The 72,089-nt window shown below is 37.2% G+C and overlaps 1 protein-coding gene across 3 annotated transcripts; it reads right to left on the bottom strand.

The window, feature by feature from the left end:
- Positions 1 to 16,663: 16,663 nt before the first annotated feature.
- UFM1 (ubiquitin fold modifier 1) lies at positions 16,664 to 45,608 on the bottom strand. Of its 3 annotated transcripts, none has more exons than XR_005989407.1 (7): positions 45,494 to 45,608; positions 45,362 to 45,418; positions 40,428 to 40,485; positions 36,305 to 36,344; positions 35,040 to 35,072; positions 26,137 to 26,222; positions 16,664 to 17,037 (listed from the first exon to the last, which is right to left on the bottom strand). XR_005989407.1 is itself a non-coding variant. In XM_041766259.1 (7 exons), coding segments are annotated over exons 1-6 (225 nt in total). In that variant the 5' UTR covers positions 45,496 to 45,608; the 3' UTR covers positions 16,664 to 17,037; positions 26,168 to 26,187. The 3 variants fall into 3 exon arrangements, 2 of the variants coding, with proteins under 2 accessions (XP_041622193.1, XP_041622192.1); XM_041766259.1 differs by having other exon boundaries at positions 26,168 to 26,222; XM_041766258.1 differs by lacking the exons at positions 16,664 to 17,037; positions 26,137 to 26,222 and adding an exon at positions 28,287 to 33,761.
- Between the last annotated feature and the right edge of the window lie 26,481 nt (positions 45,609 to 72,089).

Raw genomic sequence — 72,089 nt, 5'->3', positions numbered from 1 at the left:
ATACACAACAAGGTAAAAAGTATTAGCAATAAATACTTTTTATTTATAGCTGGAAAGCTCTAGTAGTTGTGCTCTGCGTGATGGGGAAGCCAGTGAGAGGTGTCTTCATAGAAATGGGTTCTCTGATTTAAGTGAGGATGATTGGATCCCAGAATAGCAGAGGCTAGAGAGCAGGGATTAACCACCAAAGAAAAAAGAGACATGTTTATGTAAATGGGCAGCAGCTCTAGAATAGTATTAGAATTATATGACCCACAAAAAATTTGATGTTGGTATCATATAGGCTTCAAATAGAGAAGTAGCCTACTAAAGTCTTGTTTGATATGTATAAAACCAAACTCTCTATCATGTCAAGACATTTGTTTTGGAGCAATCTTAAAGCAATCTAGGTTTCCAAAACTGACTCAATTCACAGACAAGAACCCTGTGAATTAATGGGAGGACAGGATGAATGCTCTTGAGGAAGAACATTGGGATAATCCTGTAAGTGTGCAATTGAACCTTCTTCCTGCAGCCACCTACCAAGGTAGGAGACTGGGAAAAGAGAAATATACAAACTTGTGGGAATGACTAAACACTGGCTCTAAAATGACACTAATAACTTAGGATTCAAAATGTCACCAAATTGAATGTGCTTCTCTGACCCATTTACCAGTTATAAGGCAGCCACTTTTGAGCAGTTGCCAAAGCAAGAGAAACCTCTACCCCAAGTCCAGGATTCAATGCAAGCTGTTCTGCTACTTGAGCCTCATGACCTAGTAGATCCAAAAGTTCTTGAAATCTCTTTCCCTCACCAAAGGCTGAGTTTTGCTATTGCCAATGCTGAAAGCCTAGCCAAACATCACATGACACCACTACCTGTTCGTGGGGAGGGCCAGTGGCTAGCAAATTAGCTGCCATCAGTTTGAACGCAGTGAATTCCTACCATCTTAGAGTGGGACATAATTGATCCTCCCTATCTCCCTGTCTACTGTCTCCCTACAGTAGACATGCAGTTTCTATCCAAAATCATACTTCTGGCATTATTTATCCTAACTTGATGTCTTATTCACCTTATCTAACATCACATTGCTTTTGACCCAAGAACTCATTTTATAGCAAAAGAAGGAAATAGGCTTCATTCCCAAGGTATTGATTGGACTTTCTATATGTCCCATCAGCTAAAAATATCTATTCTGTTAGAATGGTGAAATGGCCAATTGCAAACTCTAGTTTGCTAGCTGACAACATGTTCCAGGGCTGAGATCATATCCTCAACAGTTGTCTATAGGCTCTAAACCAGCAACCAATATATGGTACTGTTTCTTCCATATCCAGAACATGTGAGCCCAGGAATCAAGGTATAGAAATTGATTCCTCTTATCATTAATTCTCAAGACTCAATTTTAATATAACATTTGATGTTTGTCCCCTCAACTTTAGGCTTGCCTTGTAAAGAGGTTTTAGTTCTCAAGGGTGGGATGTTTCCATCTGAGGACAAAATGATTTCAAAGAACTGGAAGTTGATACAGACATCTGGATATTTTGGGGTCCTCATGCCAGTGACCTCACAGACAAAAAAAGAAAAAGAAAAAAAAAGAGAACTACATCTCTATAGGATGCAGTGATTGATCTCAAATGTCAATAGGAAATGGGTTTGCTATTATAGGATGGAAGAAGTGAGGACTATGTTAGGAGTATCTTGTACAGATGGTCCCAGATTTATAATGGTTTGACTTAGGATTTTTTGACTATATGATGGTGTGAAAGCAATATGTGTTCAATAGAAACCACATTTTGAATATTGATCTTTTCCCCAGCTAGCAATAGGAGTACCATCCTCTCTTGTGAAGCTTGGCAGTACAGAAAGCTGCAGTTCCCAGTCAGCCAGATGACCATGAGGGTGAACAACCCTAACACTGGCAACCATTCTGTCTCATAAGACCATTCTGTTTTTCACTTTCAGTACGGTGTTCAATAAATAGCATGAGATATTCAACACTTTATTATAAAATAAGCTTTGTGTTTGATGAGTTTGCCCAATTGTATGCTGATGTCAGTGTTTTGGGCATATTTAAGGTAGGCCAGGCTAAGCTAAAAAGGAAGTATTAGATAAGGATATTGTGACTGGTAGGACTCTTGTCATCCCTTTTTGGGGGACAAATACTGTTTTCTCTAATCTTATCTTCAATCACCTTTGTTGCCAGCTCCCATAATTCATTTGTAAAATATCTGAAGTGAATTCTGTCTCCCTGAATGAATGCAGATTGATGCTTACCATTTCTTACTACAAGAGAGGATGGGAGGCCGATGGGGAGGGAGGGAGGAATTGCCAAAGGGAAAGAAATGTGTTAAAGAGCCCATAGCCGTATTCTTCAGAAGACCAAATTTTCTTTGTGCAGCAAAACATCTTGACAAATCATCTGACTATGGAATGATAGACTCAAGCACACAGCAAGGTCAGCTAAGAATGAGACCATTATGCTTAAATTCTTGAACATAGCAATAAATGAAGGTACTCTGCTATTTTGCCACACTATCCAGAGTTGGAGGTTGGGAAGAAGCCAAGACAAGAATCCAAAGAAGAGTTACTGGGACAAGAAAATTCTGGGGAAATGATGGAAATCCAGGAGCCATGAATGAAAAGCACTCAAGTGAGAAGTTCCTCATGATGAGAATGGCAGATGGACAAAAGTGAAACATAGTCAAAAGCCAGAATAGTTCTGTGTGCCAAATATTAAAAATACCTAATAGTCAATGTGAAATTCTTCTTGACTGTGCAGTGATATAACATTATTTCCCCAGATATAATACAGGATCCTTCCACCATTCCCACCATGCACATTTCAAACAAATCTATTACACATAACTACCCAGTTCTTTGGAGAAAGCAAGGTATCAATGCTATTTTCCACATTTGGATGGATAGTTGGAGAAAAAGGACTAGCCTCAAAGAGGCATAATGTGAAACAGATTATGCATTCCAGGAAAGCAGGAAATCAGATCAGGAAATAACAAGAAGAACCATAAGCACCACTAGAAAAATCCACAGACACTGAGAGAAATAATAAGTTTCCCACTGTGCTTGGGGAATGGAGATTGAAGCTAATTTGATTTGAATATTAGTTAATAAATATTAGGAGGTGCTGATCCTTATGTCACATTTTAAATAATTATTTGAAGACAGAGAAAATACAAATTCTACTTTTCTATTTCATAAGTGATGAAAATGGTAATTATTCCTACCAACATTTATGAGATGCCCTACTCCTTATTTGTGGGCTATATATAAGTGATTTCTTCCTAAAGAACATAGGAAAATAAAAGAGTGACTTTGTAATGGAAAAACTTGACAAACATTTCAGCCAGGTAATCAAAGTTAATGTTAACAGTGGTAAGTCATGCTGACACTCTGTACCCTGTAAATAATGTGATGAAAATGGTACATTACCATCTGGTCTCCCCCACAAAGCACATAACCCTAGTGCAAATATCATGAAAAAGTTAATTAAGAGATATTCTACAACACTCAATTAATACTCCTCAAAAGTGTCAAGGCCACCAAAAGCAAGAAAAGTCTGAGCAACTGTCATAGCCAACAGGAGTCTAAGGAGACATGGCAACTAAATGGAATGAGGGATTCTGGAACTGAAAAAGACCATTAGATAAAAACTAAAAAAATCTAAATAAACTATGTACTCTAGTTAATGGTAATGTGTTGATACTGGTTTATCAATTGTGGCATATGTACCATATTAATGTAAGATGTTAATAATAGGGAAAACTGGGTATGGGATATATGGCAGCTCTAAGAACTATCTTCTCGATTTTTCCATAAATATAAAGCAATTCTAAAAATGTAAGATACTTTTAAAAATGTATAGACTGCATTGATCCCCAGAGAAGTAGGGTGGGCACCCTAATACTCTGGCCTGTAGAGTTAGGGGTCTTTTAAGAGATTCTTGGTGGACCAGTTTCCTAATTATAATGGATCCCTTGTAGCCACTTCTAATTATCACAGAATGCTCAGAAAACCTTAAAACAAATATTGTGCCATAGTTTCTGATTTTTGTTGGACGTGGGGGCCTCATGAGGAAGAATATGAATTCTGTTGGAATGTAGAGTTCAGACAAATACTGACTATTCAAAAAATATTGAGATATCCAAACAATATGAGCTGTCCCCTATTCCCTCACTTCTTTTTCTCACCTGGGATGACCCTGTCACCCTGTCACCTGTTCTGTGTGAGACATACTGTCAAGCTGGGTTTTACTCAACCCTCCCCCACAAACCCAGTTTATAAGCCCTGGCTGAGTTTTGAACTAAGATTTGTACTCACTACATGTATTTCACATGCATTTAGTTTTCCTGGGCATTTCTGGAAAGGCTAGGGCTTCCTACTCATCATAGACGTGGGTTTTGTGCATTGAGATTTGGAAAGTTATTGTTAATAGTTAATGTAACCATGGCTATATTTATGTTTGGATGACTCCTTGGATATTTAACTCACATCTTTGCAGAGCACGGAATTCTTTAGCAGGATCCTCTCATCCTGCAGCTCATGTTGTCAATCACAGAGCCTCATCAATTAGGGTTATTTCACTGCATTGTTATTTATGGCTTGGTATCTGGCACAGGAAATCTTGCCTATTCTTTTCCTTATCTCTGATTGTTCTTTTACATGAACTAAATCAGATTTTAGGGTCAGTTCTTAACTCTATTGCCTTTGAAGTTTTTATGTTCAGAAGCATCATGCATAATACAGCACAGTGCTTTTATCTCAAAGATGCTTTTTTTTTTTTTTTTTTTTTTTTTTTTTTTTTATGATAGTCACACACACAGAGAGAGAGAGAGAGAGAGAGAGAGAGAGAGAGAGAGAGAGGCAGAGACACAGGCAGAGGGAGAAGCAGGCTCCATGCACTGGGAACCCGATGTGGGATTCGATCCCGGGTCTCCAGGATCGTGCCCTGGGCCAAAGGCAGGCGCCAAACCGCTGCGCCACCCAGGGATCCCCCTCAAAGATGCTTTTAAAGCCAATAGTTCCTACCCATTTGTGGCACTGCCTAAAAAACTATTTGTCATTGAAGCACCACAATATCAGACTCCGAAATGAGAAATAATTAGAGGCTTTAAAATGGCATTATTGGGATCCCTGGGTGGCGCAGCTGTTTGGCGCCTGCCTTTGGCCCAGGGCGCGATCCTGGAGACCCGGGATCGAATCCCACGTCGGGCTCCCGGTGCATGGAGCCTGCTTCTCCCTCTGCCTGTGTCTCTGCCTCTCTCTCTCTCTCTCTCTCTGTGTGACTATAATAAATAAATTTAAAAAATAAAATAAAATAAAATAAAATAAAATGGCATTATTTAATCCAAGATGTATAATGCAAAAAAAAAAAATGCTCTTGTATAACAATTTGAAAATAAATTAATGGAAATACTCTGTGTGTGTGTGTGGTGTGTGTGTGTGTGTGTGTGTGTGTTTCATTTGATTTTGACTGTAAGTAAGTTGCATTTCAAATCACAAACAAACCACAGTGGCCTGAATAAATCCATTTCTTGCACTTAAATTCTGTTGCTTCTAATACCACTTGAAAAATATGTATCATTCACCCAGACTAGAATTTTTGTATTTTCTCTCAGGTAAAAGATTAGACAGACACTAAATGGAAATATATATATATATATATATATATATATATATATATATCCAAATATGTGTTTTATATTAATCTGACTATATCTCTATGTAAAATTTAGATATATATGCATACATACTTATTTTTTAATTTAAATTCAATTAGCCAACATCTAGTAGTACATCATAGTTTCAGATGTAGTGTTCAATAATTTCAATAATTTATCAGTTGCGGATAACATCCAGTGCTTGTTCCATCACGTACATACACATATTTAAAACATTTCTTCTATCTTACTTTTATTACTTTTATTAAGCTTTTCTAACATTGCTTGAGTAGTGAGAATGCTGTCTCAAATGTGACTGTTCAGATAAATCATGGTAAAGTAGATCTACTGCATGTTCCATGGTTCTATCCAAATAGAGTGTGATCACCTAGTATTGTCCATACTCACAAAGTCCTCTCTTTCAAAGAATTGCAACCATGATGGAATCATTAGAGGTGTAACTTCTTAAGTCATTCTTTCTTGCTGTGAACTTTTAAGCACTGAAGAGTAGAGAGATGACAAATGAGATAATAGATGACCAACTTCAAAGACATAGAAGTACATCAGGGATCAAGGTAGCATAGCTTTTACTTGTTGGGCCAAAAGAGAAGTAGACAGACACATGGGGTGGGAGGTGACTCCTTAATCTGACAGTTGCATGAAAGGCAAGATTGAGTCTATAAGACCCTGAAATATTAGACTACATTAGAATGTAGAAACCAATTAAATATTCAGATGCTTGATTTACTTGAAATTTTGATTTATTTGAAATCTTTGGATGTTTGGCCTGATGTAGAGTTACAAGCTAAACATCTGGATGAATTGTGCAGTTTGTCTTTCCACACACACAATGTGGTGTCATGCCAGGGATGTAGGAGTGCCATAAGGATCTTTCTCCCAGATGGTGAACAGTCACAACACATCTTTCTCTCATTTCCCTTTCTGATGAGCTAGGATATGCACTGTCTGGTCACAGAGCTATCATGAAGCTTGCTTCAATGGTCATAGCTCAGAATATTGTGTTTATCAATAATGAAAATATCTACTAACTTTGCAAATAAAGCTCAGTTCATCTTCTGTAGAACTGAGAACATTACCTAGGATATAATTCTACCTATTCCCAAATGCAATTTCAGTTGCTTCCCTTGAGCAATTATTCTGTATTGTAGTGTCTTGAAGTTCAGTCCTCTGATTGGTAGCATTGATATCACCTGGGTCTTGTAAGAAATTAAAATTTCAAGCCGCACCCCAGATCGACTGAATCAGAAACTCTGGCGCTGGGGACCAGTCATCTGTGCTCTTACAAGCCTTGCAGGTGATTGTGACAGTCCCTAAAATATGATGATTATTGTAATAAAAGACTCTAAACCTCCAGATCTGCTTCTCATCTTCAGATTAACTGCACCTGTAACTCTTCAAGCCAAGAGAAATAACTTATTTCCTTATTTTCTCTTTTACATCTCCAGACATAGACTTTAAGGCTTTTGACTTCTTCAGGCTATTTGAAATCTCTATGTTCTGCCACCATTAATGTAATGAAGGATTCCCACCCACTTTCCATTCATTATGCATTTTAATATCTTTGAAATTTTTGTTTTGTTTTCTCACCTCTTCTCAACTTTTGAGGAATCTAGGCCTGAAAGCAGAATTCCAAACAAAGCCATTACTCTTTAAAAACAAAAAAAGGGGATCCCTGGGTGGCGCAGCGGTTTGGCGCCTGCCTTTGGCCCAGGGCGCGATCCTGGAGACCCGGGATCGAATCCCACGTCGGGCTCCCGGTGCATGGAGCCTGCTTCTCCCTCTGCCTGTGTCTCTGCCTCTCTCTCTCTCTGTGACTATCATAAATAAATAAATTAAAATTAAAAAAAATAAATAAAAATAAAAACAAAAAAAGATTTTATTCATTTATTTATTCGTGAGAGACACACACAGAGAGAGAGGCAGAGACATAGGTAGAGGGAGAAGCAGGCTCCATGCAGGGAGTCTGATGGGGGACTCGATCCCAGGACTCGAGGATCATGCCCTGAGCCAAAGGCAGATACTCAACCACTGAGACACCCAGGGGTCCCTACATAAGCCATTTCTATATGAAAGCACTGAAATTCTGTTAAGCACAGGTCCATTTTCAGCCAATCACTGAGGTGACTTTCACACCAGCCTTGACATCAATATTTTATCTATCTTAGTGCCAAAATGCTCAAGAAATTGTCTCTCCCTCAGAAGAAAACTGAGAGTTCCCAGGCTGAATTATATGCCCCAATCTTGGCTAAATTATTCCTAATTTCTAAGGTTGGTCCCAAAGGGGACAACCCAGTAAAATATGTAAATTCTTGTATTGCTCTGAAATTGGTAGACTATTTATCTTTGGTAGTGTCCCTAAATGATGTTTATTTACTCAATCATTGAAAAGAAATTAATCCTCAACTAAGGGACCGCCCCGGTGGCTCAGCGGTTTAGTGCATGCCTTCGGCTCAGGGCGTAATCCTGGAGATCCGGGATTGGGTCTCGCGTCCCATGTCAGGCTCCCTGCATGGAGCCTGCTTCTCCCTCTGCCTGTGTCTCTGCCTCTCTCTCTCTGTGTCTCTCATGAATAAATAAATAAATAACTTAAAAAAAATAATCCTCAACTAAAATCTTGGATGGGGTAGAGGATATATGCATTTCACAACCGATTACTGACATACTCTGTTTTTTCTTTACAAGAAAACAATTAAGAACACTGGAATTTTCAAGGCAATCAGGGAAATAATTTTGGATGTTAACTCCATAGACAGACTCTTTGTACAAACTAATCTTTCATAATGGTAGAACTGATACAAGTGTTTCTTCCAAGTTTATATCTAACCAATTGTAGGAAAATGATAGCAAGCAGGAATCATGATGGATACCATCACAGCTATAAATGGTGGAAAACAAGACTATGTGCCAATGTCTCTTCTCAGTATATGACAACATACTGCAGTTACACCATGAGATAAGAAGCAAGAAAGCCTGAGTTGTGGTCCCAATTTCATCACTTACTAGATATAAGATGCTAAATGTAACAGAGCCTAGAAGTTGATCCTCTATAGAGATCTCTTGTTTTCAAAGTAATGGAATCCCCTATTTTTAGCTAGGCACATGGAGCCCTGAACAAAACAATTTCCCAGGCCCTTTTTAGCCAGGTGGGTCGATGTGTGTTCTTGTGCCCAGAAGGAATGTTATTACTTCTAAAATGACTCTTCCTTTTCTTGTTTTTCCTTCTTTTTTTTTTTTATTTTTTATTTTTATTTTTTTTTGTTTTTCCTTCTGACTAGAATATAATCACAAATGCTGGAGCTTCAGCAGCCCTTTTGGACAATGAGGTCACATTGGGACCTAATGTCTTGCACTGTAAAGCAGTAAGATAAAAGGATCTTTGATCTCTGACAGAGAAACAATATAATAGCCCTGGACTTGAGAGGCAAATATAAACATAAAGGCTTAAGGAAAAAAAAATAAATTTAATGTTGTGTAAGCCAAAGTGTTTTTTGTTTCTTTTTCAGTCGATCCTAACTCAACTAATAAACTAGGCATAATATTTAATCATTTGAGACCTCAACAGTCTTACTTGCAAAATGTTAATAATCTTATTCACAGAGTGGTTATTAGAATTTATCCAGATAATACATGTAAAAGCATTTCTTTTTTTTTAATATATTTTTTATTGGAGTTCTATTTGCCAACATATAGCATAACACCCAGTGCTCATCCCGTCAAGTGCCCCCATCACCCAGTCACCCCAACCCCCCGCCACCTCTCCTTCCACTACTCCTTGTTCGTTTCTCAGAGTTAGGAGTCTCTCATGTTTTGTCACCCTCCCTGATATTTCCCACTCATTTTCTCTCCTTTCCCCTTTATTCCCTTTCACTTTCTTTTTATATTCCCCAAATGAATGAGATCCTTCTCCCATTGACTTACTTCACTCAGCATAATACCCTCCAATTCCATCCACCTTGAAGCAAATGGTGGGTATTTGTCATTTCTAATGGCTGAGTAACATCCCATTGTATACATAAACCACATCTTCTTTATCCATTCATCTTTCAATGGACACCGAGGCTCCTTCCACAGTTTGGCTATTGTGGACATTGCTGCTAGAAACATCGGGGTGCAGGTGTCCCAGCGTTTCATTGCATCTGTATCTTTGGGGTAAATCCACAGCAGTGAATTGCTGGGTCATAGGGCAGGTCTATTTTTAACTTTGAGGAACCTCCACACAGTTTTCCAGAGTGGCTGCCCCAGTTCACATTCCCACCAACAGTGCAAGAGGGTTCCCCTTTCTCCACATCCTCTCCAACATTTGTTGTTTCCTGTCTTGTTAATTTACACCATTCTCACGGGTGTGAGGTGGTATCTCATTGTGGTTTTGATTTGTATTTCCCTGATGGCAAGTGATGTGGAGCATTTTCTCATGTGCTTGTTGGCCATGTCTATGTCTTCCTCTGTGAAATGTCCGTTCATGTCTTTTGCCCATTTCATGATTGGATTGTTTGTTTCTTTGCTGTTGAGTTGAGTAAGTTCTTTATAGATCTTGGATACTAGCCCTTTATCTGATACGTCATTTGCAAATATCTTCTCCCATTCTGTAGGTTGTCTTTTAGTTTTGTTGACTGTTTCTTTTGCTCTGCAGAAGCTTTTTATCTTGGTTAAGTCCCGATAGTTCATTTTTGCTTTTGTTTCTCTTGCCTTCATAGATGTATCTTGCAAGAAGTTGCTGTGGCCAAGTTCAAAAAGGGTGTTGCCTGTGTTCTCCTCTAGGACTTTGATGGATTCTTGTCTCACATTTAGATCTTTCATCCATTTTGAGTTTATCTTTGTGTCTGGTGTAAGAGAATGAGAATGGCCTAGTTTCATTCTTCTGCACGTAGCTGTCCAATTTTCCCTGCACCATTTATTGAAGAGACTGTCCTTTTTCCAGTGGATAGTCTTTCTTGCTTTGTAAAATATTAGTTGCCCATAGAGTTGAGGGCCCATTTCTGGATTCTCTATTCTGTTCCATTGATCTATGTGTCTGTTTTTGTGCCAGTATCACACTGTCTTGATGATCACAGCTTTGTAGTACAACCTGAAGTCTGGCATTGTGATGCCCCTGCTCTGGTTTTCGTTTTCTTTCTTTTTTTTTTTCTTTTTAAAAATTTTTATTTATTTATGATAGTCACACAGAGAGAGAGAGAGAGAGAGAGGCAGAAACATAGGCAGAGGGAGAAGCAGGCTCCATGCACTGGGAGCCCAACATGGGATTCGATCCCGGGTCTCCAGGATCGCGCCCTGGGCCAAAGGCAGGCACCAAACCACTACGCCACCCAGGGATCCCTGGTTTTCGTTTTCAATATTCCCCTGGCTATTTGGGGTCTTTTCTGATTCCACACAAATCTTAAGATTATTTGTTCCAACTCTCTGAAGAAAGTCCATGGTATTTTTTTTTTTTTTTTTTTTTTTTTTTTTTAGTCCATGGTATTTTGATAAGGTTTCCATTAAATGTGTAAATTGCCATGGGTAACATTGACATTTTCACAATATTAATTCTTCCAATCCATGAGCATGGAATATTTTTCCATCTCTTTGTGTCTTCCTCAATTTCTTTCAGAAGTGTTAGTTTTTAGGGTATAGATCCTTTACCTCTTTGGTTAGGTTTATTCCTAGGTATCTTATGCTTTTGAGTGCAATTGTAAATGGGATTGACTCCTTAATTTCTCTTTCTTCAGTCTCTTTGTTAGTGTATAGAAATGCCATTGAGTTCTGGGCATTGATTTTGTATCCTGCCACATTGCTGAATTGCTGTATGAGTTCTAGCAATCTTGGTGTGGAGTCTTTTGGGTTTTCTATGTAGAGTATCACGTCATCTATGAAGAGGGAGAATTTGACTTCTTCTTTGCCAATTTGAATGCCTTTTATTTATTTTCGTTGCCTGATTGCTGCGGCTACGACTTCTAGTACTATGTTGAATAGCAGTGGTGAGAGTGGACATTCCTGTCATGTTCCTGATCATAGGGGAAAGACTCTCAGTGTTTCCCGATTGAGAATGATATTGGCTATGGGCTTTTCATAGATGGCTTTTAAGATGCTGAGGAATGTTCCCTCTTTCCCTACACCCTGAAGAATTTTGATCAGGAATGGATGTTGTATTTTGTCAAATGTTCTCTATCCATCTACTGAGAAGATCCTATGGTTCTTGTTTTTTCTCTTGTTGATGTGATCTCTCACGTTAATTGTTTTAGGAGTGTTGAACCAGCCTTGCATCCTGGAGATAAATCCCACTTGGTCATGGTGAATAATCCTAATGTACTGTTGGATCCTATTGGCTAGTATCTTGTTGAGAATTTTTGCATCTGTGTTCATCAGGAATATTGGTATACAGGTTTCCTTTTTGGTGGTATCTTTGTCTGGTTTTGGATTAACGTGACGCTGGCCTCGTAAAATGAGTTTGAAAGTATTCCATCCCTTTCTGTCTTTCGGAACAGCTTTAGTAGAATAGGTATTGTTTCTTTAAACATTTGATAGAATTCCCCTGAGAAGCCATCTGGCCCTGGACTTTTGTGTCTTGGGAGGTTTTTGATGACTGCTTCAATTTCCTCCCTGGTTATTGGCCTGTTCAGGTTTTCTATTTCTTCCTGTTCCAGTTTTGGTAGTTTGTGGTTTTCCAGAAATGTATCCATTTCTTCTAGATTGCCTAATTTATTGCCATATAGCTGCTCATAATATATTTTTAAAATCATTTGTATTTTCTTGGTATTGGTTGTGATCTCTCCTCTTTCATTCATGACTTTATTAATTAGAGTCTTTTCTCTTTTGTTTTTAATGAGGCTGGCTAATGGTTTATCTATTTTATTAATTCTTTCAAAGAACCAGCTCCTGATTTTGTTGATCTGTTCTACAGTTTTTCTGGTCTCTATTTCATTGAGTTCTGCTTGAATCTTTATTGTCTCTCTTCTTCTGCTTGGTGTAGGTTTTATTTGCTGTTCTTTCTCCAGTTCCTTTAGGTGCAAAGTTAGCTTCTGTATTTGAATTTTTTCCAATTTTTTGAGGGATGCTTGTATTGCAATGTATTTCCCTCTCAGGTCTGCATTTGCTGTATCCCACAGATTTTGAACGGTTGTATCTTCATTTTCATTAGTTTCCATGAATCTTTTTTATTCTTTTCTAATTTCCTGGTTGACCCATTCATCTTTTAGCAGGATGGTTTTTAACCTCCACGTGTTTGAATTTCTTCCCAATTTCTTCTTGTGGTTGAGTTCAAGTTTCTGCAAATATGCAGGGGACAACCCAGTCCTTTGGTATCAGTTGAGACCTGATTTGTGACCCAGTATGTGGTCTATTCTGGAGAAAGTTCCATGTGCACTTGAGAAGAATGTGTATTCAGTTGTGTTCAGATGGAGGAAGGTTCTGTAAATATCTGTGAAATCCATTTGGTCCGGTGTATCATTTAAAGCTCTTGTTTCTTTGGAGATGTTGTGTGTAGAATACCTGTCATTTGCAGAAAGAGCCATTTTGAAGTCTCCCAGTATAAGTGTATTATTATCTAAGTATGTCTTTACTTTGGTTATTAATTGATTGATATAGTTGGCAGCTACCACATTAGGAGTATAAATATTCATGATTGTTAGGTCTCCTGCTGGATAGATCCTTTAAGTATGATATATTTATACTCTTCATCTCTTACTACAGTCTTTGGTATAAACTTTATCTGATATGAGGACGGCTACCCCAGCTTTCTTTTGAAGACCATTTGAATGGTAAATGGTTCTCCAACCTTTCATTTTCAGGCTGTAGGTGTCCTTAGGTCTAAAATGAGTCTCTTATAGACAGCAAATAGATGGTCTTGCTCTTTTATCCAGTCCGAAACCCTGTGTCTTTTGATGGGATCATTTAGCCCATTCACATTCAGAGTTACTATCAAAAGATATGAATTTAGTGTCATCGTAATACCTATTCAGTCCCTATTTTTGTGGATTGTTTCTTTGGGCTTTATCTTTCTTTTACAGAGTCCCCCTTAATATTTTTTGTGGAGCTGGTTTTCCTTCAGTTTCTGCCTACCTTGGAAGCTCTTTATCTCTCCTTCTATTCTGAATGAAAGCCTTGCTGGATAGAGTATTCTTGGCTGCATGTTCTTCTCATTTAGGACCCTGTATATATCCTGCCAGCCCTTTCTGGCCTGCCAGGTCTCTGTGGAAAGGTCTTCTGTTAATCTAATATTTCTCCCCATATAAGTTAGGGATCTCTTGTCTCTTGCTGCTTTAAGGGTCTTCTCTTTATCTTTGGAATTTGCAAGTTCACTATTAAATGTCGAGGTGTGGAATGGTTTTTATTGATTTTTTTTTTGGGGGGGGACCTCTCTATCTCCTGGATCTTAATGCCTGTTTCCCTTCCCAAATTAGAGAAGTTTTCAGCTATGATTTGTTCAAATATGCTTTCTGGCCCTCTGGCCCTCTCGGCGCCATCTGGAATCCCAATTATAGGTAGATTTTTCCTTCTGAGGCTGTCATTTATCTCTCCTCAACATTTCCTCATGGTCTTTGTTTTTCTCTTTTTTCCTCAGCTTCCCTCCTTGCCATCAACTTGTCTTCTATGTCACTCACTCTTTCTTCTACCTCATTAACTCTCATGATTAGTACCTCCAGTTTGGATTGCATCTCATTTCATTGATTTTTAATTTTGGCATGATTAGATGTAAATTATGCAGTCATGAAGTCTCTTGAATCCTTTATGCTTTTTCCCAGAGCCACCAGTAGCTTTATAATTGTGCTTATGAATTGTTTTTCTGACATCGAATTGTAATCCAAATTCTATAACTCTGTGGGAGAGAGTACTGTTTCTGATTCTTTCTTTTGTGGTGAGTTCTTCTTTCTAGTCATTTTGCTAAGTGCAGAATGGCTGTATGAGTGGGCTGCATAAAGAATATTAACCACGACCTAAGTAAATTTCACCCTAGGTGATTCTGCTGAGGTCAGAGACCAGAAATTAAAAACAAAGATCAGAAAGAAAGAAAACAAGAGGACCACTAAAGTGAAAAACAAATTTTAAATCAAAGGAGTAAAAAATAAAAGGCAAGGAATCCTAAGGAAGAAGAGAGAAAAAGAAAAAGAAAAAAGAAAAGAAAGGAGAAAAACAAAAAGAGTGGTGGACTGGGATATGGTGGTGGTGATGAAGTTGTAGTGGAGGGAGAATGTAGTCTACCTGAGGGGTTCTAGAGGGTGATCCTCTGGTTTCTGAGTATATTAAGTTCTGTATGTTAGAAGATGCTCAGGCCCAAATTTATATAAACCAGAAATACTTGTAGAAGGCCCCAACATTGACCACCAAAACCTAAATGAGATAAAAGAGGGGGGCAGAATGGGAATGAGGAATCTCACAGAATGAACCAGCACGGTATACTACTTGGTTCTGGGTGCATAATAGTCATGTTTTAGAAGGTATTAACTTCTGCCATTGTAGAACAAAATGCAACAGAGAAAAGAAAAAAAAACACAAAACAAAACAAAAAAACATATATTGTATATCTCCCAAAATTGTTGAGTATGTTGAAGGGAATCTAGAAGTGAGAAATATATCTAGGACTTGTAATTGTAGAAATATGAAAGTCAAAAAGGAAGAATTCTAAAAATGTAGAGGTGGTAAAATATTGTAGTTAAGGTGGGAAAGAGAAAAAAAATGGAAATTTACAGTCTGATATAAAAATGAGTTGTACTGGAAAAAGGAAGAAAAATACAAGGAGGGGTATCTTCTGGTTCTATACACTGTAAATCCCTTGACTTCCGCTGGAGCTTTCCAGCGTCAAGAACTTGCTCTTCCCCTGTCCTTCCAGCTGGTCTTCTGGGGGAGGGTCCTGCTGTGCTGAGTCTGAGGTATGTGCCCCTGGGGGAACTGCCCTGCCCCCTTCCAGGTGCATGACTCTGGGAGCTGTTTATCCTGTGAGGCCCCTGTTCTCTGGCGGCCCCGCCTCCTACAGGGACACGGCGACACCAGGAGGAACACCACCACTGGCGGCCGCCAGCTCTCCAGCCCTGGAGTCAGCTCCCGCAGTAACCACCCCAGCTCCCAATCTGCACTGGCCTGGATGCATTCGGGGGTGCGGGGGGGGGGGGTCGGGGGGGGTGCTCATCTGCACAGCCCGGGTCGCCCGGAGGCAGAAGAGTGCTGGCTGTTCTGTGCCCTCCCCACCTCCACCCGTCCCCGGGGGACCACAGGATCACTGGCTGTGTCCGCTCAACGCCCTGGGATCTGGGGCCTGTGCTGCTGGCATCATGCTCCCGCCTGGCTCTCCAAGGCAGCAGGGTGCAGCCCCCTGTATGCAGAGCAGCTGCCTGGGCTGCTCCTGGGCCCCCCCGGGCCACTCCAGCCCTTGACCGAGCTCGGCCGCGGGTCGGTCGCTCTCCCCTGGGCGCACTTCCTGGTTAGTGACCCCGGGAACCTGGGGTCCCCACTGCCTCTCCTGCGGTTCTGCCCGAGTTCCCTGCAAGCGCCTTTCCGTCCAGGAAGAATCTGGTGCAGATTTTTAAAGCTCCTGCTTCTCCAGGGCTGGGCTCTCCTGTCCCAGAGGCTTTTGCCACCTGGCTTTAGTCCGGCTCCTCGTGGGGCCCCTCCCCCACTGGATTCTCCGCCCCCCCGCGCCTTCCTACCTTATGAGAAGCGAAAACCCTTCCCATTGTAGCATTTTGTAGCATTCCAGCTGGTCTCTCTTTAAATCTCAGGTCGAATTTGTACGTTTTCAGGATGATTTGAAAGTTATCTAGGTAAGTCGATGGGGACAGGTGACTTGGGGACCCTACTCCTCTGCCATCTCGCCCCCCCAAAAGCATTTCTAAGCAATATACAAATATGGGTTCTCATGAATTTCATAGTAGCAATTTGATAATAGTAGAAATCAAAAGCACTGATGGATTTTTTATATTTTGATTTTTTTTTCCTAAGTAGAGATATATGCAAGAAGATCCTTGGTCAATCATCGTTAGAATGGTTTAACACAAAATAAGTTATAATCACAATCTTTGCATATAATTAACATTTACTAGCATTTCAATGGTCAGTTTTCATCAATCATTATGTAAGGATAAGTTTTGAACATTTGGTGAGCATCATTTTTCAGACAGCTTATCCAGAGATATCACAGATGAATTCAGATAATCTTTAAGAAGCCTGCTGATACTATTTTATGTCAAGGCAAGAATGTTTTATGGTATGATAACAGAACTCTGGGGTTTCAGTTACACATTGCTCCAAGTTCTTGAGAAGAATCAAAGGTCAGCTCGGAGGGAAATCCTGGATTTAATCAGAGGCACTCCTGTGACCTTAATCTCCACCAAAGCAATGCTTCCATGATTGGATTCCAGTTTTCATGGAATTTTGTGGCCTGTAAAGAGGCTTATGAAACATAGGAAGCTCTTAGTAATCAATAAAATAGCACACAGGCGCTTATATTATTCATCAGAGAAATCAACTTTGATTTGATTGCACAAAATTTGTGCCACTCATCAACTGTATAAAATACTCAGCATTCATATCCTGTGTTTTGCATCACTGCATTCAGTTATATTGCCTTTAACCCAATGGTACACAAAATCCTAAAATTCTGTGATATAACAGCACTCTCACATACAGATCCGATCAGAGCTATGCTAAAGTTTCATTCCTGGGGACGCTTCTACATTTCTCCTAATGAAGTATACAAAGTAAGCTGCTTCCTCATTCACCAGTAATTGCTGTTCATTGCCTTTGCTCATGTAATGATGAAAAAGAATTTTTCACATAGGGAAGAAAGGGTAATTAGATATGGTTATTCTCTAGTTTGATCATTACTGGGAAATAATAGTTAATTAACTAAGTTGTCCAGGATAGGAGCAATTATTAGTCAGCTTGAATTAATGTTGGTTTTATTTTTTTCTTCTGAAAGATTGTACCTGTGGTTCTTTTACAGATGTTGTGTAATGATCTCCTCTTTATCAGGATGGTGGAAAATGCAATCTATGTGTAACTCATTTATATTACATTTTATACTGCATAAAGATGAAAAGGGGTAAAATAAACACAGAAACAAAACAGTACTGACTATAATAGAATTTATGTCAAAATTTGAGTTGAACTTTTTGGATGGAGATTTAAAGACTCACATTTAAGTTAACCCCTCGGGATATTCTCAATTTCTCCCACTCATACCTTTTCCCTTTCTGTCTGATGTTTGTTTTCCTTAAAATGCAATCCACAATGTTCAGCTCTAATTTTTCTCTAAATATTTCATAGGGATAGTCCTGCTGGCCCTGTTTTTTGCATTCATTTATCATTCACTGATTTATTAAATATTTAATGAGCACAAGGTAGGCATTCAGAATATATGTGATAACAATGCACATTTCCTGTATTCACAAGTTGATAATTTTGTAGGCTTTGTATCTTAGAAGATATTAAAAAATATCTTAATTAATTCAAAAAATACTATATGTGTGTGTGTGTGTGTGTCATGAAATGACTTATCAAACAGAAAAGTGTTGCATATTAATAGGGATTACTAGAGAAGTTAGTGGAATAAGAAATATATAATAGTTTAGAATAATTCTTCATTAATTACTTTAAGATATAAAATATTCACTTAAAGGCAAATTATCATACAGTATTAGACAACTTTATTTAAACATTTACTTGGGGGCACCTTGGTGGCTTAGTCAGTTAAGCGGCCCAGTCTTGATTTTAGCTCAGGTCGTGCAGGGTCCAGGGATCGAGCCCCAAGTTGGGCTCCACACTCAGTGGAGAGTCTGCTTGAGAATTCTCTCTCCTCTCCTCCTGCCGCTCCCCCCACTCATTAGTTCTCTCTCACTCGCTCTCTCTCTCTAAAATAATATAATGATAAGTCTAAAAAAATTTATTTGGCAAATGTCCCATCTAAGAGTTCTATATATAATGAGAAATGACATTGAAGCCCTCATTCTTAGATGTCTTTGCTCCTCCATATCCCTGTTAATGAAATAAAAAGAAAACTTCATTGTTGTTAAGAAACCTTTCTTATGGTATGGTATTCACCCTCAAAGCTACAGCTCCCAAGTGGCAAAATCTTCGAGCCCAACACCCTCTTCTCTTTCCTCCAACATGCCATCCTTTGGGTTCTTGACTGCTTGCAAGGACGTACTCACAGAATTCTGAGCTCAGTTGGCACATCTGAACAGGCAGAAATCAAAAGACCTTTTTTTTTTCTTTAAAAATATTTTATTTATTTATTCATGAGAAACAGAGAGAGGGAGAGAGAAGCAGAGACACAGGCAGAAGGAGAAGCAGGCTCCCTGCAGGGAGCCCAACAGGACTTGATCCCAGGACTCCAGCCAGGATCACGGCCTGAGCTGAAGTCAGACGCTCAACCACTGAGCCACCCAGGCATCCCCAAAAGACCTTATGTAAGCTATGTTTTTCTCACTAATTTCTCTATAGATTTGGGTCATAGTTAACTCATTTATGAGCTGGAAAGAGCTATAAGGTTGTTGTGAAAATCAAGTGAAATTAAGTGTGTAAAGATACTTTGAAAGACTATAGATAAACTAATGAAACTTAGGATGGTGGCGCTATTAGACTATCAGCCCCTACGAGCCAGGTTCTAGGTTTTGTTCAGTTTTTCTTTTATTCTTCATAGCATCAAGCACAATTCATGGCCCAGTGTAAACAAAGTTTTCTGAGTGAATTAATCATCTTCACAAATAAAATGAATTTTTCCACTTAGAGCTTTTGTAAAGACAGATTGGCTTATTGTCTGTGATATGGTCCCAAACTCTTAAGAGTGAAACCGACATGAATCTAGTTCTTCCTCATGCAGAGCTTTCTGCTCATCCAAGGACTCAAGGACAGCCATCCTTCATGGAATGACCTAGAAATCTACGTTGCCTACAACTTGTGATTTCTCCATCTAACATGGGCCTCCTCTAGAGAAATAGAGAATCAAAGAGGGCTTTTTCTATGCTTCAGTTTGGAAGTGAGAGTGACTCACAATGCTGAATAATGAGAAATGCCGGCCCAGTGGGAACGGCATCTCTGACAGTTCACCAGGAGTCTTTAAAAGAAAGCACATGAAAAAAAAAAAAAAAAAAAAAAAAAAAAAAGAAAGGATAAAAGAAAAAGAAAAAGAGAAAGAAAAAGAAAAAGAAAGCACATGGAGTTCGAGGATACCTCACTCCAATCAAGCTTCCTTTACTACAGAATGACTATTTTATAATAGTCTTTCCACCATAATTGGAAATGTGTATTGTCTTAGATCCTAAAAATAGGGGAATATATCTTTTAAAATAATCAAATAGGAGAAATAAGAAGGGATAAAATAAACATTTACATAGCCAGGGAAATCTTTAAAAAATAGCATCCCAGAAAATTTTTAATGTTTAATTCAGAGGTTTAATGGGAATACAGATAGTAAGAGAATGGAAGATGTTCACATGTTTTGAAATGATAATATAAATGTCTAGCTTTTAACGGCTTTTACAAGATAACAAAAATATAATCCTTGTTTGTTTTGTTGGGAAGGAGGTGGGGGCAAAGAGAGATAATGATAAGACAAAAAATTAAACTAAAATTTACTGAGAATATTTTCAGGTACTTCCACATGTTCATGTCTGGTGTGATTATTTTCTAAATTTATTTTACTGGGAAAGAAACAAAAATAATCCAGGATTTGAATCGAAATCTTTTAATTATTCCTTCTCCATATATGGGTCCAGGGTGACACCTCCAGCCTGAGAAGTAAGACTGACCTGGTAGCAGAGATTGTTCTCCAAGTTGTGGAAATAGCTGTGTCATGTTTGGCCTCAAATCAAGGATATAAGCAAAGTACAGATACCTTGGATCAACTGTACTCAATGAAATGAAGGAGAAATCAATGTGTGGAATGAAGACTAATCTTTACAAAGTAAATTTGATTTTTATTTATATACAAAAGTACATGTGCAAATAATGGAAAAAAATCCATAAAGGTAAAGAAATTCACAAATAATCACAGCCCATAAATGCTCTGACAATCCCCCTTTAGTAAAAAGATAAACCCATCCCAACATGTCAATAAAATCTGTGAGAAAGAAAAGATTCATTGTATTGCCAAATTTTAACTGCTTCTGTCAAGCGCAACTTAATAAAAATGTGCCTTACTTCAAAAGCTGAGACAAATCAGATGTTCTCTCCTTTTATTATAAATCACTGCATAGATCAGCCAACTCATGTTCCTGGTGGTGAATTGATTTGGGAATGCAGTATACAAAGCTATCTACTTATAGCTAAAACTATTCAGACTACCAGTATTTTTATAGGCAGAAATATATTCCTAATGTGTATATGTATGAAAACACATGTATGCATATCTGTTAACATTTCATAGCCATGGACTTAATGGTTCTCAAACTTGTCTCCCATCTGAAGAACTAATTCTTCATTCTTGGCAGTATGAGCCCATTTTAAAGGTCAAAGATAGAAAGTTGATTCTTCATTTAGCACTAAGAAAAATGTTCTCTTGGGACAGAACCTTTCAACACCATATATTCTGAACCAATTTTCTTTAACTTTGGCCCAGACCAAAGTAAAAATTTTTACTGCTGTTGTAATTTTGTGAACAACTAACAGAAGAAATATTGTCCTTAGAAAGCACACAGAAGGGTCACAGCAGTAAGGGCATAACTAGAGATACCAGATGATCTGTGAAGTCACCAGTGTAATAGCCACATTTCTGGTAGCCTTTAAAAACATTATTAGAATGGTTCCCACTCCAGGCAAAATGGGTTCCCATCCCATCTCAGGTGAAGGAATGAGTTCATAGTGGTCCTTGTCCTAACTGGTCTTGCCAGATGAGTAGTAAGTCAGGATGGTAGGAAACTGTTACTTCTGTAGCAGGATTTTAAAGCAAGAGTTAACAGAGACAAGAGAGGGGCAGTGTAGCACACTAGCACAGAACACAAGCTCTGGTGTCAGAGTTCACTGGTGCAAACCGTGACTCATGACTAACTTGTGGTGAGACCTATAGCAGGTTGCTTAACTCTCTGTTCCTTAATTTCCTCATCTGTAAACAATGTATAAACACACCAGTGTGCTAACGTGAAGAGTTAGTCCAATCAGATTTACCACAAATGATGAATCTCAACCAGTACCGACTTTACTAATAATATAATAGATGTCAGATCAAGACCAAGTAAGTGTTCTTTCCAGACTATCAGTGTAGAATCCCCAAAATCCTTTCCATACATTTCAGATTTAACATAGAAGTCATCACTGATTGATCTCTTTTCCTTAATAGATTGTTGGGTCCACATTTAAAATATGTTTAAAATTAGATTATTTCTCATCACCTTCCTTTCTAATCTAAGTCATCTTTTTACTTTGCCTGCACAGATGCAAGAGTTCCAGACTGGTATTCTTCCTTCCTTATATTCCTTCTCTCTCATAGTTTAGTCTACACGCAGAAACCAACATATTCTTGAAAAATGCAAATTGTATTATATCACTCTCCTGCTAAATGCTCCAATGACTTCGCATAGTACTAGAATGAAATTCAAAGAATTAGCAAAGCCTCTATGATCTGGATGTTCCTCTGACCTCATTTTTTCCTGCTCTTGTCCCCATGGCCACTACTCTAGTGGCACTGGCTCTTTTACTGTTCTTGGAGAATGCCAAGTTTGCTTCTGCCTCATGGACTTTGGATCCATTTTTCCCTCTGCCTGGGAGGCTTATCTCTCCTTCATCTCAGTCATGTCTCTATGCATATAATACCTCTTTAAGGGAGCCATCTCTGACCCTGTTAACTCATACCATCTTTCTCATCACTTATTATTCTCCTATCCTGCTGTATTGTTTGTTCCTAGTACTTATCATTTCCTAATATTATTTTATGTACTTTTTTGGTTATTATTATTATTTTTTTGTTACTCTACTACTCAAGTCTTTGAAGGTCAGTAATATACTTAATGCCAATGCCTCCTCAGTGCCTAGAGCAAAATTTAGAATATGTCAGGCTCCTCACTCAGGGGGGAGTCGGCTTGAGATTCTCTCCCTCTGCCCCTCCCCACTCATGCTCTCTATCTATCTAAAATAAATAAATAAATCTTAAAAAAAAAAAAAAAGGAACATGTGCCTTTAATAGAAAATTTGGATGATATAAAAATTTTAAAAAAGGGACACCTGGGTAGCTCAGCAGTTGGGCACCTGCCTTCGGCCCAGGGCATGATCCTGGAGTCCTGGGGTAGAGTCCTGCATTGGGCTCCCTGCGTGGAGCCTGCTTCTCCCTCTGCCTATATCTCTGGCTTTCTCTCTGTGTCTCTCATGAATAATACAATTTTTTTAAAAATCAAAAAAAATTAAAATCACCTAACCACTGCTAAAATTTGAGCAGGTATATAATTTTTGGTATATTATATAGTCTTATATTCTATTTAATATTTTATCATGAATACTTTCCAATGTCATTGTTATATTTTGTGCATAATATACTTTAATACCTGAATCTATTGTTTAACATTCAGATTATTTCCTTTTTGTTGTTTTGATATATAATGCTGTGATGAGTATCTGTACAGAAACCTTCCTTTGTGTCTCTGATTGCTTCCATTTAATAAGTTCCTGGAAATGGAAATACAGGTAAAAGGCGGTATATAAGACTTTTGAGAATGTTACCCGTGGAAAGATGGAATCACTTCCCGTTTACATCAGTCCTGTATAAGCATTTATTTTTTGCATCTTTACCAATACTGTGTATCCTATCTGAATTTTAATCTTTGGCATTTTGATGGATGAAATAGCATATAATTGTATTATTTTGCAGCTCTGATGTCTCAGGAGTTTGAAAATGCTTAAATATACTTATAAGCCATTTGAATTCCTTTTTCAGCGAATTTTTATCAGTGAGTGTTCTTTTCTTTACTGAGTTGCAACGACCCTTACATATTAGGATTAACACTGTCTCACCATAGATATAAAAAAACAACTTTGTTTTCACTACTTGAGAGAAATTCCTAGAGCGGCATACAAAAACAAGAAGCAGAAATTGCTCCAAATCAAGTATCAAAATTGGGGTTGATTTGATCACAAGGAACTCAACAAATTTTGATCTCTTTCTGTGTGCCAAGGACCACACAGGGCACAGAGTGAGAACACACAGATACTGTGCTGCAGTCACACAATGCACATGGGGAACTAACCATGAAAAACATGCTAAGGTTCGAGACACTGACCCTAAGGCCGTGTGACTTCCCTGGGGATGTAAGGGGAGCTTGTGCTGTTGCTGAATTCCCTTCCAGTCCTCATTTTGCCTGGAATGTAGGCACACGCACGCATTACACAACCAGCACAGACAGACGTGCCAGTCACGCAGAACACACCCACCCACCGGCTCCCTTCACACCTGTTTATTTTTTTACAGGTCTCTCTCTTTGTCCTGTTTACAGTAAAGGGTGCTTGGTAGGTGAAGGTGAAAACGGAGGGCCAGAAGGGCCTAGTAGAGCCATCATTTCCCTTATGCCTCCTCTTTAAAGTTTCTGTTCCAGTGGCACAGTTCATGCAAATGCGGCCCCTGGCTCCCTGAGCTCCTGGTCCCGGCCTCCTGCCACGCTGACCGCGGAGCAGCAGCCAGGCTCAGCCGCCAGCTGCCAGTCCACGCCCCTCTGACTTCCGTGGAGTGCACCAAGGGCGCAGCTTGGCTAGTCTGCTGGTGGAAAGGCTATGACAATACAGTTTGTTTTAGGTAAATCGACAACATGGAAGTGTCTCTTTCAAAATGAGAAAAAGACATCGTGTTTTTCAGAAAAGGCCATAGAACTTAGTGGTTTAAGAGAATCAGCCCTTGGAGCCAAAATCTCTGGGTTTGAATCACAGCCCCCGACACCTGTTAACCAGGTGCGGCTGCAGGTTACTCGATCTCTCTGTTCCTCAGTTTGTGTCTATGAAACGAGGAAAAAGATAATATTCCTTAGTGCTCTTAGGAGGGCGCGTGAAACCCTGGCGGCAGTGGCGGGCCGACCCGCGCTGTGCGGCTGCGCGGGCGCTCGCGCTGCGACTGCGGTGAGAGCGACCCAGGACGCGCGCGGGCCCTCGAGGAGCGCAAAGGGAGGCGAACCTGACGACTCCGCCAACGCCAGGCTCACGTCTCCCCGAGTTCCCACGGCCCGAGGGCGCGGCCGCAAGCGCGCGGGGGGCGGGGCGGGGGCGGGGGCGGGGGTGGACGCGGCGCCGCCAAGCCCACGGCCGGGGGGAGCCGTCGCCGCGGGGATTCTCAGAGACACCAGGGCCAGACGGAGGACCTGGATGACGAGTGAGGAAGCGAGACCGGCTGGTTTGCGTGTTCCCTCCCCGCGCTTGAGCTGCCGGGCGCGAGGGGAGGGGCGCAGGCCCCGGAGGCCGGAAGCGGGGCCTGGAGCGCCCTGCACCACGTGGCTCGCGCCGCGGCCCTCGCCGCCGCCCCACAGACACCGGCGGGCCCCGCGGGCCGTCTCCCGGCCCCGCCGGCGACTGGCTTGCACCCGGGAGCGTCGCGCTCCACCTTATTTTCGACTCTAAGGAAACACGTGATCACCAAGTTTAGAGACGGGACAGAAGGCCTCGTGCTCAGCTGAGACAAACGACCGCTCGGAGGCTCGCCGGCGGCCGGAGTGGAGCGGCCCGGGGAGGCCTCCAGCCGCCCCTCCCTTCGGCAGGCGGGGTGGGGTGGTCGCTCTGTTCCACGTATTTTTTTTTCTGACTCTATTGAAAATGAAGTCTTTAGAGGCAGATTTTTTTAAAGAACCTACTTTGAAGTCTCTTCAACAAGCAGAAAGATACCTGTAACTGGCCCTGCGGCTTCCGTCTCCCGCTTAATCTGAAGTCTGAGGTTAACAGCCCCTCCCTGCTTGGGCTTAGAAGATACTTAGGATACCCACACTTTTTTTTTTTTGTTTCTTGCTTTGGTACCAAATGGGTATCTGAATGATGGATACAGCTTTTTGCATCTTTGCAAGTTAGTGTAGGCGATGAAAAATGCTGCATGGCTATCAAAAAGAAAAACAAAACAAAACAAAAAACCCGACTTCACTTGCTGCAACGATATAGTTGCAGAGTTGAACCCCCAAGCTAAAAGACCTAACAGCTGCAGACCTCTCAGCCGCCGCCAACGACTCGAGCTGATGACTGGCTACTACTCATCAAGGTGTCTGAGCTCTGTGCCAGAACTTCTCTTCCTTCAGCTGCGGCCTTCAGAGCTCTGCCCTCTGCGTGTCCCGGGCAGGGCCGAAAGAGAAGAGAACTCAGTGTCATGGCTGCTGTGGCCCTGCATCAGCACTAGGCAATGAATGGGTTGTTGGAAGGTGAAATTTGGGGGTTAAAATGCATTTCACTCTTCCTTCTATTTCCCCTTCTACTTATTCCAATGGATTCAGTTGACTTTTTAAATTATGGAGCTTTAGTCATAAATTTCTGATTAGACTTGTGAATCGTATTCACACATGCAAGGATGGGGGGCACATCTTGTAAGTTTATGAAAATCACCTATAGGCTTATCTGCGAAGCTGCAGCTCACCAGCAGTATGCGATGGATTGTTATTGGTTGAACTGTGTTCCTTTTCCCCAACCACCTAGAAACAAAACAAAATAGATATGTTGGAATTCTAACCTCTAGTACCCCAGATGGTGATTTTATTTGGAAATTGGGTCACTGCAGATATTAGTTAAGATGAGGTCATTGGTATTGGTCCCAATTCTCTTATAAAAAGGGAAAATTAAAACAAAGAGTCAAAGAAAGAGGGAAGATGTGGACTGACAGGGAGTCCTGGAATGGATCTATCCTTCAGAGCCATCAGAAGGAACCGGCCCTTCTGGCACCTTGATTTCAGACTTGTAGCCTCCATAATTGTTTGTGGAACAGATTTCTGTTGCATAAGCCACTTAGTTTCTGGTACTTTCTTTTACAGCAAACTAGTACATAGGCTTACACTTTAAAATTGTTATTTCTTACTTTGGACACCATATTGTTTCATTGATATTAACTTGGTCACTCTAGATATTTAGTACAAGAGCAAGATCAGTTGAAAAATTAATTCGAAGTTATTCTTACAGCTTATTTTCAGTGAAGTTTCTAAAAATCATAATTATGTGCATCCTCTGTATCTGTTCTAATAACACACTATATTATAGTAACCTAGTTAAGCATTTTCCTAATATGGTTCTTTGGTTCTCACCAGGAACGACTGAACAGATCAGGTGCTAGACTTCAGATTTCCTTCTGCTTCTTGGCTGGTATAGTAGTTTGTGTCAGATTGAATTTCCAATTTCAGAACACTCTCTGAGACACACCCATATGAATTTACCCACTGCTCTTGCCACTTCATACCCCAAAATACCTACTATGCCTTGACCATTACCCATGAGATTTCTGATCCTTGACGAGTCTTCCAGTCTAGTGAAGATGGAATTTCTAGTTCCATCTTCACTCCTGAATTCCAAGTGTTACCTATTTTTGTCCATCTTTGGTTACTACCTTGATTTCTCGCCTTGCCTCTTTTGCTTTCTAACCTTATCCCCAGGTTCACTGATGTTGGCCTTGGGGATCCTGTACTCTTTACTAGACCCATTTAACTTATCTGGTGGAGGCTAAAGTTTTATGAGTCGGAAGCTGTAATGGGGGTTTGTCAGGCCTCAAATGAGGGACAAAAACATCCAATGAGACCTACGGAAGATGGCTGAGGTTGCTAGAAACTGCTGCCAACACAGCCTGCTCTCCATGCCTTGGGAGCATGGACTTTAACTCTGAAGAGCAGTGAGATGGTCTAGATCATCCTTGCATCCTTGGTAAATAAATGCCTAAATAAAGGAATGCAAGAATTTCAAGTAGATAGCTATGAAGCAACATGAAGAAATATGGATGCAATTATATTCACATCACCCTCCTTTCTCACGGGCTTCAAGCTACATGGAAGGGTTGAGGTCAGGAGGATGAGGAAGCAGCAGCTTGGTAGAGAGGCAGGTGGCCAGAGAGAGGCACCAGCTTTCTAGCTTTTGAACGAGGCTAATGCCCCAGGGTCCCCGGCACAGAGGCCAGAGGCCGTGCAGTGCAGTGGCCAGGAGTGTATGTCCTGGGGTAGCACAGGTAAGGTAGGAGTTACACCTTAGCTGCTTATTAGTTGTAGAACTAGGGGAAAAATACCAAATCTTGTTGAAAAATCCAGCTTCTTAATAATCCAAAGTATGGTGAAAAAGATATTATTGACCTCATAGACTACAATGAGGATTAAATAAGAATGTAAAAGCTAAAATCCAGTGCCTAATACTAAAAACTCAAGAAATATTAGTTGTTCATACGTACTCTCTTTTAGGAAGAAATGAATAGTGATTCTCCATTTATAATTTAGGTTTTAGGCTCAAAGCGCCAGGTAGATCTCTCTCCCATACCAAGAAAATAAGCAAACAATTTGTTTTAGGCATTTTCTAATCCTATGCCCAAACTGAGAATGTTGAGTAAAACAGTCTAGCAGATAATGGGTTTATGGGGGAACTCATAAAGGATTAAGATATCTCTGTGATTCACTCATTTACTTATTCATTCCTGCCTAACTTTCACACTGAAGGATAATTCAATAAATCTTCATCCATCTATACGTTTGTCTAGAAAATCAGAGGCAAGTACTTGAGACATCAAAATGTTTGTGGCACTGACAACACATACCACAGTTTATTTCTAAAACAGCTCATCAGCTGTAAATTGTACATTTAAGAATTTATTAAATCCAGTGTTACACAGCCAAACAAATATTGACATGATGCATCATCACAATATGCTCTCAATAACAGTTTTTACATTGCTAACGAGTTTTGCCAGAAAATCAGAGATTTATGCCGGTTTGTCTGCCAATCTTGGCCGCTGTTTCGCATCCAGACAATTACCACAACACCCTCTATAAAGCAAAGCAGATAATAGAGCCTCTTTTCGAATGCTCACAATTCTTTTTGTTGTATATATACTGAAAAAGAGCCTAAGTGCGTCTATACAGATTAATGAATGTTAAATTTTTCAAGCCAAGTGAGATCACAGAAATGTTCAAAAAGCAAGGTTTGAAGTACCCTTTTTCAGTTTGGAAAAATATTTCAATTCTAGGAAAATGATAGCAAACATGTAATGATTTGCAGGGTAGAGTTTATAATCATATAGCCCTAGGAGCCGATCTCATTCTAACTTTGGACACATTAACCTAAATCTTGGCTGCTTAACATTAAAGAAAAAATTAATACCAGCATTTTGCACAGAGATTAAGGATTAGAGATCATACTTGTGAAGTGCCTAGCACTGTGCCCAGCACATTAAAAAAGGTCTTGGTAAACATCTTCATTTCCCATATAGCTATGTGGATTTTGTGGTTTCTGAAATGGGTAAATTTTGGGGACCCAAAGAAATGAGTCTTAATTTTATTTCATCTCCAGCATTTAGCAATTCCCATGATATAGCTAATAATTAATATATGTTAAAAATAGGAGACTGCTTTTCAATTTTAAAAGTGATTAATTCATTTAAGTCAGACTAAATTCTCAACTACAAGAAATGGTGAGGAATATATTCATTAACCACATATTCTAGCAGAAGTTATTAGGCATGAGCTACAAATTGTTGCAATTTTCAAAGTTTTTATCCTCTTATGTAGTCTTTTGATCAAAGTACTTGTTACCTATTACATGCAAGGCAATTTGGAAATCCTGTTTTAGTCACAATTTTATGCTTTTATAAAATTTATACTTTAAATCAGAGACAAATATGAGACTCTGCATTTAACAATTGCTACAATGGGGTAATGTACGAATTGCAATGGTTTCTTAGAGAGTTAAACATCTAGCTCTGCTTGGGAGGAGTGAGGAAAGGCTCCATGGCTTTTAAACTCGAGGAATCAATCCTAGGTTTCTCAGGAAAGACCACTGGAGAACATAAAGGCATAAAGGTGTGAGACCATGGCACAAGAGAGATAATAAATATTTGTAGTTCAGTATAGCTGCAGTGCAAATCAGAGAAGGAAACTGTGAGAAAGTCGTGGTAACAGCTGACTGAACAGTTCATGAAGGGTCATACAGGTCACATATAGATTTTTATTCAGTAGGATTTCGACTAGTGGAACTACACAATCATATTTCCATGCCAAAAACCCCATTACAGCAGTGTGAAAGAGGGAACAGAGGGACTAGAAGCTTTTCCAACATCATTTATGAGAGGATGAGAGCTTTAATTATAGTAGATCTTGAGACAGATTTCATAAATGCAATCAAAAAAGAATCTTGTGATGGGTTTGCTATGGCAAAAGAAAGGAATAAAATCTAGTGAGTTCCAAATACCTGGCTTAGGCAATTTGGAAGAATGGTTTAATTACATAGCCTGATTTAAATAATGATTTATCTATCTCCAGTATTATCATAGGGTGGTTCCAGAATTTCTGTCTTGGAGGGCTTATGGGCAATAGTCTGGTTAGAAGATTACCAATCTTGTAGTTGCATCTGCAAGATACATAAAATTACAGAAACATAAATTGTCTGATGGAGCTTATGAATATGGTGCCATAGTCCTGCTCCCATTATGCCAGTCTATGGAGTGGCACCAGAATCATAATTATCTTTATTTGATTTGACTTTTACTGTAATATCCTATGATTTTTACCATATTTACCACCAAATTTATATCATGTATTGAAAATACCATTCATGATTATTACATACATATTAAGTACTCTGAAATAAGAATTTAAGCCCTACACATTTTCTTTTATATTTTTAAATTTATAATTCAATACACATACAGATTTGGTATACCGTAGACGATAAAAAAGATACTAGAAAATTCTACTATGATGAGAAGAGTTTCAAAGTCATAAAAGGGGTCAAATTCAAATCTTAACCTACTTCAGTCTCTTTCTTCTGTAAAATGGGGATAATTTGGAATTGCTGAAAATGAGGTAAGTGGAAGTATATCCAAATATTTGACACACAGTGGATGTTCAATACATTTCTTCTGGGTGAGTTACTTATGTAAATTATATATACATGTGTACATATATAACCACAACCGACATAATATATAAATATGCGTATGTATATAGACATATATATATATATATGCATATATGATTTACCTATGTAATTGACTGTTTTGTAAACAGACTTGGGAGCAGTCAACTTAGAATTGCTCCACTAAAGTGTATTAATACTTTCAAATTCAAAAATATTTCAATGACTTGGGTAAAAGATTATGATAGATTTTTAATATTTTAATTTGGGAAAAGGGGGCTTCAAGGGGACTGCATTTTCTTCCCATTAACTTTTCTTTCAAATAACTAATTTTAGGAAATAAAATATCCATAAAAACTATTGTACTTAAAAACAATGTAAAGGGAGGCTTTATGACCAGAGTCATTAGCCTGCACTCTCTGCACTTAGTCAACTACTAGAGAACCATGAAATGGAATGTATACTTTCCAAGATTCTAGAACATACCCTTGGACTTAATTTTGTTCATCTACAAAGTGAAAGGTTGGCCTTATCATTTTCAAACCCAGCTGCACAACAGAAATCACCAGGACTGCTTTTTGTAAACAGATTCTTATGTAACATGCAAGATTATAGGATTCAAAACTTTTGAGGTGGTTTCTGGAGATCCATATTTTTAATTCTCTAGGTGGCTCTGATAGTCACTTAGGTTTAGAACCTACTAGTCTACCCAGTTACTTTAATCTCTTTTTTGTTGTTGTTTCTGAAAAGGGACTGGAATTTGGAAGTACATATTCATTTCTATGACCTACATCTTTGCCCCTGCTCACCTTTTTTTTCAACATATGCTATATACTGGCTCAATGGATGTGCTGATTAAGAGCTTTTAATAATGAAGAGTAGACAATACAGCTTACAGAATGACAAATGTATTTTCATAGATATTATATACTAATCATGTATTTAAATACGACATTTCAAAACATTCTGCATAAAGAACTTACAGATCACAATTACTTAATAACACTATGTCCAGTTCTTTGGGAAAATGTTTGTAATTTAAGGGACTTAGCTACAACAAAATTTTTAAAACCAAAGAAATTACTTTATGGCAGAGGATATCATAACTTACGTAACAAAGCAGGCAGATTTTGTTGTAGACACAGGATGGAGGTAAATCTCATTTAAATGAAAAAAATTCAGGGAATGGGGGCAGCCTGGGTGGCTCAGAGGTTTAGCACCGCCTTCAGCCTGGGGCCTGATCCTGGAGACCTGGGATCAAGTCCCACGTCGGGCTCCCTGCATGGAGCCTGCTTTCTCCCTCTCTGCCTGTGTCTCTGCCCGCCCCCCCTCTGTGTCTCTCATGAATAAATAAATAAAATCTTTAAAAAAAAATTTTTTTTCAGGGAATGGGTATTCATACATTTGAGCATTTTTTGTTTAGAAAAATAAAAACTTCCCAAATATTAGCAGCATACCTTTCTACCTTTACAATTCAGAATTTTACTGTTCGTCTGTCAAATATATGACAGCATCTGGTTAATTTCTTAAACTTAATTAGTGTCACCCTTGAGATGCTGACCCTGTTGCAGTCCTTTCATATTTTTTTCTCAATGAACCTATGGCCTTTGACAGGGAAGGTAACTGAAACACGCTTAGATAAAAACTGGTCTTAGAGATACTTTATTCATGAATAATTCAGCAAGTACTTATTGAAAGCCTGCTACATTTCCAGGTCTAGAAAGAGCAAGATAGATACAAAGCCTGCCTCCAGGGAGCTCACCAACTAGACTATAGCAGGCCCAGCACTGGTTCAAAATTACTATGAACCTTCCTTTCATCTTCCAAGATTTATATAGATATTAATTTCCTCTGTAAGGCCAAATAAAATCTTCCCTTATGCGTATCATTTTTTAGATTATCATAAGGGGAACTCTGAAGTCTGTGTGTTGACTAAGCCTACTTTGCTTTCTCTGATTGCCCTTCTGCTCCTTCTGACAATGTCATATTTTCTTTCCCTCTTGGTTCTCCACAACACACTCTCTGTGCTTTTGCCAATCCAGTTGGCTTTTTCTGTGACACTCTTTCTGTTCCCCTTCACTGTCTTTTGTCTCCTTCCTCCTTACTAAAAAACTGGTCATTGGGGCTTTCCTAGGATCCTTTTCCTGACTTCTTAATCATATCAGTTGACTAAACTTAACACCTCCTTAAATGTTGGGTCTTTAGTAAGCATAATAATCAGGATTTCCAATTAGCATTTCCTAGAGCTCTGTTGTGAATTGACATCTTTCCAATACTCTCTTCCTGAATGCTATTTAGAAATATTACCCTCAATAAGACAAGGATTTCTTGAGGATTCCTGTTTTAAAAGTCTCTTAATAGAGACTGATAAAGGATACATAACTCAGCAAAGAAGGCTTCTACTTTATTCTTAGTTCCTACCAAGTATAGTATTCTGTAAGATCATAGTTAAAACTCTTTGGTGTGGGATATCAATTTTATACATAAGGGCTAGATCAAAAAATTCCATTTTGGGGTCTCTAATATAGTCTGAAACGTAAACAAAACCTAAATGATAAAAAGCTGATATAGTTAACTATTCATTGCTATGTCTATGTCCTTTATCATAAACAATATAAAATTAAGAATTCAACTTTTTTTAAGTCTCCAAGTCAGATGCTATCAAGCATCTGGAGCAAGCATGTATGTCCCATGGTCCTTTTATAAAATTTTAACTCAGACACACAGAAAATTTGGTAAACTTTAATTTTCCAAATGTTCTCAGTAAGAATTATCAGAAGCATCCACCACTTACAAAATACAGCTGGATAATCCACTGAGCCCAAATGAACTACCTGTTACGTGTTGTGAGGTAGCAATGACAGACTATGATCTTCTGTGGAGATGGTACCCTTTGTGCATAAACATTCCCTTGTCACAGGAAGAGTGTGAATAACAAGAAGGGACAGAGCCACCCTTCATTATTTCATCAGCTACTGGTCTTTTCATAGTTCTAAATGCCTGATTTCGGTTTTACAACAATACCAATATTTATTTGGAAAGGTCATCCTATGTTCCAAGCAGCAGATATTAACAACTTCCAACACGATCTCTAGGAATAATTCGAAGTTCTGAACCATGCTTTAGGAAAACATTTCCTACACAAACAAATAAAACATAAAGTCAGGTATTTTAAAAATGACAAGTTATCTTAGCATTCTAACAACTATCGTAATACAAGATACAAAGAAGTGTAAAGTAAGTAGGTACAGAAGCTCAAGTAACTTTAGAATCTAACTCCATGCTTTTTAAGGCCTGTTCCCATCCCTCTCACATTCTCACAACCCAACCATATCTGAAAATTTTAAATAAGAGCGCTAGCCACAAAAGTGCTAATACATACACTCAGCAAACAACAATGTAACTTAATTTAACCATCAATATTTGCTAATTTAGTACACATTAAAATACCTAAGGATAGAAAAAAACAGTAAATATAGATTACCACAAATGACCGAAGTTTAGAAACCTGATCTAATCTATTTTTGCTCAATTGCTTGCTGAAATTTTCTTCACGCCCCATGATATACACAATTCAACTTTTAAGGGTAATAATACAACACGCAACGTGTTACAATAAGCAGGAACTCAAACAATATGAACTACTGACCATTTCTACAATAAGAAAAAATAAAAACTTTAAACCCAAGATACCTCCACAATAAAATGCCTCATAATTTTCAATAATCTTAATAACATTATATACTTAAAACCACTGATTAAAGCAAAAAAGTTACAATTTTACATCCTTCTTCATTTTCTACATGGCTAAATTTCAATTCCAAGGCCTTATGAAGACATTGTAATTTTGTACAGCACAGATGTACTTCAGAATATAGTAATTTAAACGTTAACTACTACTCAAATTGAGATCACACTAGATTAAAACATGCTTAATTTTAAAATACTGTAATTAGATGATAACCCAACAAAAAGTACATCTAAAAATATAAAATTACCTATTAAAAAGTTTAAGACTACTTTTACTTTGCCTGCTTGTTAGGACATTAATATACTGCACTGTAGTTCTAAGTGTGGACTAAGTCTCTTGAAATTTTAATGACCGTACTTCTTTAAAATAATAGTAACAGCTAGCACGTACTGAATGTTACTATGGATAACACAAGCTTAAGCACCTTTAATACTTTCTAGTGAGGTTTTGGCTTTCTTGTAGCCAAAAGCATATATAACTGATGCCCGTCACAAAACAAATTATTACTCAGACACATAGATAAAGACTACTATATAATCCTTAAAAAACAGCTATCATCCTGGTAAAAATCCTCTTGATTCTAATTAGAATGAATTAAATGATCAGTTTCAATTGACATGTGTAGCCCCATCCACATTTCCAGAAGTTTTAGACAGATACTCACCAGCAGTCTGTGCAGGATTTATTCCTATTCCATCTAGAAAATAAATTGTAAAATTACCTAAGTTCTTTTATTTCTCAAGTTAAAATGGTTTAATACAGTAACAAGAAGAGATCTGTCACTACAGAGTATATAGGCACAAGCCAAACAATTTAAATCCAGAAACGTGAATGACAAATCTTTCAGGTAAGGTTACCTGTTGAAATCCTGTTCTTATTATGCATTTACACACACTGCTGGATTAGATGAGAATATCTGCCAATGCGATGATCCTGATTAAATTCCACAGAAGACAGTTTTTATTCTATTACACCACACCCAGTGAAAAGTAAAAGTCAAAAGAAGCCTTAGGTCTGTTCTTAATCATTTATGTATTGCTCCTGGGCATAAAATCTTAAGGCCAGGAAAGCCCACAAACTCATTTAATTCAAGTTGCAGGGAAACCTGATGATAGTTTACAAGGCACTTTCCTAACAGCAAATCATCTGTAAATCTAAAACTTTCCCGAAAGTAGGCTAGCTTTCATTTCAGGTAGAGGAACACTTCAATGGGACAACATATAGAATATTTCAGAATGAGAAATTCTGTCACATATAAACTAAAGCATGCTACTGTGCATTAAACCTGTCATATCTGGGCTGCCCTGACTGCAGATGAACCACTGGCCACCACCCACAAATACTACCTTGTATTTCTGTAAGATCATTAAGGCCTTCCTGCAATATTTACTCCTCAACTTATTTCGGTACCTTCTCACAGGGCTAGTTCCATCACAATTACTAGTATTCTAAAATATTCAGAATTTAAACTATAGACCTAATTGAACGAAATCCTAATTATTTCAAGCTTGTAACAAATAGTTTACTGTCAGGAAAGCAATAAAAAGCCAGAGCAAAAACAAACAAACTAACGACAAAAAAGCCATAGCAAAGGTATATTCCCACTCAACTTCCTATATTCTAGAAGCATCTACAAATTATTAAAAAACAACACACCTTGTTAATAAATACACAGAAAAGTTATTTTTAGTAATCTGGCATGAAACGGTAAGGACACAAGATACTGTTAAGTGCAACACTATACCAAAAGCATAAAAACCCTGAAAGAGCTCATTACGGACAATAATCTTGACTTAGTGTTTACAATTACATGTATCATTTATGTTGATATAAATTTTGGTCTTTTTTATTTAAGTCGATTTTAATTAATCTGACTTTTTAAAACAATTTCTATAGCTCTGTGGTAATAGTTTTAAAATGAATTCTTACCATTGGTAATAATTGCACTTGTTGCTGCAGGAACTTTAAACTGAAAGGGAGAAAAAGGAAAAAATACACTTTTTATCTTTATACAAGTCTATATAAATAAAATATATATAAACATATAAAAAATATGTATAAACTATAAAAGTGGTTAGCAAGGATGGCATACATATAATCAATTCTATAATCCTAAAATATGATTTTCCTGTTAGGATAAATAATGTCACCAAAGAAAATACTATAATTTGCTTATTTTAATGAACAATATTTTTTAAATACTGGATTTCACTGCCTCTAGGACACCATAGATTGCAAAATGCACCTTATTTTATGCAATAGAAAAACGCTGTCAATAAATCTATGATCAACGTTTACTCTTTCAGACTGAGACATACTACTTTTATCGTATTTAACACTTGCATAATGAAAAATAAAAACAATTGCTTAGAACATTTCTAAAATTTGTCTGTAGAAATTGTAATGTTAAACAAATGCTCTCCTGCATTTAATGGAAGACCAACCAAAGCTCAAACTCCTTCCTCAAATTCTTTTGAATGTACCATCTAACTATGCCACCAGGAAATAACTAGTTCATGTAGGTGCAGGTGATGTCAACTAGACAATTATGCGATAGACCCACTGATCTACTTCCAGAGGTGCAAATATGGTATGGAACTTCTTAGTAGAGACCAGCAATTGTCAAAATGTGTTCACGTCCTCATAAGTTCATTCATTTATCTAATGAATATTTACTAAGTACTTCTATGCAATAGACTAGTTTTACAGATATTTTACAGTTGAATTCTGTGATCAAATGAGTTTGGAAAATACTAAGGTAAAGTAGTATTCTTTTCAAAATCCTTTAACATGCAGCTAAAACAGTTTACTTAATGTCAAGAAGGTAATGGTGAATGAAGTATTTCTTATACTCTTTGGCCACTGATTCTAATTTTTCATGGTTTTTGTTTTGTGGTTCTAGGGTCTTGGAAAAATACTCTGGGAAATGCTGCTCTGGGTATTTATAATGGTCACATGCATAGTTAAGAAAAAACTAAAATTTAATGTTAATTAAAAAATCAAGTTTTAAAATAAAAATTTAACTATGCATTAGAACAATAACCTGTTACTGGATTATGTTCCTTAATAAACCTAATTTTATTATCTCTATGGTACATTTTTATTTGTAAATGTCCTCTTAAGGATCTAAAAAACTTAAATAAACCTGGGAAGCCTGGGTGGTTCAGCGGTTGAGCACCTGTCTTCAGCCCAGGGCATGATCTTGGAGTCCCAAGATCGAGTCCCACATCAGGTTCCCTACATGGAGCCTACTTCTCTCTGCCTATGTCTCTGCCTCTCTCTCTGTGTCTCTCTCATGAATAAATAAAATTAAATAAAATATTTTTAAAAAAATTAAATAAACTTAAAGTAACTCTGAAATGTGCTTTAATACATAAATATTAAAATTCCTAAAAAATTATTTAAAGGGATTGTAATATCTAAAGAAACTCTGAGCAAATACCCAAATTATAGGACATCTTAGATTTCTAAAACTTGAGTATTACAAAATTTCTAGTTACCCCTACTGAGTGTCTTATTCTTAGATTTTGTCTATCTTAAGATAAGCTATTCATTTTTAGTCACATCCATATAGTGGCAGCATATTTATGAATAAAAAAATGTAAGCAACTGCTAACATAATCTTTCCCTTTTCCAGAATGTAGAACCAACAGTTAAGCTGACATCTGGAGAAGAAGCATCTCTAGTAATGTAAAATTCAGCAACTATTTTCTTCAGCCTATACTACTGACGAGTTTTCTTCTGGATGCAAAGTATTTATTGTTCTTAAATTTTGTTTTCTTTCTCAGACCTCCTAAATCTTCTAATTTAGGATGTTAGGCTATTCTCAGGTTTTGACAACTCACTACTTAAATTCTTAGTCCTACTGGGGAATTTTCTTCTTTAAGACGTTTTACTAGGGATTTAAATCTACAGGCTCTCAGTTTGTCAAGTCAACTCTTGCTCACGGAAAGATCTTGTGAAAGGCCTTCTCATTGCTGCCTGAAAGTCATAACCTTTCTAAATGTGTAACACATGCAATTCATAACGATTATAAGCTACTTTAAAACCTCAATAAATATATTCAGTATGTGAAATTTGTTAAGTTTACTTCCTATTGTATACCTGTTAAGATTTTTTCATACTTTTATCAGAAGAAAAGGATCACAACAAGGCCTTCGCCTTACAAGGAACACATGTAACTAAAATATAATAATATTAATTATAGTTCAAATTGGCCTACTTCTTAAACTTCAATTTGTGGAACTTGCTATGCCCTAGAACCAGAAATAGTTCTTGCATGTGATCTGTGCAGCAGAAAGTAATGCTGAAAAAAAAAAAAAAAGAAAAAGAAAGAAAGAAATGCTGATGCTGTATTCAGATTTGCTTTCTACTTCTTTCTACTTATTCTCTATGGGTGAAGAAGATTAAAATTGACCATAAAACAAGTACTACACTTTTCAGTTCAATTCTGAATGAGTATAAATGATGTCAATAATCTGACAAATACATGTAAGCACTGATGAGTTGGCTGATTTTCCATTTATAACTTAAATTCAGAGTAGGATTATGGGGTAAGCCAGTTAATTTACTTACTAAAATTATTAGAAACTTTTTTGAAGATTTTGAATCAGAACATTTGGATCTGAGTCACTCTAGATTTGTACAGTACTTTTAACTTCACAAATATCAGTAAATGAAATTCTATTTTTACTCAAAATCATTTAATCAGACAGGAAGGATAGATAATAATTACTCCCATTTTACAGGATATGAAATTTGAAGAAAAAGGAAATTGAGAGGCTTTCCCATGTTACACAGATAATGACAATTAAAAGTCTCCCAAGTCACATTTTTATGCTGTTTCCACCAGACTAAGCTACTCTTGTAGTATTATGTCCATTGAGTTGCTTTATAGATGCATCTGGTAACTCTGGATGAAAAAAAACTTTCTTTAAAAACAAAAAGCCCCAAAATGCCTTAAAAGACTACATACACAACTTTTATCATTATAAATATTTTATTTATTTGACAGAGAGAGCACGTGAAAGAGTATGCATACAAGCAGGGGATGAGGCAGAAGGAGAGGAAGAAGCAGGCTTCCTACTGAGCTGGGAGCCCAGTGTAGGGCTTCATCCCAGGACCCTGGGATCATGACACCTTAACTGACTGAGCCACTCAGGCAGGCCCCCCAAGACTGTACACTTTTAAAAGCAATCAGTCAACATGTTCATACAAAAAACTTGAAAAAAATGATAAAGAAAAAAATTCTAATTCTAGAATCAAAATGAGTAAAAATGTTTACAATTACACTGTTAAATAATGGTGCTGTTTTAAAAAACTCCCATATCCTCACACCTTTTCAATTTCAGTAAAACTTTATCTTATAATTTTCTTTTAGAAAATATTTGAGAGAGAGAGAGAGAGAGAGAGAGAGAGAGAGAACACACGCACACGCCGGAGAACAAAAGTGAGGGACAGCAGAAGGAGAGGGAGAAGCAGGCAGCCTGCTGAGCAGGCAGCCCGATGTGGGGCTCAATCCCATGATCCTGGGATCATGACCTGAGCTGAAGGCAGATTAGCTTAACCCACTAAGCCACCCAGGCACCCCACCTTATAATTCTCAATGGTTGCATTAAATAGAGGGATCGATTTGTTTAACTCAATCTTCCTACTTCTCTAAGTTTTAACTCCCATTTCACTTACATCTTAAGTGAAGTAGGGTTTAACTTTTGGACAGCATAAACCTAGTAATAAATCTGCATGGAAGCGGTGGGTCAAAGTACATGTAAAATTTAAAGACTTAAAAAAAACCCACTCCAATTTATTTATTTTTTAGAGCGGGCATGTGCACATGCATGCACGAGCAGTGGGGAGGGGCAGAGGGCAAGGATGAGAGAAACTCAAGCAGACTCAGAACTCGATCTCACAATCTTAAAACCATATGTGAGCTGAAACCAAGAGTCAGATGCTTAACCAACTACACCAGCCAGGAGCCCCCCAATTTAAAGACTTTTGACAAAGATACTGCTAAACTGCATTTCATACAGGTTGTTCCAAATTCTATACTTACTTCTTCTGCTGCAAACTTTAAGACTGCTGTGAAAGGTGTACTTTCAGGAACACTAAGTCTGCAAGAAGAATTAAAAAGAATTTTTTAAAAAGGTGATTATTCTTAAAGCCCCTCATTCCTTATTTTGGCTAATGTAGTAGAGCTGGACAAGGGGGTCTTTTGAGGCTGAAAGTTGTCTATTTTGCATGCTATGTTCATTAACTTTAAAATGAGAAAAAAAAAGCAATTAGTTTTATAGCTGAAATGATGCGCACAGCTCCACCTGAAAATTAACCTATAAAGGAAACTTTATATATTTTTAATATTTTGATTCAAACAGGTCTAGCATATAGCCTGATGCTTTTATTCACAAATGGATTTCAAAAAGTTGCATCTCTTCTAGGTCTTTAGTCCCCTTTTCCATCTCCAGCCCAAACACCTCTTCACGAGATGCAGGAAGGTCATTTTCATCATAAAAGGCTACCTGGGAAGTATCAACACCCCCTCACCTTTTGATGAACCTTTCGGTGCGCGTTTAATAATCATGTCTAAAATAGTAGACTACGTTGATGAAAATGAGTATGTTCACTATGATAAAATGTGAAGTGATCTTCTACCTTTAAATCATCATCAGAAAAAGGGCTTAATATAATCTGAAACAATATTTTGGAGGGTAACGTGTGATTTTGTCACTAACTTGTACAGTGTTAAGTATACAAAAAACTACTGATTAATGATTAATCAGTATGAATTAATTAATCATTAATGACTATTGATTTGTATGAATTTTCCAATTTAAAAACTAAAAACAGAATTGACGTCATACCCTAAGAAAACACTTAAAAACACAGAAAGAGGTTAAAAATAAATATAAAAAACTCCTAATGTAAAATAAATAATCATTGAAGACTGAAAAACAAAGTATCTTTCAGAGGGAAGTGACTGGCAAGCTAACATTTCTCTTTGTAACTTGTATGTCACCACTGTATTATTCTTTAATGTTTTATTTTTTTTTCTTTAATGTTTTAATAAATTACCATTATGTAACATCTTAGAGATGTGTCCCATTTCTTAGTTTACAGATCTCTGAATATAAAAATCACTAGCTGCCACAACACATCATAATAGGAGAAGTGTGAATAGATTCTTGGCTGCCTCCATTCTATTTTTCCAAAATACCACTAAAAGGTGTAAACGGAAATCATTCTTTTTCCCTTTTCTTTCCTTGTTTTTTTGGAGTCGATTAAAACAAAGTTCTAAAGGATAGCCATTTGTCTTAAAAACATCTAGTAAAATGAGAATGTGACAGTTTACAAAGTGGGGAATTGTATTTGGCAAATATTTCTGTAGTACATTTACAGTTTAGAAACTGAGATTCGTTTTCCTGAACCTCTGCTTCAAAGGAACTTCTAAAACCTTAAGGTTTCAATTCACTTGTGAACTAAAGACAGGGTATGTCCCTGTAATACATACCTAAATGTCATACTGATATTCATTAAAATAGATTTTTACTTGTATCTTAAATTCGTGAGACTGTCCAAAGAATAATCCAATAAAACATAAAATGAAAACACATTTTAATGCATGTTCTAAGTGACAGAGAATTACAAAGGAATTGGGAGTTGCAACCCCACAGATTTTATCTAGATTTGAATTTGTTTTGTTGGCCAATTGCATCATTTTGCAAATCTGGCATTGAAACACTACATTGGTATTTTGAAAAAAATGAGAATTATTCTGTATGTTAAGATAAATTTTAAAAGTAAATTACTGGTTAAATTTGTCTATTTAATAAATATTACATATAAGCAGAAATATGACAGAACTTGACAAGTGCTGTTACGAAGAACTAAGAATAAAGTTTCTATAGGAAGAACGGTGAAATGTAACTCCCTGGACAATTACAGAAATCTTTACTGAGGTGACATTCTGATTATTAAAGGGTGTTGTTTGTCCAGAAGTGGTGGTCATAAGACTGCATTCCAAACATAAAAAAGAACATGTGTAAAAGCAGGGAGGATTAAAGGGCTTGCTTGTCAATCTGGGAACAGTGACTGAAGCTTTGATTAACTATGGTTGTAAGGGAAGGGGCGAAAAGAGGTGGGGAGTAAGATTGGAAAGATAGGATTCAGACTGAAAGAGTTAAAGGTATATTTAATTCATCCTATATACATGAGCATATCTGATTCAACACTTCCACAATTTAATGGCAATACCAAGAGTTAATCTATCAAAAAACAAAACAACAACAAAACCTCTGATATTCCCCAAAATAAATCTGGAATTGAAACATCCTCTTTAGGGCAGCCCCGGTGGCATGGCGGTTTAGTGCCGCCTGCAGCCCAGGGTGTGATCCTGGAGACCCGGGATTGAGTCCCTCGTCGGGCTCCCTGTGTGGTGCCTGCTTCTCCCTCTGCCTCTGCCTCTCTGTGTGTGTGTGTCTTTGTGAATAAATAAATAAAATCTTAAAAAAAAAAATCTTAAAAAAAAATCCTTTTTAGAACTCAACTATTAGTAATGTTAGAAACTCAAAGCACAATTATCTATCAAAGCATTTATTTACTGGCTTTGCAAGTGAAAAGTGACATTAAAAAGCCAAAGCAAATTCTCCCGCAAATTTTACGAATGGCATTTAACAGTACCCAAGTACTAGTTACCACTTACTTCGAATATGAAGTATAGCATAATTAATTTTACATACATGCACGTCATACATATTTTATATACACACATATCCATATACAGATTATACATACACACCAAACAGTAGGTATGTCTATTAAATTCATTCAGTCATGAATATTAATTGAACTAGTAAAAAGTTCCGGGCACTCTTACAGATACTACTGCTGTCCTACTCTCCTTTTTCCCTCCTGTTCTAGAGAATATCTACACACTGATGAGAATAATCCCATATAAAGGGAGAAATCAAAGGTGGTGAGGAGAGAGGGATCTCTGGACTCCATCTACTCTAAGCTTGAGAAGACTGAAACAGATGAGATCCAAAGCCCAAGTGGCACAGCTTGGCTTTTCATAGGAATAAAATCATGTGTTCCTTTGTAAAAGGATGATGAAAAGAAATTATGGGTTTATAAACATAACAGTAGCTTTACAGATGTGGTGATGGAAAGATGCATTTTCCTCTGATGGCTTCAGCAAAAGAGAAAAAAAAGCATTGTAGAAAGTATGAATAGATTTTTTAAAAATCCTTTTAGAGAATAAAGAGATAAGAAAACTTGGGAATTGTAACATAGTGTTAGGTACTACTGAGCGCAGTTATGAATTTTATACAAAATCCATCAACCTAGGATCCTACGCCTGAGTGGCTCAGTGGCTGAGCGCCTACCTTTGACTCAGGGCATGATCCCAGGGTCCTGGGATGGAGTCCCACATCGGGCTCACCGTGGGGAGTCTGCTTCTCCCTCTGCCTGTGTCTCTGCCTCTTTCTCTCTCATGAATAAATAAATAAAATCTTTTTAAAAAATCCATCAGTCTAACTGTATAATTTTCAGTAAAGACCTTTAGTTATGTAGGGAACATAGTGGCTGAGTTCAGAGGTGGTGTTTCACGAAGCAAAACATACCAGGGAGAGAACACCAGAGTTGAGGTGAGTGGACCCACCAGAGAGTAACTGGACCATGGACTCTAGGAGAGTAAGAAGAAAAGGAATGGGGTAAAGCAGTGGGGAGAGGGTAACAATAGATTTCAAAAGAGGTCTGATCAATGAATTAAAAGAAACATTTTGGGCAGCCCAGGTGGCTCAGCGGTTTAGCGCCGCCTTCAGCCCAGGGTGTGATTCCTGAGACCCGGGATCAAGTCCCACGTCGGGCTCCCTGCATGGAGCCTGCTTCTCCCTCTGCCTGTGTCTGTGCCTCTCTCTTTCTCTCTCGGTGTCTCTCATGAATAAAAAAATAAAATCTTAAAAAAAAAAAAAGGAAAGAAAAAAAACTTTTTTTTTTTTTTTTTACAGAAAAAATATTAGGGTAACTCAAATTTAAAAAGAAAATAAGGTCATCCACAAGGGAATACTTGAAAATGACACCTTAGCTGGAGCAGTTACTGAAGACCTTACGGTTCTAGGCTGCAACTACAACTATGTGAGATAAGATGAAAGATTTACCTGGAGACGAGTGATCGAGAAAGCTTAAGGCTAGGAGTTGCATGGGTCAGGTAGTTAAGTCACTGAGGCTGATGACAACTGTTAAGAGTCTCGTTAGGTGGGCCTTGACACCAATCATATTAACTATGAATAAAATCCTACTGAAGTCTTGCCCTTTACCGCATCTTATGCGACTTCCGGCAGCAATAACCTCAATAATCGTTTGTCTAAAATCACAGAAGATTCCGGGTGAGGATGTTGTTAAACCTGTGCCAGCCCGTCACTCAACTGCTGATGGAGAAAAACAGGGCCTCGCGCGCCCTATTTCTGCACTCCCTACTCCCAGTAACCACTCTTTATTAAACCCCAACAGAGAAAATGTACGACTTGAGGGCCCGTGCTTTGTGGCGCCCGGCTGCTGAGTGGCTTACGCAGGAACCAGAAGCCTGACTGTCCTCCACGTTCCAGCAGTCTCAGAGCCTGCACGGGGGAAGACGGGGCTGTCTTCCCTTACTTCCCGTTAACAGCTGGTCAAAGCAGCAAAACGCCTTTCCAATCGGAAGCAGACAGGGACTGTTCAAGGACCCGGCAAATCCCTGGAGCCCTGCCCCACGTCCCCCCGCCAGGGAGTCCCGCGGACCCGTCAGCGACCCCGCAGCGTTCCCGTCACGTCCCTGCTCCCTCGCGTCTCCGTCTCCGTGTCCACTGCTGGGGGGGGGGGGGGCGCTCCAGGAAGGGCGAGGGAGAAGGGAAGGGACGGGATGCAGCCTGCTGGGGTGGGAGAGCGCCCGAAGGCCGGCCTGGTCACCCCGTCTCCGCCCGCAGCCCGCAAGGCCCACGGCCGCCGCCTACTCACACTTTGTAAGGCAGCCGCGGGTCCGACGTCAGCGTGATCTTAAAGGAAACCTTCGACCTGAGGAGGAAAGCCAGAGTGAGTTAAAGCCGTGCAGCAGGGCCAGGGATTGAGGCTGGGGCGGCACACACTCACATAGCGGAGCCCTGCGGACGGAGACCCCCGCCGACGCCGCCTGGCCTCCCACTCCTGCTGTGCCCGGGCCGCGCCCCCCCCCCCTCCGCAGGTCCACGTCTCCCTCCGCAACCTGGGGGCCTCCAAAGCTTGTGTTGTCTAAGGCACTGCCTGAAAATCGGCTTCGGTTGCTTGTGCTGGGCGGAGCCTCCGTGTTGCAAAGAGCTGCTTATTTAGCATTGAAGTTCTGAGACTAAAGCATGGATCGTATGGAGGAATATTTTTCTGACTGCGGCTATTTCCTGCCGTATTTCCAGTCAGGCAATACAAATGTGGGAAGACACGGCGGGACGCTAGGTCCCAGCGGGCAGCTTGGGGCGGAAGTGAGAGCACAGAGTAGGCGGGCGGGGCGCGGGCGGGGCGGGGCGGGGCGGGGCGCGGGCGGGGCCGGGGGCCGGCCTGCCACGCAGTTGCTAAGGCAACCTGTTCGCCGGACGCCTGGGGTGTTGAGTTCAAGAAGCTGGAATCTTCGCCTCTCTTTAGTATTAGCATTCTTCTGTCTTTCCAGCAATGCAATCCTGTTGTATCTTGCATTTCAATTTTTTTTTCCTTAACGCTAGGCAATACTGATGTCAAATTTCAACAGACGACAGAGGAATAAAGTTGGTGAGAAAGGTAAGACCCCTGTGCTAGAAGAGCTTGGAATATACATGGAAAGGGCACTCCAGGGAGGCCCGGGTGGCGCAGCGGTTTGGCGCCTGCCTTCGGCCCAGGGCGCGATCCTGGAGTCCCGGGACCGAGTCCCACGTCGGGCCCCTGCATGGAGCCTGCTTCTCCCTCTGCGTCTCCGCCTCTCTCGCTGTGCACGACCCTCATGACTAAATAAAATCTTTAAGAGAAAGAGCAATCCGTGAACAGGATTTCACTAGTTTGTTGTGTGGTCTAATAGTATTACACCAGGGAGCTAGGGCGCCGATCGTGAGCACATCTATTCAATTTAATAACAAACTTTGAATCCTTTCTAGTAAAGTTCATTGCTGCGGATGCTAGAATGAGTAAGAGGGCAGATGCCAACCCTCCGTGGCCTAACAAGTTCTTGTATAGTGAAGACAGACTGTATGCCCTCTAAAGTCCACTACAAACCTAGACACCTGTGTTCGCAAAATAAACATCCCTCTCCAATGTCTGTAATTCCCTTTTTAAGAAGAATTGCAATGAATTATAAGATAGGAAACAAGTAGGTACTAAAATACTGAGGAAATCTAGATTATCTTTAGGCTATTATGTTAAGATTTCTAAGGAGAGATGTCTAAGAGGAATAGGGACACAGCTGCAGGAGGAATGTTAAAGACCAATTTCCGTCATTTCGTATCAGAGCGCTGTTTTGTGGCGACAGCTCCCCGGGGAGAGAATGCAGACTCTGACTTAGGAAAGAAAGGCTTCAGTATGATGCATGGCACCTGATTTTTTTTTTTTTTTCGATAAGAATTCTTAGTGGGAGTTTTATTTCAATGTGTTATAATTTTATTTTCAAATGAAATTTACCTAGACATCAAGGCAAATTCTCAAACTTATTATTAATTTATTTTGTCAGTTATCATGCTCATTCTTCACTTCTAAAAATGCGGGCCTTGCTATATAGAAAGAGATTGAGGCAAATGATCTGGGGATTGACAGGTACAGCATTTATAGCTGTCAATCTATGGGATTCGTTGGTATGACTAAAATTTTTGAGAATAGCAAAAAGAAGAAAACTACTGATTGTGTCTACCTGGTGTCAAATAGCCAAAATAATGAAGAGATTAGAGTAAGTACCTGAAGAGAAAAAAATATATATATTTTTAAAGATTTTATTTATTTATTAATGAGAGACACAGAGAGAGACAGAGAGAAGGAGGGAGGGAGGGAGGCAGAGACACAGGCTGAGGGAGAAGCAGGCTCCATATGCAGGAAGCCCGATGTGGGATTTGATCCCAGGTCTCTAGGATCAGGCCCTGGGCTGAAGGCGGCACTAAACCGCTGAGCCACTCAGGCTGCCCAGAAAAAATATTTTGTTCAGAGTTTTTATTGTACTTATAAAAAGTATTGAAGACATGATTCAACATCAGACAGTGTGACTTCAGTACTTACATTCCGTTGCTTCTTCAGAAAACATATTAATATATCAAAAGGACAAGCGGAAAACATTGTGTTCAAAATTACCGATTCCTAAATGTTTAGAATTCTTTCCCACCATACTCTAACTCTCCTACCCCTGTATCTGTGTCCTCAGAGTCACAGTAATTTCTAGAGGCTTCCGAGTTTTATTTTTCTTGATACCAGAAAAGAAATGATAGATTCATTTGTACTTAATATAAATAAAAGAAATGATAAATACATTCATTCATACTTAATGTTTTTTGTTCTTTTAGATTTTGCTAAGGCATTTAGCAAAATTTGGCAAATATGTCAGAAAAATAACCTTATTTATTGAAACATTAAAGTGTTGAAGTACATTTAATGTAAACAAAAGCAAACTCTGGATTTTAGGAGGTAATTGGCAAATGCAACATTTTAAGGCAACATACAGCATGAATGGTCTAATGTGTTTTGGAAGGATTCCAATTAGTATCATTTAGAGGCAGAAATGATTACAGAATGCACACTGTGACCATATTTGGAATCATTAAATATAAATGAACATACAAATATTCTGTTTGCAAAAGCACATAAATTTCTCATTGTTAGAAAGGAAATGGAGGGAAATTAAATTTGTATAAAAACTAAAAAGATTTGCTTAGGTAGTCATAAAAATCCTTCTTACCTTCTCTTATCTGTAACCAGCTTTAAATAAAATAGAAAATGTCAGATTTGGAAGCAAAAAAAAATTGTCTTCTTAACTTTTTCACCCTAACTCGACTATATTTATGATTATGACTAAAATCACCTGATATTTGAGTACCATACAGGGTGCTGATCTTACCACCCTGAGATCATGACCAAAACCAAGAGTTGAATGCTTATCCAAATGAGCCATCCAAGCACCCTTGTACTAGATTATTATGATTCCATACCCTTCCCAAATATTTCCTGAAATTAAATGAGAAAAAAAGGGCTTTTCTTAGGAAGGTTCATTGTTTGACTCTAAGCTTTATAAATGTGAAACATAATCACACGACTTGCAATATTTTAACTACAGAATTTATAAAATACTTCCTTATAAGAAAACTTTTTAAATTATTAAAAAACCCAGGAATTTACCAATCTTGTATAATTAAATTTTCTCTCTAAATATTGTGTGAATTATTTGTTTAATGAGAACATTACTTGTTAGAAAAATTAAAATAGCTTCTGACAGATCTTTTCCAAACACAAGATTGTGGTTTTTCATACATATGTATTTATTCATTCAATAGCTATGAAGTTAGTACTATTACTGTTCCGTTTTTAGAAGAAGAAAGTAGCACACAAAAATTAAATGGCTTATCCTAAGTTTAAATAAGTGGTTGAAATGAGATTGAACTCAGATGTCTGATATAAAACAGGGTTTTATTCACTATAAGAGTTTAAGGATCTAAGCTAGATCCTTAGCTAGTATGAAACAATTCTTTGAGGTAGCAAATATTGTTATCCCTTTTAAATTTATTTATTTATTTATTTATTTATTTATTTATTTATTTATTTATGATAGTCACACAGAGAGAGAGAGAGAGAGAGAGGCAGAGACACAGGCAGAGGGGGAAGCAGGCTCCATGCACCGGGAGCCCAACGTGGGATTCAATCCTGGGTCCTCAGGATTGCGCCCTGGGCCAAAGGCAGGCACCAAACCATTGCACCACCCAGGGATCCCTGTTATCCCTTTTTCACAGATAAGGAAGGCAAGAAAAACTAATCTTTATCAAGGTCACAAAACTAGTAAAATGTCAGAGCTGGTCTGGGAACCCTGGCAGATTGGATTCAGAACCTATACTCTTCAACATGATATGTCGTGAATCTATGATCACTTATTTATAAATATTACACTTAATTATAGATACTCTTTTTCCCACTTCAGCCTCCAAGTCAGATTTATCCTGTGCCGGATATAATAATTGTTATTCTTCTTATATAATTGTAGAATTGTTTTATATTATGTTGAAAAGGAATTCAGAGAGCTCAGTATAGACAGTACCATTTCTAGAGGAAGCCAGAGACAGAAGAGTACATATTGAATGAAACCACTTTTCATTTTTTCCTAGTACTTTTCAAGACTTCTTAAGGTTTTTTTTGAAAAATCATGTGATAACTGCTACCCTTTTCATATATTTGAATTTCCAATCAGTAGAGTAGTATCAAGGTATATTTGTGGCTGTTATACTCATGATTACCTTACATGTTCATAGCAGGTATTAGCCATTTTGCTATTTAGACTTTATATGAAACATATATTAAAGTACATATCAAATTAATATTTACTTTTATTATTTCTCTTATATATTACAGATAGGACATGATACAGATTTTTAAAGACTATGTGTATAGATAGTTTGTATTATCCAGGAAACTGTATTCAGGATTAGAAAGCATTAAAATATTTTCAATAGGGATCCACTCAGGGATCCCTATTGAGTGGCTAGCGGTTTAGCACCTGCCTTCAGCCCAGGGCGTGATCCTGGGGTCCCGGGATCGAGTCCCGCGTCAGGCTTCCTGCATGGAGCCTGCTTCTCCCTCTGCCTGTGTCTCTGCCTCTCATTTTCTGTGTCTCTCATGAATAAATAAATAAAATATTTTTAAAAAATATTTTCAATAAAAAAGGAGCATTGAGAAGCACTGATTTATAAAATCCAATATATTTATAATGGATACTAACTTCTCATAGCCTAATCTCTGGTGAACTAAAAATATAATTCATTTTTTCTTTCTCTCTGTCTCATTCTCTTTCAGGCCAATTTCTACCTACTGGCATGAATTTAACCTGATTTTTCTCCACCAAATCAAAGTTTTCTTAGTCAAATTGGGATTTCTAGATCCGATATGGTTCCTTTACAGTTCTTATTGGGGTTATATCTAAAATATGGGCTTTCAGAATATCTGTTTGTTTGTCATCATCTGTCGATATACCCATTGTAATTTATATCCACTGACATCATCTGAGATGAGATACCTGCTATCCCATTATTCTTTGAGGATATATCTCCTTTCTCTGAGGATATATCCATTTTGAAGGGTGGCGAGGTGTCTTCAGGTCAACCAGTCCAATCTAAGGGATATAAGAGATTACTCTGTGAATGTAGGAAACAGCAGGGCTGAGTCATCTTTGACTAGTTGTAATGTCTTTTTCTTTCTGGAATGTAGGTGGGACTTTGTTGCTTTCCTGGTTTCCACTGGAACAAGAACTAGGTATCTTCTCTGGGGTTCTGTAATTCTGCAGGGGTTGTTTTCCTAGGGATCAGGGAGTAGGTCCATTTTTTTAAGGAGTATCTTCCATGTCCTAACTTTATGATTTTCTTTTCCTCCTTACTTTATCCCAGATTAGTTTAACAGCTTGGCTAGAGAAGGTTAAGAAGGCAGCAGAGGGAAATATGTATATGGCTCAGAAATTATGCCTTCAAGTATCTAGTTTATATGTTTTGCAACTCACAAGCTTAGAATTATCTTATTTTGCCCTCTATTGCCTGATGTTGTTTTCCTCTCTGTCAAGTACTGGAGTACTAGTGTCTTTGAGCAGAAGAAAGAATATTGAAGTAAAGATTTAAAAGTGGGGGTGGAGGGGCGGGGCAGACTTCTATTATTACTTGGAAATATTTTCCTGATACCTCCGTGGTGCAGAATTTAAGGTCCAGAAATTATAAAATCACTTTATGGCAAAATAGATCTTCCAGGTTTCCTGACTGCTGTTCTGTTCTAGTGCACAGGGATATATGCTTTGAAGATACTAAATGATCTAGTAATTCTACTATTGGTGAAATCAGATATTCCTTAAAACGTCACAGATACAAAGCTGTCTTACTGAAGAGATAAGTTTAGGAATATTTACATTGTTCCTGTTAGGTATAATGTAAAACTATTTTCTCTGGTATGTAATCGGGTTCTCTTCTTTAATTCCTACTATTTTACTTCCTAGCATAAGAAAAAACACATCCTTAAATGCGGAATTGTAGATGAACTTTATCAAAAGATCATTCTCACGTCAAAACAAATCCTCTAATTAGTCACTGAGAAATTGCCACTTGTATATCGAAGACATGTGCCCCTTCAGGCTACACTGCATTGGGTAGGCAGGTTTGGTGGTGACGTGGAGAGAGTTCTCATTTCTGTCTAAAGTTACTATGCCAGAGTCTTACTGAGTCCTTTCACAGTAGCCTATGGGACACTTATTTAATAATTAATCTATATGTAGCAGAAATAATATTGCAAAAGAAGTAAATTTCGTATAAAATTACACAAGTCCTTAAAAGTTTCTCTTCCTTATTCTTACTCCTATTCTTAATAATGTCAAATAATGATCAAAGGCATTTTAGAAATAAAATTACAATGACATAAGAAAATAAAAATGATAGAGTGATTTAAAAATAAAAAATAGGAGACAAACATGGATAGATGAATATATTATTTAGAAAAGAAACCAGTTTATTTCAATTAAAATAAATTATTTTCATAAAAATAAAATGAAAAAATGATAACTGATAGGAGTTTACAAATAAAACAGTAGAAATGTACTTCAAATTGAAGCATGTGCCTTATAATAATACGAACTGCTTAGTCTCTAAGAAGACAAAAATTTATTTCCGTATATACTGAAAATTTCCATTTAATATTTTTGTAAATTGAATGAACTTAGTAGTTATTTCTTTTTTTTTGAAATTTTTACTTATTTATTCATGAGAGACACAGAGAGAGGCAGAGGAAGAAGCAGGCTTTATGCAGGGAGCCAGATGTGGGACTTGGGGGACTCCGGGATCATACCCTGAGCCACAGGCAGACACTCAACTATTGAGCCACCCAGGCATCCTTGAACTTAGTAGTTATTTCTTAAAGGGAAAATGAAATTGCCTTTTCTTATCGTCTTATTTTACTGTTGTATAATATTCTATCTTGTAAATTCTTGCCCTAGATTTTGTTTTTGTTTAAATTAGGCTCCATTCCCAGTATGGAGCCCAATATAGGGCTTGTACTCATGACCCTGAGATCAAGATCTGAGCAGAGAAAAAGAGTTGGATGCCCAACTGCTTGAGCCACCCAAGAACCCCATAGATTTGTTCCTAACTAATATTTCCTGTTTTTAGTTTTCCATATGGAATTATATGACATTTGATTTTATTACAATGTTTAATTTTTGTAATTTACCTTAAGAATTAACACTGTCATAAGACCCCTGTTTTAAGTTATTTTAGAGTATTATTAGTTGTCATTATATAGGTTAGTCTCTGAGACACTTTGAATGTATTAAAACTGGTGTGACATCTTAATTATATAAGAATTGTATCATCACAAGAACATTAGAAAGTATAAAACTCATTGGTAAAGGTAAAGATAGAGATAACAATATTGTACTACTCTAAGGGTGGGGGGCAAATTGCTTCTATTTCTACTATAAAAGTCAAAAGAGTATTAAAAGAGTATTAAAAGTATTAAAAATAAGTATAAATAATGTTAATGGATAACATAAGTAGATGGAAATTGTGAGAACCAAAGCAAGGAACAGTCAATGATAATGTCTCCTTACATTTTCATAGCATTTTGTTCTTTTTGAATTGCTTTTACATTCACTGCCTTATTTGATGTTTAAAATAAAACCTAGAAAGCATTCAGGGTGGATATCATTATCTTTTTTAAAAATGAGAAAATAAACAAGAAGAGATATGTACAGACCTAAGGTCATGCACATGGTTTGTGAGAGAATGGTGAAAAAACAGAATCATTAATTTTTTTTTTTACAAAACTTATCTAATTTAATCCTATACAATGTTTATTTATAGTATTAAGTGCAAATAATTGCATTGATAATTCATTTGATGAGCTTTTCAAGGAGTTCTTACTCGGTTTTTATTTTCAGCACATAGAATAGTATCTGGCATAGAGCAGTAGTCAATACTTATTTAGTGAATTGATATTAGCTTAAATGTGTTATAGATTGGTAGCGCATCCTAAGTGTGGTAATATTTTTAAATTTTATTACCTACAATCATAAATGCTCTAATGCAGTACATTATACATTTTGATGCTTGCATTGTTCTTGAGGCTTATCTGTTCAGAGGACAGGACTACACTCAATTTAGTGCTTCTGGAGAAAGTCAAGGTTAGAAAAGGCTAATTAAAGATTCTTATCCAATATGATGATATAAAGAAGCCATTCAAATAAAAAAGTATTTGAATATCCTCATACGTTCCCTCACCATACTTTATGTGATGTGTTTATCTGAATCAAAGACCCTGCAATAGAAATCTCATTATTCATTCTTCTAGGATTGTATACTTCTCAGAGCTGAAGGATTGCTCTTTGGTATTAACCTTTTTTGTAGCTTTCAAGGTGGTGGTGTGTAACGCAGGGTAATGAACTAATAAGTGTTCTACTTGGTGCAAATACAAATGGTTCAACTCCTATTATACTAATTACGCTTTCATGTGTTCTGTTTGTCCCCTGCAGCCAGTTGAGCTTTGGACCCTTGGTGTAAATGGCATGATATAGAGAAAGCATTTTTTTTTTAAGATTTTATTTATTTATTCATTAGAGACACAGAGAGAGAGGGAGACACAGGCAGAGGGAGAAGTAGGCTCCATGCAGGGAGCCTGACATGGGACTCCATCTCAGGTCTCCTGTCTCCTGGATCACATCCCAGGCTGAAGGCAACGCTAAACTGCTAAGCCACCAGGGCTGCCCTAGAGAAAGCATTTGTAATTGCAATTCCACTAAGCCAAAAGAAGCACATGAATACTTAATATGTGTTTTGAAGTTACAATGTATAAAACAGAAATCTTAAAGACAAAAAAAAAGAAATCTTAAAGACCCAAATAACTATGTGAAAGCCTTACCTATGGCTTAACAGTTATGTCATGAAGAGGAATTGATCTTAAAAGTTTGACTTGAAACACCTACTTTAGATATTAGAATGATCTAATCTAGATTATTTTAAAACTGTTCATTGCTACAGAATTTTAGTGTTTCAGGTAAGAGTTTTAGAAATCTTGCAAAGGGGATTGGCTGCCTGCTGTGACAATATTATCATTGCCTGCAATTCTGAGTGCCTTTAGGCACCTCTGATCACATTGGTTTAATTTTATACCAAATCTATAGTAATTCCCTTAATATTTCCTTTGTTTTTTTTTTCATTCATAGCTATCTTTTCTCTTTCTGAGGTATTAAAATAACTTCTACAAAATTTTAATTGTTTTTTGGAGTTTTTTTGCATGTTATTTTTGTTTACTTTTTGTTTTTTGGGGGTCTTTTTTGGGCTTGCTTGTTTTGCTTAGTAGTTTAATGGACTTACAATGATAAATGAACAGATCACAAACTTGTAATTGATAAGAATTTCTTACTATTACAGAGAAAAAAGAATATTTTTCATCTGTCTTAAACAGTTATTGGGAATATTTTATACATTTAGAGTAGAATGAAATATTCCACCTATGTCCTACTTATTTTGTGATTATTAAATAAAATTTTATGTCCTACTTATTTTGTGATTATTAAATAAAATTTGCTCATAAAGTTTTATTTTTCCTACCGGAAAAAACAGTCATTACTTCCTAAGAGATTTACCATATCCTGGCACTTTTTTTATATTCTGATTCATTGTTAATATGAACTTCAAATTTCTATTATAAGAAATATATGCTATTTTAATAGATATTTGCATAATATAGTTTTTTTTCTGCTTACTTCTATGTCTCTTCAAACAAGGCTCATGAATACAGTCATTTTAATATGACTGTTATGTAGCATGAATGTTAAGTTAAAGACATTTGTATCCAATACATCTTATCATAACATAAAATTCAAAGATTGCTCACAATACATTAAAGCATTTCTTACAGGAAGCATAATAAGGAGCATTTTATTTATAAACTAGGTTAATGTCAGAGGAAAGAGTATTAACTTAGATGTTAATTTTGATGATATAAGCTTACTATTATTGTCCATCTTCCTAGAATATTTCTCAATCATCATGTTATGTGTTAAGAGCTATTATACATTCTATATCTACTTGTATTATTTATGTTTTTTGTTTTCTGTATTTTGTAATATTTTGACATCTTGAAATGGTTGATGCATGAAATGGAGAGGCATCCCTTTCAGGGATGGCCAGTTCTTACAGATAGCAAAGGGCTCAGCTAGGAGCACACCTCTCATCTGCAGACCAGCTAATCTTAAGGAGCCTTAAGGAGCCTACAGCCCCAACCACCTCCTTATCGAGCCAACATTTGTTCTGCCGGAAATGAACTCAAGTTCCAGAAAACCTGAGACCACTTTTATAGCCCAAAGCCCACCAGGATTATGCAAATTAACCAACTCTTAACTTGTTTACCCTGTTCTGCCTGCATTCTCCTGCAGATATCCCTATCTGCCCTAAGCTTTCTCCTGCTTCTGCCTCCCGCCCCAAATCTGGTGTTATTCCATGTGAGCTTGCATAGTGTGATATATCCTCTCTTCTTGAAAAATGTAATAAAAATCTTTCAATGGCATTAGCCTCTCTGTGTCATTACTCAGTCACCTCTAAAAAGTTCTATGAGTACAATATTGGGAACACTGCTTGCTAAATAGGCTTGTTTATATTGTCTTTAATAAAGGAATAACATAACTAATCATCTGGTAAAATTTCCAAAATGGATTATAGGGTTAAGAAAGTGTAATGCTAGTAATCTCTAATGCAGACTTTTAATTTTCTATGAAAACACTGATGAAGGCATAACACAAAACAGGAGTTATGACTGCATAGCAATTTCATTGGACACTGGTCAACAGTAAACATTCTGTTTTTCTTTAAGGCATTGCCTTAATCACAGAGCTAATAAGGGTTACGATGATAAATACAACCCACAGTTTGTGCCTGCTGCTCATGTAAGCCAAAATGTACAAACAGAAGGAGTAGGATGGGGGCTTAGCCTATTCCTCCTCCTATTTTTTCTTTAGTTGGTTAATAAGTTAGCTAGGTCCCTGAGCTCTTAGTTGTTCAATGTCTGTACCAACTATCAGTATGGGAATCTGTCCCTTCTGCTGCAATGTTACCATGCTTTCCAAAGGGATATTTTCCTTGGGATAGCAAGGAACCCACATATTATCTCTCCTAACCCCAGACTTAGAGAAAGGACTAGTCTCTCCTATCTCCCTTGTCTCTGATTTGAAAGGGATAAGCCTCTTTCTCTTACCTCTCTAAAATTGTTAGCCCAATCCTACAACTGGTCCACTTTCACAAAAGATAGAAAAATGCATCATTTTCAGGAAGCTTTTGTTTTCGGTTTGTACCACGGAACCGAAAGGCAAGAGAGCACAGGATCCCAGTTAACTTCTTAGGGAAGAAGAGAAAATTAGGGGGCAAAATAATAAATGTAAAAACAACCAATAATTTATTCTGCTCCAAATATGTAATTAAAATTTACAAATACTGGGACACACCTTCCACTCCAGAAACTCTGGCTGCTCTAAACTCACCTAAATAATTTGGATGGCTTTTTTTTTTTTTTTTAAGTTTTTATGTATTTGAGAGAGAGAATGAGTAGTGAGGAGGGGCAGAAAGAGAGGGAAGCAGACTCTTTGTTGAGCAGGAAGTTCAACATGGGGCTTGATCCAAGGACCCAGAGACCATGATCTGAGCTGAAGGCAGATGCTTAACCGACTGTGCCACCCAGACACCCCTAGATGGCCTTTGATAGAAAATTACTCTTGAACTGAGTCAAGATCTTGGATCATGATCTATATTTATATCTATATCTATGTCTATATCTATACTTACCTACATAGATACACACATATGTGTTTATGTAATGTTTGTATATTTTGATATAATGTTTTTTATGGGTGCGTGTGGTTAGACACACACAAACACCATCTGGGAAAACAAGCAGTCTTGTCCTCAGAGTATAATTGAAATATGAGGAATCTCTGGAGGGAAGAAAGGATCAAATGGGTGACAGGATCTAGAGCTCAAAATGTGCTGTTGTTAAAGGAGAAGGTTTAGGAGTATCCCAAAGCTGGAGCATGCAATAAGCATAAGCAGCATGGAACTCTGGGGTAAATGATAGAGCTAGTGATAGAGGTACTAAGCAAGGGGTAACAAGTAAGGGCACTACCCTCTTCCTATGAAAAATTGAGTATAGATTCTAAGGAGACACTGGGGGTATTAGCTTGGGGACTGGGAATACCAAGCAATAAATGGAGAGACCTCCTGTTTTGAAGACCTGTTACTGGTCAACCCATCTATCACATTCTACCCCAATCTGCAGTCCACTGAAGATAGTCTGCAATAAAAAAAATAAAGCACTTGGAAACAGTCTAAACAACAATCCTAATACAACAAAGATTTAAAAGAGAGGCATCAACCTCAATGGTAGAAGAAATAAAATTTAGATAAAAACATATATAATACTCACATGGTGCAGGAGTCCTTCCTGGGCACTTGGACTCTTGAATGATATAAAAACCAAGAGTCTTTGGATGCATGCTTCTTAATTCATGGCATGTGAGGTACTCATAGAAAGAAAGAGGCTACAAAACTTGACCTCACAAAATTATAAAATTAGGAAATAGGCTACCAGGAGTGAAATTCAAAAGGAACAAGCCAAAGCCTCCCAAGAATTTGAAAAGTTAGAGTAAGCAACAACAATAAAAAATCACTCTAACGCTAAAAAAGAGTTATGCACTATGAAAAAGGGAATTTTTGAAAAGAGAAAAATGATGAATTCTGAAAATAAAAATTTACCAATTAAACTGAAAATTTAAAGGGCAGGAAAAATAGAAATAAAATGAATTGAAATCATAATTAGTAAACTAGTACTTCTACTTTTGATCATAATGGAATAATAGGAACCATATCTATTCCTATGTATTAAATAACTAGAAAACTAAATAAAATATATGAAGCAATGATTTTCAGATATTGGAAAGCAGGAATAACAAGAAGAAGAGAAATAGGATTAGTTCTGTGATTGTCCTGCTTGCTGCTTCTAGAACACAATACAGGGAGAAGGACTCATGCAGATCCCAGTGGAGCTTAGGGGACAGAGATCAGAATTCAAGGAGTCAAAATCCCTAAGACCTGTAGAGAGTTTTGCAGTGAGTTCTCATCTGCGCAGGCTTGACAGGAGATTCCTCAGTGCTAAACGCAGAAGCAGTGAGAGTACATGGATTGAAAAGCCATAGGCCTAATGAGTGCCAGTGCTCAGAAAGAGCTGAAAATAATTTGTGTTCCCACCCATCAAGTGAAAAGAGTCTAATGCACAGGCCATCATGTAGAATCTTCCAAAGGATTATGCCTTAGTAGTATTCTGAATTAACTTTAGATTAAATGATATCCTTTACCCATATCAACAAGCCTTAAAAGCAAACCTCAAAAGGACTGAATTGATTCCAAGTAATTTACTCATATGCCATAACATCGTCCAGCACTATTTAAAGAGTATAGCAAAATCTAGCACCCAGAAGATTCAGCATCTAATAAAAAACTAACAAGCATTCCAGAAGCAGGCAAAAAAAAAAAAAAAATTTAAAAATCAGTCAATAAAAACAGACCAAATTGGCAGAGATAATGGAATTGGCAGATCATGATGTTAAATACCTGTTAAAATTTTTTTCCATAGATTCAAGAAGATAAAGGAAACCATGAATGTGACAAGAGAAATGGAATACCTGTCTGTCTAATCTATATATCTATGTATCTATGTATCTATCTATCAATCTATCATCTATTTATCTCCAGGTAAAGCATGTGGCTGAAAATGACAATATCTAAAGTAAAAATCTTACTGTAGTTGTGGTTAACTGATTGACACTGCAGAAAATTTAGCAACAGGAGCTATCCAAAAGAAAGCACAAAAAAATGAATAAAACATCAATGACCTGAGAGAAAATATAAGAAAGAGGGTGATATCTAGAAGGTGATGGGTACAAAAATGTATTTGAAGAAGTAATGACTAAAAATTTCTAAATTTAATGAAAATCTTCAGTCCAGAAATGCAAAAAATTCAACAAACCCAAGTAGAAGAAACAAAGAAAGAAACGCACAAAAAGTACAGTAAAATCAAGTCTCTGAAAACCAAAATAAGGAAAAAAATCTTAAAAGCAGTCGGGGGAGAAATGGCACATTATATACATGGGAACAAGGATATGAAAACCAGACCACTTTTCATCACAGTGTTTGCAAATTAGAACATAATAGGGTGGCATCTTTAATGTACTGGAAGCAAAAACCCTATCAGAATACCGTACTCATAAAATTCTTTCAAAAAGGTGAAATGAGAAGTTTTTGCAGATAAACAAAATCTGGGAGATTTCAAGGCCACCAGCCTGCATTACAAGACATACTAGAGAACATTCTAATGGCAGGAGTAAAGTAATACCAGATACCAGAATGAAGTTTAGTACACAAAGGAATGAAAATTGCCAGAAATGGTGGCTAGTTGGATAAACGTATGATAATTTGTCTAATTTTGAGATATTCTTTAAAAGCTAATTGTTCAAAGGTAAAACAATACAAATTTGTTGTGGTGTTTACAGCTTGTGCAGAAACAAAGCGTGTGACATTGTTAGGACCAGGAGCAATAGATAGAGAGTGGAAATAGGCTCCTTCAATATAAGAGGATGGTACATTATTACTTGAAAGGAGACTGTGATATATAAAAGGTGCATGTTGCAAACTCTACAGAAGCCACTAAAACAAAAAATAAAGAATTAACAGCTATGAACCAATAGTAGAGATTAAACGTAATCATAAAAAATCAATCAGTCCTAAAGGAGGCAGGAAAAGAGGGAAAAAAACAAAGAACAGATGGGATGAATGAAAAACAAATAATAAGTTGGTGGATTGAAGACCAACCATTGGGTGTGAATGTTCTAAACACATCAATAACGATGAAGATTAAGAAAATGCTCCACTGACAGTAAAATGGGAAAATTTGAGATTACAGTACAGCAACCAGCTGATGAGAGTATATATTTCTTCATGTAAAGGACAATATAGCCCCAATATAATGCATTTGGCTCATGAACATTGCTTAAAATTTTATTGGGAGGAATGTATACAAATGTTAGAGAATAAGGAATCTGAAAATTTGGAAGGAATGCAGTTGTTGTTTTGTTTTATTGTGGTTTCCAACATCATAATGTTGGGATTGGGTGATGATCATTTTTATAATTTTAGATTTTGCCTGTGGCTAAGCAGGAGAAAAAAGAAATAGTTCTTCTGTTCCATTGTTGGGATACTTTCCAGATATGTTGAATTCCCAAGGCAAGGCTCTTGACTTAGAATAGCTTCTAAAATTGAATTTTTTTTTGGACTGTTGAGCATTTCTTGACCAGCTGCTTGGCAGCTAATGGGTGATAGATTCAAAGATTTTTTCGAAGGAATTTTTTTTTGTAGCGAAGTAAACAGATTTAAACATTTGGCTAAATAGTATAGTTTAGACTGAATATAAATGACACAGAATGAATCTTAATTGGTTTTATATTCTAGGAGCTATGGAAGTGTGGTCTAGCAGTCTGAGATTAGGAACACGAGCCAAAATTACTGAAATTCTCTGGCTACAAAGATATTAGTTACTTTGGCTTCTAACACTTTCTTGTTTGCTTTTGTTAGTTTACATTTTTCCTACATATCATAAAATTTAATTTCTTAATAGTTTATCTGCCCTGAAAAAATTCAATATGGATGTCATTGCAATTCCACATTTTCTTTTCTCAAAATTTTGACTTTCTCTCCATTTTAGAGTTTTAAAATGATTCACAATTTTCAGAGGAGTAAGACTACAATTCACAATTTGTTCACAGCTTTTTAACAAGGTGTTATTAAGAAGTGTGATATTTACCTTTTAAATATTTTTTTCATTCCTTGCTATTTGCCTGCTATTAACTAGATACTGGTAGTTAAACATTGAAGAAATGTCACAATCACATTCATATCACACTCCTTACAGTAACCTCTTTAGGCCATTGTTAAGTCACAGGACATCATTGTTGTGGGTAAAATGAGTTTTTAAAATGATTTTCAGTCTTTTTTTCACATGTAAATTTTACCAGTGAGTATGCTTTTAACTATATTCTTAATTTTAAAAAAATCTACCATGTTTTTATTCATGGTTGGGCTACTTAGACCAAGACCATAATGAGTTACTTATTATAAGGTTTAGGGATAAAATCAACCTCTATGAAAAACATGCTATTTAACTTTGAGTGAACAAACTACAATTTTCTGCAACAAACATTCTGACAAATATGATTTCCTACAACAGATATTTTTAGCGACAAGTTTCAAGTAGCAGTTCTTGGAATTTTCATTACAAACTATGTTACAGGAAATACTTTGGTTTTCATGGTGAGGAGACATCGACATATGGACTTGAAATATATATGTTTTTAGATTTATAATATATATAGACACACATTACTTTGTTAAGAGAAAATTAAAAAATAATTCTGCCAGTCTCAGTTTTAGCTTTAATTAAAAAATTGAAAGAAATAACTTTGGTAGCTGATCATCATCTGTGAAGTAAAGTTTCTCTAAGAGTCAACTTCAGTACACCTTTCTTCAGCATTTTGATTGACCAGCTTCCCTTTCTGTGCGAATTCCTTTTATCCAGGGCAAAGTGATAACAATGTGATAATTTGACACTTATTAAGATGTTTTCACTAAAGAGATTGTTTTTAGGCACCTGATATGTAAGTTGTTAATGTCTAAATTATAGCAAACTGTTAGAAATAGTGAAATATAAAAAGTTCATAAAGCTTGTACATGATTACCTTCTCTCATATTGTAAATGATGTCATCAATGTAGGTCTCATTTCTTATTTTGTTCTTTAAGACACTATAAGAAATTATAAAACTAAGTTTCTTAGATGGCTCCCATGATTTGTCATCTCTCTCTTTTGGCAATTTAATCAAGGTATTTCTGATAAATTCATATTAAAGAAGAAAGTAAACAAACAAACATAAGAAAAGAAAGTAAACAGAGTTGGTTATTCTATAACTAACAGGAAGTCATCATGGAAGACAAAATACAAAATATGAATAGATTTAAGTGTATGCTAACTAACGTAATTATTCACTAACCTTTTTCTTAACTGCTAACAACACATAATGGCTAGTGATTATTTTCTAAAAACATTTTTTAAATACTTCTTAGAAAATGGAGAATTGTGGCCTATCGGTTCTGTGATTAAATTAGAGAATATACAGTTTATAAATTTCTTTCCCCCACTATAGTGACTAGGACAACAGATTCTGGAGCTAGACAACTAGTTGTAAAATTCCATCTCTAGCACAGTTTTTCCAAACACACTAGCACTCACATGAAACCTACCTGAGTAATGTTCTTAAACATGTAAAATAAAATATGTGGGATTATAAAAGGAATCAACTATAAAGAAACAAAGATATCAAAGCATTTTTTGAAATATATTCCATTATATTACATCTGCTTTCTCAGCACATTATGTAACAACGCAATACACTTAAACATATGCATGATAACGTTAATTTAATTTTATTTATTGATGAGCAATCTGCATATAAAATGCATATATTTAAAGTACACAATTCAATTAGGTTTTTTAAAAAGAGTTTATTATTTATTTGACAAAGAGAGAGAGAGAGCACAAGCAGGCAGAGCAGGAGAGGGAGAAGCATGCTCCCCACTGAGCAGGAAGCCGGATCCCAGGTCCCCAGCATCATGACCTGAGCTGAAGGCAGATACCTAACCTACTGAGACACCTAGGTGCCTCATATTTTGAAAAATATTTACATTTGTGAAACCAGCAACTCATGAAGATATAGGATATCTCCATCATTCCAGAAACTTCTTTTGTGTTCTTTTCTAGTCTATTCATCTCACCCAGAGAAAACCATCAATGTGATTTCTATCACCATAGCTTAGTCTTTGCTATTGAAATTCATATAATTGGAATTATATGGTATATTATCTTTGGTGTCTAGCTTCTTTTGTTCAGTCTAATAATTAATTCATGTGATTGGCATAATGATAAATAGTATTCCATTGTTTAGATATACATGATTTATATAATTATTTTTTTATTCATGAACAATTGGGCTGCTTCCAGTTTTTTGACTATTACAAATAAAGCTTCAATGAACATTTTTGTAAGAACCACTTTGGTCACATATGTTTTATAGATCCTGAATAAATTTCTAGTGGCAGAGTTGCTGGGTAGGTATACATTAAACTTTAAAAGAACTGCTTAAGAGATTTCCAAAGTGGTATTGCCATTTTACAATCATATCAGTAATATATGAACTACCAATTATTTCTTCCCCTTGTGAATATTTGCCATTATCATTTAAAAAAAAATTAGCCATCCTGGTGGTTGTATGTTGGTCACTCGTGGTGGTTTTAATTTACATTTCTAGCATGTCTTGTGATATTGAACATTTTTTTTCATGTGCTTATTGTCCAATTACATATCCACTTTAGTGAAATGGATGTTCAAATCTTCTGTCTGTTTCCTTATTGGATTATTACAGTCCAATTTTTTTTCTTATGACTAGTGGGTTTTTAGCTGGTATAAGAAATCTTTGCCTAATTCAAAGTCATGAAAATATTCTCTTGTATTTCCTCCTAGAAACCTGATATCTTTATCCTTTATATTTAAGCTCATTATCAGTCTCAAAGCAATTTTTGTGGGTGTTTTAAGGCTAAAGTCGAGGCTAATGCTTTTTTCATAGAGGTGTCAGATTGTTTTAGCACCACTTGCTGAAAGCAAAACAAATGAAGGTGAAAAAACAACCACCCTCTGCCTATTGTATTACCTTAGTGACATTTGTTGAAGACCAACTGACTATATATGCACAGGTCTACTTATGGACTCTGTCTTGTGCTTCTATGCTTTGTGTCTATCTTTTTGTCAGCACCAGATTGCCTATATATACTGTGGCTTTAGAGTACTCTCCAAATCAGATGGTCTAAGTACTTCAGTTTTCTTTTATTTTTCAAAATTGTGTTGGCTATTTTAAATGTTGTGGATATCAATGTAAATTTTTACATTAGCTTGGAAATTTCAACAAATATCTCCCTGGGATTTTAATTGGGGCTGTATAACCTTAACAGGAATGTGAGGAGGATTGGCACCTTATTAATATTGAGTCTTTCAGTCCATGAACATAGTATATTTTCTCCACTTATTTAGGTATTTTTAAATTTCTCTCAAAAATATTTAAAGTTTTTAGTATAGAGATCTTTCTTTTTTTACATTTATTCTTATTTTGCTTTTATTTTATTTTATGTTTTATTATTTAAATTTAATTTCCAGTTTTTATTGCCAGCAAATAAATATCCATTTGTTCTTTGGATGATTCCATATACTGTGCCTTAGCTAAAGTTACTTATTAGATCTTGAAGGATTTATTTTTGTATATTTCTTGTGATTTTTATAGAAAGAACCATGTTCTTTATAAATACGTATAGCTTTACTTCTTCCTTTATGATTTTTATTCCTCTTTTTCTTTCATTCTTTCCTTTTTTTTTTTTTTTTTTTTTTTTTAAATTGTACTTGCTAGGGCCTTCCATAACATGGTAAATAAAAAGTGCTGATGCTGAACATCCTTACCTTGTTCCAAATCTTAGGGTAAAAACATTCTCTATTTCACCATTGATATTGATATTAGCTACAAATATTTTGCAAATACACTTCATCAGATTGAGAACATTCCCTTCTCTTCACATTTACAAATAGATTAAGTTTTTTCTATTCTTAGTTAAAGATTTTTTTTCCCTGAGTGGGTGTTGTCTTTTCTGCCTCAATTGAGACAATCATATGAGTTTTCTCTTTTATGTTATTAAGGTGGTGAATTATGCTAATTTTCTAGTGTTGAATCAGTCTTTAATTTCCTAAGAAAACCTCTATTTGGTTATGAGGTTTTATACTTTGCTCAATTCAATTTGCTAACATTGAGTGAAGGAAGGATATTTGAGGTCCCTGTTTATAAAATAAATTGGATAGGTATTTCTTTTCTTATAAAGTTCTTGCGAAGTTTTGTTATTGGGGTTGTTCTTGAACCCATAAAATAAGTTAAGAAGTTAATATGCACCTTAAACATTGAGGAAGTTTTGACAAAGCCACATGAATTGGACATTCAATTCATTTTGCTTTACTGTTTAGATTACATGTGATGAAGATCCCAATTTTCAAAGATATGTTAAATAAATTCTTCTTTATTTGTTCAATAGAACCCAAATACCTCTTTCTGTAGTCCAGAGTAAACAAGCCTTTTTTTGTTTTTTTTACAGTTAGGAAATTATGTGTTTATAAGAATAAAAATATATTTGAAATTTGTCTGAAATATGACTTAAAAATCTAAAAACATGCCTTTGCACTTTATCTAAACCTTAATCTCTAGGTTTTCAGAAAAGAAAAAATACTAGATTGATAGGAAATTAGTCAGTGAGAGGATTTATGACAGAGCAGATTCAGGGATGCTGCTACCATGGAACCCAGTGAGCATTCCATTCTAGCACCTGCCCTGTCCAAGTGGGTTGGGAGCTAGCATTTTAAGTACTCTATTTCATATAGTTACATAGTAAATATATATTTAGACCTTCTCCCACTCAAAATGGAAGTTTGGGAACCTGGAAATAAACTCAGGATGTTGGCAATAAAGGATGGATATGGCAGATAAAAGAAATACAAATATATATATATATATATAAATACATATATATATGTCTGTACATATATATATGCACACATAGTATAAATGTAGACATTACAGTAGCAAGCCAATTTGAATTTTTATTTATTTATTTGTTTGTTTATATTTATTTCTTTATTTTTGGAGGGAGGTGAGCTGTGCTGCCCATTAGTGCACCCGCGTGCCCTTCGCGGCCCCTCCCAGTTTGAATTTTTAAGTGGAGGCAATTAACTTAGTGAGATTCTGTATTACTTGATGGAAAAGGACTAGTTTTGCATTAATACACTCTGAATAAGCCGTACTGGTTTAGACAAAACAACAAAAGTTAAAATTTTCAGAAAACAGGAAAAAGGGAATGAGGGAGGTGATTGCATAACTTAATCTCTCATAGTCTCACTTTATTCTTTCACTCATACAATAGGCACTATTTGAATACCTGCTGTGTTCAGTCTCTGTGCTTGTATTATTAAAACACCCACCCCCACCTTCCCTGTACACAAACACAAGCAGGACTCTCTTTATTTTAGGTTCTTGTCAAAAAAAGCACTTGAGCAAACTCACTACCTGGCTTCCTGTACGTTCAGAATAAGAGTTAATGAAAGTTTTATAAAAAATAAGGGTAGAGAGAGCAAAAAATTTTGATAGAGAAGCTTATGTTCAGAAGCTTTGATCTTTTCATCATTATACCAAATATACAAATTCTATTAACTATTCAATTTTTAATATAATTGTATTTGGCAGAGTATATATACTAAGAATACAGTTCCAGTCTTTCAGATCCCCAAGAATTCAGACTTTAAAAAATCATATGAAAATTATACATTAAACACCTGTTTGTAGCATTGTTTTGTAATGAAAACCATTAACTATTAGATAGCATTCCTGGTTTTAAAAATTACTACTAGTTAGAGATTCAAAATATAAACACCGTTTTTTAAGCGAGGGACTAGTTATCCTAGTTTGACATTACCAAGTATCTCTCTCATCTTTCCCTTCTTCTTCACTTGCCTCTTTCTCCTCTGTTCACACTTACCTGTGATACTGTTTCCATCAATCAGATTGAGAAAGATGATTGTCACTCCAAAAAGTGTTCTAGTATGTTCTATCAGAAGTCTCTGCTGCCAAAAAAAGCATTTCAAGACAATACAAATGTAAGTGCTAGATTCCCTGCCCTGTCCTTTTTAGGGAGGGGTTGGAGGGGCAGAGAGAAAGAGAGGATCTTGGGCAGGCTCCACACTCAGCAAGCCCAACACAGGGCTCGGTTTCACTACCCTGTGATGGTGACCTGAGCCAAAATCAAGAATTGGAGATTTAACCCATTCAGCCATCCAGGCGCCCCCATCTTGCTTTTTTTTGGTATACACCCTCAATCGCATTTTTTTCCAGTCCCTGTTCCCAGCCTATAAATGTTCTCTGAGTGCTTTTGTTCTTCAAATTTCTTTTTCTTCAGAAAGGAAAATTGTTTTTAAAAAATTCCCAGAGGGCACCTGGGTGGCTCAGTTGGTTAAGCATCTGCCTTCAGTTCAGTTCATAATCTCAGGGTCCTGGGCTTGAGTTCCCGCATGGGGCTCCCTACTCGGCAGGGAGTCTGCTTTCTCCCTCTCTCCTTTCTCCCCCCATCCTGGCTCTCTCTCTCTCTCTCTCTCTCTCTCTCTCTCTCACACACACACACACACACACACACACACAAATAAATAAAATCTAAAAAAAAATTTTTTAAATAAGGATACCTGGGTGGCTCAGTGGTTGAGCATCTGCCTTTGGCTCAGGGTGTGATCCCGGGGTCCTGCGATCCAGACCCACATCCGGCTCCCCACGGGAGCCTGCTTCTCCCTTTGCCTCTGTCTCTGCCTCTCTCTCTGTCTCTCATGGATAAATAAATAAAATCTTTAAAAAAGTTGTTTTAAATAAATAAGTAAATCAAAATTTCCCAGAGCTGCTTTTTGCTTGCTTTTCTTCTTTTCTCACACTTAATATCCAAAGTCTTCAAGGAGTGCCATATAGTAAGTGCTTTCACTCCCTCTACTCTTACTCATTATTTAACAAATATATGAATTTTATTCTAGCTTTTTTGTTGAAACTCTTCTCCTGAAGTACAGCAAAGTCAAATGATCTATCTGAGTTTTTTCAGTTACACAGGACAGAAATTCTATTCACCCTAGAAACTATATTCACTACAGTTACAAGTGACAGAAGCTATATGCACCTTTTAAAAAAATTCTGCCACGATAAAGGGTCCATCAGGGTTAAAATGTGGCCCCTCACAGGAAATATTCATGCTGTGGTAAGATAACCCCTGACATACTGCGATCTACAATGCCTTTATGACTTTTAAATCCCAGAGAATGAAGCTGTCTCATTCCTGACAGCTACTGTAAGAGTCTGAGGAGGAATCCCGTTGTTCAGCTCAGGTGTGTGTTTTACAAATTGAAGGTTTGGAGCAACCTTGTGTCAAGCAAATCTATTAACACTATTTTCCCATTACCCATTGTTCACTTCTTGTTTCTGTGTCACATTTTGGTAATATTCACAATATCTCAAACTTTTTGATTATTATATTTTTAAAGGTGATCTGTGACCGTTGATCTTGGAAGTTACCATTATATTTGTTTTGGGATGCCTCAAACCATGCTCATGTAAGACAGTGAATTCAATCTATAAATCTAATGTGATTTGACTGCTCCACCAACTAGTCATTCCCTCATTTCTTTTCCTCTCCTCATGCCTCTCTATTCCCTGAGACATGACGATATTGAGATTAGGCCAGTGAATAACCCTATAGTGTCCTCTAAGTGTTCACGTGAAAAGAAGAGTCACCTATTTCTCACTCTAACTCGAAAGCTAGACATGACTAAGCTTACTGAGGAAGGTATGTCAAAAGCTGAGATAGTCCAAAAGCTAGGCCTCCTGCTCCAGGAAAGTAGCTAAGCTGTCAACGCAAAGGAAAAATTCTCAAAGGGAAGTAAAGTCTTTTGTGGGCCTTCTGTCTCAGGGTCCCTACTTTCTTCCCTGGCTCTAATGACCCTAATCTATTTGCTTGAAGCCTGAATTTTGTTGACTTTATCATCACTCTCATTCACTTGAAGAAAGGCTAGAGGCAGTTGGAGTGTGAAGAATTCCTTCCCTGGGATACCTGGGTCACTCAGTCAGTTGAGTTTCCAACTCTTGGTTTTGGCTCAGTTCGTGATCTTGGGGTTGTGGGATCCAGCCCCATCTTGGGCTCTGAGTTCAGTGCAGTCTGCTTGGGTTCTCTCTCCCTCTTGCTCTGCCTTGCTCCTCCCCACACTGCCTGCTCTCTCTCTAAAAATAAAAAAAAATAAAAATAAAAAGTTAAAAAAATTTCCCTTCCCTCAGCAAGAAGGCTTTGGCAAAGTGTTTTCCCCTAAGGAGTAGATGTTTGTTATGAAGAAATCTCTAGGAGTATATATCACAATGATTCCCTTCTCCCTCTGCGAGATAGGCAGAGACCTCCAGCAATTTTTTACCATGAAGATCTGGATTTCTAGACATAAACCCCATAAAATTATAGGGGATCCCTAGGACTACGTCTTCCACAAGTCTCTTACTCTCAAGCTAAACTACAGCTAGTTTCCAGCAAGTCATTAAAATTACCAGCTAAGTGTTTCCATCAGATTGTGCTGGCAGCAGCTTCTGATTCAGCAGGTCTCATATATGACTCTTGGGATGTGTGTGTCTCTCTAAAATCTTTTTTTTTTTTTTTTTTTTTTTAGGAGGGAGGTGCAATTTGTCTTGCAACCTGAGTTCTCAGATGGATCCCCCCCAAAATAGGTGACTTCCAGTTAATCTAGCTTTTTCTTGTTGCAAAGGTGGGAGTGAAGTGTTTCAACCTCTTCACATGTCGGAGCAGAAACTAGAATGCTGCAAGTTAGAATGCTGCAAGTTAGTTTTGACCTTTTTTGAGAATCAAGGCAAGAAAAAGACTTTCTAATTCCTTTGCAGTTTGTATATTCTTGTGACATGCCATTAATGGAGGCCTCTCCGTACTTATATTGTTTATATCTTCAATAGCTGGCCCAAATTTTGAAGATTCATATATTAGAGTTGCCTATATAATTTATATAATGAGTTAACTAGTTCCTGTTGACCCCTCGCACTAAGAATTTTCTTTTTTTTGAGAGAAACAAACTGCTTTCCTAGAAATGAAACTAGGGGAGAATTTATAAGGTAGTTCATAAAAAGAGAAATGAGTAACATAATGGATGGCAAACTGACCACTTTGTACATATTTTTGAAATACACATTTAGAAGACAATTCTTAAATCTATAGAGCTTGCAAAATAAATCTAATAAGTTTTCATTCAGTTGATACCATTTCTATACAATTGATGTAATCTCTATGTATTGCTTTCTGCAAATACTAACATGTATAAAAAGGAAGTACTGAAGATCCTCAAGTCGGAAAACATGTATCAGCATTACCTGGTTAGCTTGTTCCGGAAGAAATTCTCAAGCCCATCTTTCAGACTAGGATTCAATGAAATTAGAACTAGAGAATCTGCCTTTTTAATTTAAGAAGCACTCCATAAGGATATGTGACATGGGTCACCTACTCTTTTAAAACGGTGCTCTAGAGAAAGGGATTGTCTGTATTCCTTTTTTTTTTTTTTTTGATTGTCTGTATTCCTATGTATAACCTCATGTGATTTTTTTAAAGAGAGTGAATTAATAATCAAATTTGTGAAAGTAGTCTGAATTTTCAGTATTTTATGCTGTTGGCTATTTTATCATATGATTCTGAGACAAGATGCATGCAAGATGAGGAAAGTAATCATCGTGTGATGAACACAGAAGAACTTTCCTGTGTGTGGAATTGGAATACCTTTCCCCTTCTGGAGGGAGGTGGGCCATAAAGGGGCTTAACATAGTCAAAACACTGTTTTCCCTTTAAAGTTTCTGTTACAGGGACACCTGGGTGGCTCAAAGTTTGAGCAGCTGCCTTCGGCTCTGGGCAGGATCCCGGGATCCAGGATCAAGTCCTGCATTGGGCTCCTAGCAGGGAACCTGCTTCATCCTCTGCCTGTGTCTCTGCCTCTCTCTCTGTGTGTATGTGTCTCTCATGAATAAATAAATAAAATCTTAAAATAAAATAAAATTTCCCTTACATTTGTACTTAAACACAAGAATCCATTCAGCGTATTCAATATCTGTACTATATTATATATTTCCTGAGAGAAATATAAAGGTAACATAAGGGTAAGAGTAAACATAAGGGTAAATGTTACTCTTGCCTTTACCATAAATTGCTTTGCTGTGGGCTGAATGAAATAAAAAGGAATGAAAATGTAGGCATATGAGGGAATTCATTTTCATAAATTCAAGTCTCATGGAGAATTAATGTTATAAAGCTTGAGTGGAATGAGGAAAATCTGTTATAAGGGAATAGATTTCTGGGAGCCAGTGTGTTTTGGTAGGAAAGGAACATGGGGTTTAGAACCACTTGGTCACACATTTAACTCTTGGCTCTAATAATTAGGACATTAGCTGCTTACCTCCTGGTGTCTTAATATCTTCATATTTCATTTTTTTCATTGTTAAATAGAGAGATAATAATAATAATATACCCAGCAGGGTCACTGAGGATTAGTATTTTTGTTAACAAAGAAGAAAGAAAAGAGAAAGGGAAAGGAAGGGATTTATTGTCTTCTTTATCACCAATTTCTCTGCTTCTTTAGTATGCTAATCTTTTCTGTTCCTTATTTAAAGGAAAGTGTAATTGTTAAAAAATTTAAGGACTGTCCAAAAGCATATGAGGCATAGTAGTATCTCGTGGAAAAATGCATAACTCTGCA

The sequence above is a fragment of the Vulpes lagopus genome, chromosome 8 (genome assembly GCF_018345385.1).
Source record: "Vulpes lagopus strain Blue_001 chromosome 8, ASM1834538v1, whole genome shotgun sequence".
NCBI classification, from domain to species: domain Eukaryota; kingdom Metazoa; phylum Chordata; class Mammalia; order Carnivora; family Canidae; genus Vulpes; species Vulpes lagopus.
This window is presented reverse-complemented; position numbering and strand designations above follow the sequence as displayed.

Bases quoted from the DNA above. Each gene is read 5' to 3' on its own strand.
- UFM1 (XM_041766258.1), bottom strand. The intron at 36,345-40,427 runs GTAAGTATAGAA...TCTCCCTTTCAG, and splicing joins TAAAGTTTGCAGCAGAAGAA to TTTAAAGTTCCTGCAGCAAC. The intron at 35,073-36,304 runs GTAAGAATTCAT...TTTATTTTCTAG, and splicing joins AAGTGCAATTATTACCAATG to ATGGAATAGGAATAAATCCT.